Source organism: Podarcis cretensis (assembly GCF_951804945.1).
Source record: "Podarcis cretensis genome assembly, chromosome: 2".
Taxonomy (NCBI): domain Eukaryota; kingdom Metazoa; phylum Chordata; class Lepidosauria; order Squamata; family Lacertidae; genus Podarcis; species Podarcis cretensis.
This window is the reverse complement of record NC_137171.1, coordinates 64,080,285-64,151,435: the sequence shown is the minus strand read 5'-3', so window position 1 is coordinate 64,151,435 and position 71,151 is coordinate 64,080,285. Positions and strand designations below refer to the sequence as shown.

The window sequence follows — 71,151 nt, the reverse complement described above, 5'->3', positions numbered from 1 at the left end:
CCCTGCAGGAAAGGATAAGGAACCAAGATCAAACCCTCACACCAAGTCCGTGCGCTTGACAAATCATGGTTTGCTGTGGCGCCTGGACCAACCCAGGAAGAATTCCATGTCTGCAGCTGTCCAGGGAATTGTCACAGGAGAGGAAGTGGCAAAAAACAATCGGTAGCCTAAAGGCCCGATATAAGCTCAAGTGTGGAGATGCTTATAAGAAAGGTCTTTAAGAAGGCTGAAGGGCTTCCCTGCTAGTTAAGTCCTATAGGTTATCCCATGGTCAGTGGAGTGCATTTTCCTCTTCTGCTTCAGTTTCCCTGCAGGTCATCAGACAAGCGGGAACATGTGCAGAGGAGGGTCTGGAAACCAAGCCTTAAGGGGAATGGTTGAAGGAGTTGGATACGTTCAGCCTGGAAAAGAGGAGACTGAGAGGAGATATCATACGATAGCCTTCTTCAAATATCTGAAGGGCTGTCACATGGTATAGAGAACATGCTTGTTTTCTCCTGCTGTAGAGGGTAGGACTCGAACCAACAGATCCAAATTACAAGAAAGATTCTGACTAAACCTAACTCTCTGAAGGGAAAAGCTGCTCAGCAGCAGAACTGACTACCGGACATCAGAAGGTAGTGGACTCTACTTCATTGGAAGTTTTTAAACAGTGGCTGGATGGCCTCAGGGATTCTGTAGATGTAAATTTGGCATTGTAGGGGGACTAGAGATCCCTTCCAACTCTATGATTCTACACATAGGAGCTCTGTGCTCCTGTTTCCTTCATCTCTAAAGCAGGAATACCACCACTAAACATGGGCATGAAAATAAAGGCAGCTCTGAAAATCACCAGCAGAATTATACAGTGGTACCTCTGGATGCGAACGGGATCCGTTCCGGAGCCCCATTCGCATGCTGAAGCGAACGCAACCCGCGCCTGCACGTGCGTGCATTGCGATTCACCGCTTCCACACATGCGTGTGACATCATTTTTGAGCGTCTGTGCATGTGCGAGCAGCAAAACCCGGAATTAACACGCTCCGTTACTTCCGGGTCGCTGCGGAGCGTAACCTGAAAACGCTCAACCTGAAGCACATTTAACCCAAGGTATGACTGTACTGTGTGTGTGGCTCACCAGAGCAGCGATGTCACGCTGGCCACGTGACCCGGAAGTGTCTCCAGACAGCGCTGGCCCCTGGCCTCTTGAGTGAGATGGGCGCACAACCCCAGAGTCTGTCAAGACTGGCCCGTATGGGCAGGGGTACCTTTACCTTTACCTTTATGACTGTACTAGCAAGAGAGGTAAAGAGCCAAGCGACTTACCGTACATCATCGAAGTCACACACAATCAAAGTTTCCAGGCCTAGGGCCCGGAAAGAGAAGGTTTTTGTGTGTAGGCATTTGACATATACAGTACATATCTTAGCTACCAAGATTTTGATCAGATGTATTGCTTCAATACAACCCACAAACACAGACCAGCATGTTTTCGCCTGTGTTAGGAGTATTCTCTATAAATAATCACCATCTTTCCAAAAGGGAGGCCATTTCAATACTGACACTACCTCTTTCAGGGTTCTCTGCCAAGGCCACCCCCTACCCCACCCCACTTGGCTGCACTAAGAGGTAAGGTTGAGACTTAACACATGCAAATGAAACAGATTTCAACATCCTATTCCAGCAATGCAGGGTCCCTCCCAGGTCTACAATTCTATGGTCGTGCAGTTGCTGAACAGGGGAGGATGCGGCTTGGCCCAGCCCAGTTCCTGCTGATAGGCAATCAGGTGCTCAGCGGTGGTTAGCATAGCAGGAATTTCGAGTGCTTCATACCCACACCAGCAGAACTTGATCCCACTGAAAACAGCACAGTAACATTTCAGCATAGGTGGTCGTGGTAAGGCCAGCTCCTACCAGCCACAGGATTAAGGGGTTTGCTCAACTCAGCACAACATGCTTCTATTTCAAAAAGGGGATTCTGGAGCACTAGCTTGTTCCAGTTTTGTTTCTTTGGCCGTCGCAGCCTGTTAAGGGGTCTGAATTGTTGTGCAGAAGAAAGCTCCCATTTCTGCTCAGCCTACCTGTGCGACATGTCAAGTAGAAATGTTCATATGTCGTCTACCTAATGACTAGATGTTTTAGGCTCAAATTACCCCACATTAGCACATTAGAGAAAGGAAACCTCTAATTAGGGAAAACATCCCTCAGGAGCTTTTCACAAGCCCTGACCCATCTAAAGATTTGTATTATGCTGGCTGATTTATAGGGGGAAAGGCAGTGCACACCCCTCTGCCTTATCCTAAGGGATATTTCCCATTTAAACACAGGACTGGATAGCTCAGCTGGTTAGAGAGCAGTACTGATAATGCCAAGGTTGCAGGTTCAATCCCTGTATGGGACAGCTGCATAGTCCTGGGTTGCAGGGGGTTGGACTAGGCGACCCTCAGGGTCCCTTCCAACTCTATGATTCTATGACTTCAGTTTTCCATTCAGAGACTCGGACGGAGATCCTATGCCAATGAGAGAGACTCGTCCCATCTAATGAAGTCCTTTTTTCCCCAGATCACATTTTCTTGGCTCATATTTTCTTGACATGCACTTACATATCAAATTCCTTTACTTGGAAAACAAAAACAGAAAAGAAAAGAAGCCTGTAAATCTTGCATATATCCTTTATGCTAGCTCCTGCTACTGAGCTCTCATTCCCACCAGCCCCAGCCAGCACGGCCAATGGTCAGAGGTGATGGGAGCCGGGGTCTAGCAGCATCTAGAAGGCCACAAGTTCCCCATGCCTGTCCTTTTGGAAAAGATGTCTTCTTTCTGACCACAACTCTGGAGGGGAAGAAAAAGGAGGGAAGCAGGGAAAGCTGTGGCCCACACCTGGATTTGGCATTCCTGATGCCCCAATGCAATCTAGTGCCAGTGTCAGATAGGCCTCAGTCCACACTTCCACTTGTCCCATGCCTAAAAAGCACAGGTCCAAGCAGTTTTGCCTTTGTCCCGCCTCTTTTCCTGGGTAAACGTGTGGTTTAGTGCAAAATGGGAACAAACGGCAACCTGTGGAAAACCCCATTGCAGATTGTTCTGACTCCGTGTGAAACCGCGGGTTTTCTTGGGAGAAAGTAGTGGGGCAAACGGAAGTGCAGAGGAGCCCATAGTTGCAAACACGCTTCATCAAGTCATGTTTATCCTCATTAGAGCACTGAAACTGTTCCCAATGTAAAGGAATCACTTTTGCCTAGCTTGGCCCACTGGCCTTCCACATACATACCTTCAGAGGTGAAGTGAGGGCCACAGTGGTAGCAGCGGCTACGCTGACCGTCACATCTCCTGGTATCGAAACTGGATCTGGAGATATGGACAAACTCCTGATTACAGCAGGATCAGATGGAGGGCCACAGTTCTGCCATGCGAAGTTTTGGATCTGAAGGGTTTAGAGGAGAAAATACGTTAGAATAAACTTGTGGAGCTTAAAGCGGAGGAAGGTACTCAGTCTGGCCCTTGTCATCACACTCAGCAAGTAAAGCAAAGGTGAACGTAGCGGAAGATTCCAAAGCAGACTTTTGTGGGAATCTTCCAACCAGCAGGCCTTGGTTAAGGGAAGCTGGAATCCTATTTCAAACAATGCTCCGTGGACCTTGCATTCCTGTCTTCTGATAACACAAACAAGCTTCTATCTACCCAGGCGTCACAGTACTGGGAAACTTGGCAATGCTGCACCAAGCAGACTATGCCATTGCCTTACGCCAGCCCCCATATACTGCAGGAAGAGGCTTCAGTTGGCAAAAGTTCTGCACCACTTAATCAAGAACAAAAAAAACCCTCAGAAACAAAAAGGCATGAAACCTTAATTTAAAAATTGCAACAAAACCAGCAGATGTAATAAAATTATCAAAAGTAGATGAAACCAACAGATTTTAAGACAAATGCACATAATAAAATTGCATGGCTGGGCAGGCTTGCCCTTGGTGGTCTTCAATTCATTTCCCACCACTATTGGAGGGCTGCTCCCCTCCCCTTTTGTTGGCAAGCATGCCAATGATCCATGTTCATCTGCAGGTGATGACGGCACTTTTAAGGTCACCTCAGGCGACGACCATTTCCTAAGCTCTGTAATCAGCATGCAGCACACCTGGTAAGCATGCCTGCTGTCGAGACTCCAACTCATTCCCAGAAGTGCTTTTTTTGGGCTTAGGAGTTTCCCAATGTTTGATTCAGCCGTTGAACAGACTGGTTAGACAGGGGCAACTCCCCTTGGCCCCAACCCATAAAACCTCTGTCGTCTCAAGGACACCTGCCTAGATGTTCCCAAGGATCTCTTTTGATGGAGTACAGCACCAAAATCTTATTTCATCACACAGCACTCCAGGCCTCTACATGTTGGAGCCGCAGCACTCCTCAGTGTCCTGCCCACTGTCCTCAGTTTGGGGTACAGCCCAACTTCAATGATTCACCAACCTTGAGAAATGCACGTATCCTTCTAAGGCTCCCCCATCCCATTTCTCAGCTTAGGGTCCTTTATCAGAGATCAGACTCCCAACGCTTAACATTAAATAAGTGATATGGAAGGGTGTTCTCATGAGGCTCTTGGCTGAGATTTTTTCTCTCTAAAAAGCGGTGGTCTAAGAGCAAGGTTGGGAATCCTGTGGCCCTCCAGAGGTGGTTGGATACCCAAATCCCATCTGCCAGGATGGCCCATGCTCAGGGATAATGGGAGTTGGAGTCAAGGAAAAACCAGTGGGCCACAAGTGAGGCACTGCTGGCCTAAAGCAGGCTTCCTCAAACTTGGCCCTCCAGACGTTTTTGGCCTACAACTCCCATGATCCCTAGCTAGGAGGACCAGTGGTCAGGGACGATGGGAATTGTAGTCTCAAAACATCTGGAGGGCTGAGTTTGAGGAAGCGTAGTCTAAAGTGTCCCTTGACCACCCACATAGCCCAACAGGGACCAAAATACTGGGCAACCATATGCCACTGTAGCTTTGCAAATGAAAAGCCACGTTGCCAAAACATGTCTAAGGCCGGGCATTATTTCTTGTTTTATCTGACAACATTTACAAACTGTTTCACCGCAAAACAAACTCACAAGCCTCTGAGAAGTTTACAACAGTATAAAACAAAGCATGAAAATATATTGAGTAACGAAAAGGTTTGGGCATGCCAGTAAGGTCTTCAGTGCAACACTGAAAAGAGGTTTCAGTTTTCTGCAGGTGCAAATGGGGACTTCCACAAACAATTTTCATGCGCCTCAAGAGTGGTCAATGCAGAGACTCTGGGTTGCCATAGGTAGAGCATGAGACTCTTAATCGTAGGGTTGTGGGTTCGAGCCCCACATTAGGCAAAAAGATTCCGGTATTGCAGGGGGTTGGACTAGATGACCCTCGAGGTCCCTTCCAACTCTACAATTCTATGATAATTAGAACATCCAGAGCAAGGCAGCAGTTGGGTGTTGAGCAATCGGCAAGAGTACACTACTTCAAAAAGTAGTAAAGAATTTGACAGGATACTGGGACATCAGCTGATGTTCTCAAGTTCACTGTGGGTCCTGTTAAACAGGCCTAGCTTTTGCCCTAAAGCAAGTAGAACTGTCAGGAGGGAAGGCATTGGCATTCCAGAAGCAAGATAACCTTGGCTTTCTTCCATCCTGCTCAGATATATGCTCAGAATGTACAAAACCTCCTTCCACATCAGCATGTCGACACAGTTTGTTAGCCACAGTTACGCAATACACTTTGAAGTAATTGCTACGATTAGCTTTGTAACTGACTTCTGTGAATGGTGAAATGTGGACTATAACGCTGGCTACGGAAATTATGCGAAACATTTTGGCAGTGAACAACACCCCACTCACCAAGACAATTATCGTTGGTTTGCCCTTGTAATTAAAGAACAACATTCCTGCTTCAAAGATATTTTTTTTGAAATGGTCCAGTGGCCATTTCTTTTATAACCAATGGCTTTTATAACCGATAACATTTGACCAACCAGCTAACTTTTCATTTTGGACTTCACAGAGGTCACAGATGGAAAAGGCTGTTTGACCATGGAACGGACTTCCTCAGAAGGTGGTGGACTCTCCTTCACTGTAAAAGAGGATGGATGGCCACCTGTCATGGATGTTTAAGTAGAGATGCCTTGGACATCTCTTCCAAATCTATGATTCTATGCTAGCTTCCCACAGGCATAAAAGTTTTGAAACGGAAGAAAGTTCCATCGTATAATAGCATGCCTGAATTCTGAAGCAGCACAGTTCCAAAAATGCTACGTGGCATTTCTGACAATGCAGATCAGCTCCAAATGTGACCCAAGAGGGAGGGGGAAACCTTAGGCACTAGATTTTGGGAAAGGATGCAGTGGCTGGGAACAATTCCTTACCTGAAACCCTGGAGAGCCAGAAAATATATGGGATGCAATGGTCTGACTCAGTATGAGACAGCTTCCTATGTTGCCAGTACAGGAATTGAGTACACATAATTCTGTATTGCTCATTTTGTATCACTTTTAAACCTATCACCATTTATTTTGGGTACTCTTTTAAAAATTATTCTCAGCTGTTTTTATGTTTGTAAATTGCCTTCGGACCTATGTAGAAGGTGATTCATAAACTAATAAAATAAGTTAATAAAAACAAACCATTCTAGACAGGAAAGTTTTGGCCCAAGGTCCAAATGTCTTGGGAAGGTTGGTACTAATACAAAGCTGGAATTCAGAGGCAGCAAAAAAAAAAAAAAAAAAAATTGGAGAGGGAGCTGTTTACAGTTAGGTTATGGAAGAAACACTTCTGCTTGTCATGACCTCTACAAAATTTCTTTTTTCAGACATGGAACAAATGTTCTTAACAAAACAAGTTCCCCAGGTAGCACGTGGACTCAAGGCGTGGAATGGAGAAGTGCTGTATTTCACATGTTTTGATTGCAAAAGATCACAGTTTCAGTTCTCAGCATCTGCATATAAGCAGGGCCCAACCACCAGCTGAAGTGATCTAGAGGCCCGCAGGTTCCCCATTTTTGATGTTGTTGTTGTTGTTTAGTCGTTTAGTCGTGACCTACTCTTCGTGACCCCATGGACTAGAGCACGCCAGGCACTCCTGTCTTCCACTGCCTCCCGCAGTTTGGTCAGACTCATGTTTGTAGCTTCGAAAATGCTGTCCAACCATCTCGTCCTCTGTTGTCCCCTTCTTGTGCCCTCAATCTTTCCCAACATCAGGGTCTTTTCCAGGGAGTCTTCTCTTCTCATGAGGTGGCCAAAGTATTGGAGTCTTAGCTTCAGGATCTGTCCTTCCAGTGAGCACTCAGGGCTGATTTCCTTAAGAATGGATAGGTTTGATCTTCTTGCAGTCCATGGGATTCTCAAGAGTCTCCTCCAGCACCATAATTCAAAAGCATCAATTCTTCGGCGATCAGCCTTCTTTATGGTCCAGCTCTCACTTCCATACATCACTACTGGGAAAACCATGGCTTTAACTATACGGACCTTATTTTTGATGTAGAAACTCTTATATTATACACAGTACTGAACAGATAGAACAAATGACTTGCTTCAGGATCTTATTGCTATAGAGAATCATAGAATTGTAGAGTCGGACAGGACCACAAGGGTCATCCAGTCCAATCCCCGCAATGCACATTTTGTCCAATGGGAGGTTCGAACCCACAACCCTGAGATTACAAGTCTTATGCTCTACCAATTGAGCTATAATATTTGAGGATCAGTCGCAGTACGCTGCTTAGTCACATAGTGCCAAGAGAAACATCTAACTGCACTTGCAACATCGTTTTTATGGTTGAAATGAAATGGAAAGAAAGAGAGATCAGCATATTGAGCAATGGGAGGTTTGGGGCGTGTAGGCAAATTCTGATTCAAATTCACATTCAACTGCAAAGCCTTGGGCATTTTCCTATTACCAACAGTTACTATGATCCATGGGCTTGTCCACACTTGAGCATTACTCTGCTGTTAACTCTTCCCGCATCCTACCCCACCAGTTTGAATTAGACCACAGAAATCCACACCCACACATGTGAATTTGCATATGAGGAACAACTTTGTTCTTTCCCAATCATAACAGCAGGCTTTCCCTTTTGTGCTTGTGTTTGCCTTCAAATTTGTTGCTTCTATTATGTCAGTTAAATACTGACAAGGCATGTGCACAGAGCCTTTTTTTAAAAAAAGATTCCCCACTCAAGAAGTTTGCAAAAGCACACCATCAGGCAACGTGTAAATTTCCTTGTACAGTTTTCTTGCAAATCTGAGGGAACAGAGAGAGAAAGAGAGAGAGAGAGAGAGAGAGAGGCTAAGTGCCTGACTCTCCATTACTGGCATGCTGGAAAAGAAATTAAAGTGATTGTAAACACTCAACACACACTTTTCGGATTGCTGCCCAATATATCTGGTGATGTTTTTTTAAATATGATTTGCTTCTGCAGTTTTCTGGCTTTCTGCAAATCTGAGGGATCAAAAAGATCGGGAGAGCACCAGAAATAGTTATGACCACAGCTGGGGGGGAAATGAAAGCACTAAGGAAGCAGCAGGCATGGAAAGGAGAATAGCAGAAAGTGACCATTAATCCACCCACCCCAAAACACTGAAACAAATAGCCTGTGACCCTGGTGGGGCAGTTTAGAGCCCATTTTCCCCTATCTTGGGCAAACCTGAATTTACAGGGGGTAAGTATTGAGACTACAGTGGTACCACGGGTTAAGAACTTAATTCGTTCCGGAGGTCCGTTCTTAACCTGAAACTGTTCTTAACCTGAAGCACCACTTTAGCTAATGGGGCCTCCTGCTGCCGCTGCACCGCCAGAGCACGGTTTCTGTTCTCATCCTGAAGTAAGTTCTTAACCCGAGGTAATATTTCTGGGTTAGCGTAGTCTGTAACCTGAAGCTTATGTAACCTGAAGCGTATGTAAGCCGAGGTACCGCTGTACTGTTCTTTGAGGGCAATGTCCTGTGGTCTGCGAATTAAATGGGAACGCAAACAGCTGCAAACACACAGGAAAACCTGGTGCAAATAAGTCGTACACTATAACTGTAATTACTACCTTACATCTTGGCTTGTACAAGTCCACATGACCCTGGTGTAGCTTTGCAAGTAGCCATGTTCGCCTGGGTCAAGATGCTGCCTCTGAATGACACAGCAATAATGCTTGATGAGCTTACCACAGATCATTACAGTCTGAAAACCTTCCAACCCAATAACTGGTTCTGATCCATCCCACGTCAGCTGGGCAGATTGTAATGCTCCACATTCCACCTGTCACTAGTGGGCACAGTATTATCCTGGCGGAACAAGCAGGCCCAATTAGAGCTCTACTTATTATTCCTAGACTATGTTATGCAAACCTATTAATGCCACACCATCACACTGATGAACATCTAACACTTATCCAATTAACACTTATCTAATTCACTTTCCGTAAGTGGCAAGCATTAACTGAAACACTAAACCCAGCATATGCAGAGTCATTGTGACTGCCTATGGAAACAAAAGTTTAAGGACTGAATCATAGCACAGCTCCCCGAGCTTCATCTAGTCCAACCCTGTGCAATGCAACTAAAGCATCCCTGACAGAAGGCCAGCCAACATCTGCTTTAAAACCTCCAAGGAAGAAGAATCCACCACCTTCTGCAGAGAGTCCATTCCACCACTGAACAGCTCCTGATTGCAGCACATTGAAAGATCATGCCATGATAAATTTATTAATCTTTAAGGTGCCACAAGACTCTTAGCTTTGTTGCTAGAGCTTCATTAATTATACCGACTTTTGGAAGGGGCTAGTTATCAATGCAGACCTCAACAGAGAGGCTAAAGGAAGCAGGCAGCGTCAACTGTAAGAATAGCCTCCCACCACATGGAATGAGAAGAGTTTTCCACATGCAAATGTATCTCTGTGCAGAAATGCACTTATAGCCTAAAAGAGAAAGCAATTTTTTGAAGGCTTTTACAAGGCACACACTTCTGCGGAAGCAAATTTAGGAACCGAGAAATATGTTGAAGCAGAGATTGCTGACATAGTGCTCTCCAGATATTGGAGTGCACCTGCAATTGACCCCAGCCATCATGGCCAAAGGTCAGGGATAAGGGGAGTAGCAGTTCATCCAGCAACATCTGGAGGAAGCTATGCTGGCTAGCCCTGCCATAATGGGCTATCCTAGCAGAGGTGTATGTGACTCACCAGTGCCAAGATGGGTACCACCAGTGTGCAAACATTGGAGACATGCCCCCCACTCGAATATTTCCCATTTAACAACGACACCCCCCATCCCACACTCCCTTTAATATTAAGTTTTATTAGTTTTCAATTACAATCCAATAATAGCTACATTATAACAATATCAATTTATAATACAATTATTAATACCAATCGTTCAAATCCAGAATTATATAATTTAGATAAAGTAGCCCCCCCACGTGCTAGATTTGATGATTTTCTTTACAGTAGTTCTGCATTCCAAAATCTTAATTTCAATTATTATTTCATTTCTATACCACTTTATATTTTTAAGAAATATAAGTCTCAAAGTGGTTTACAGCATATTAAACATCAATAAAACAATGCAGACTCAAACATTTCTGAAGAAAGTTAGATATCAAGTACAGTCAAAGCAACACAGTTAACAGGAAACCAAAATACCACCTCAAAAGATTTCAAAAGAAAACACTACAAAGGAGGTCAACTACAGAATACATATTTAACACAAAGTTAACAAAAAACAAAATCTTAAACATTTCAAAAGAAAACACTGCGAAGTGAAGTCAAATATAAAATGCACATTTAAGACAGCATAATTAACAAGAGAAGAAAATATTATAAGCATGACACGGCTGTTAGGCAGGCACAAAAAGATGGGCCACAATAATAATCTCTCCTCCAACAACTGCACTTGTATTCGTGTTGACACGTTAAATGATTTATAAAACCGCAAGGGAGGAACTCAGAACTATATCCTTGTTCTTCCTGTGTCCGTGGTGTTTCTTCCATCCCGAGCTCCCACCCCGCAAGAGATGCCGAACAGCTGGCCCCTTACCTTGGTGAGCCTCAGGGGCCAGTGCTTGTCCAGCACGGCGAACCGCTGTTGGGGAGGGCCGCCGACCACAGCTGGCCACATCTGCAGGGCGCACAGCGCCAGCGAGAGCGCCAAAGCGGGCATTTCTGGGTCTGCTCCGGAACGCAGGAAGGCGAGGCTGAAACTGAACGCAGCGCCAAGGAGACCGAGGAAGCGAAGCGAGCAGGCGGATCACAAGCGCGGAAAGGGCGGGTGCAAAACGAGACGCTGGACTTTAGCTGCTCAGGAGTCGGAGACAGAAAGCACCTGACACCGTCCCAAGCAAGCGTAGCAGAAGACGCTTGCTCAGTTCAAGTGCCGGCTTGTCCTTTCCCCTGCAGGGACTAGACACACAGGTTCCCCTCCTTCCTCAATCGCGTTTAAATAGGGATTCTCCCCCCCCCCTCGAGATCAGGCACCGGGAAATGATCACCCAGCATGCCCTTGATGGAGGGAAGCGGCTCTGCCCTCTGCTGGGATGGAAGGCGCATTTCCCCCAGATAACGCAGGAAAGGGAGAGGAGCAGGCGCTTCTATTCACGCGCAGACCGTGTTTCATTTATAAAATAAAAGGTCGGGATCAGGCATTCGAGGGCATTGCATCTTTCTCATCCCACCTGTGGCTTGGCTACTCTAGAGCGATGAGGCCAAGGCCCTTTGCATGCGCACAAAGGCATCTTGTGTAGCCATAAATTCCAGAGCCTAAGAAATAGTTTTGTCGGGAGGGAGAGAGAGAGCCCTGTTCAAATTAAGTGGTACTTATAAACGGGAACTTCAGGTTTGACCCACTTTTGGGGTATGATTTTTATTTATTTTTTAGTTTGAGGGCCAAGGGTTGTTGGTTATAATTCATTTGTTAATAATAAGGCTACACTTCTATACACATTTACCTGGAAGTAAATCCCATTAAAATCGGTGGGACTTCCTTCTGATGCAACATGTATAGGAATGCAGTATAAACATATAATTGCAGATGAATGCAGGGGACCCAAATTACAAACAATAATTTACTTAAAGTTCATTGAAAAGATGCATACATTGCCATTCTGGGGATTGATATCCAAGGTAGTGTCTGCAAGGGGTGTTTTTGTTTTTGAGTAGAGATATTAAAAAAATAGAACAACCCTTCAAGCTAAGAAACAAAAATCATGAAGGAAGCTGAGTAATGTGCCTCATTCGCTTGAATTCACAATACCTTAATTTCTTAAAGGATAATCTGTCTGGCTGATGAAAACTAAAGCATCTGCTGTCTGTGTGCTGAGCAGATTTCGCTCCACCGCATCACAAATTCCAGTCATTCACTTTTATGGGAGGAAGTAAAGATGCATCTGCTCAGGCCTCAGGGCCACCATCCCTTTGGGGGCTAAATCTGCCTGCATCCTCTGGTAAACGCCTCTCTCTGCCTCAGTAACTGGGTCTGGTGGGAGACAGAGGCCAACAACACCTGGGGAGCCACACCTTTCCCCATCCTTGCCACAGGTGGGCTGCTGTTGCTAATGGCAACTGTTGCTGATGGCAACTGTTGACAGGGAAGGGTGGGAAGCGATTCAGCAACTTCTGGGCCAAGGGTACATGTGTACATGGTGTTTGTGTGTGTGTGTGTGCGTGTGTGTGTGTGTGTGTTGTACTGTATACTGCCCCAGAAGGGCTCAGCATAAGTAGGTCATGTGAGAGAACAGAGTAGGATTGTTTTATTTTTGAGGCAGAGACCTATGTTAAGTGGTTGGGCCAGAATAAACTCCAACCTTAATTCTTTGGCCTGAGATCTTTGCCCTGGGCAGGAGTGGCCCATCTGGTTTCAACACCTGCCCTCTCCCTCTCCAAAGCTTCACTTACCAGGGCCATAAGGCAGTGGCTTCCGGCAAGTTCTCGCAAGATCACGCGGGAGTTTCATGAGATCTTACAAGAGTTCCATATGATCTTGCCGGAAGCTGCTGCCATAGCCATCAAAGCAGGATTCCACCACCAAAAGCGTCTGCTTCAGTCTACCACATAGGCAGGCCGGCCCTGGACTTGGGCAGCTGTAAACTATAAACAGCCGAGTTATTAGAATAAATGTTCTATGTGTTGCTGTTGTCACATATTCAACAGAGGTGAGGGCTCTGTACTGATGCCTGAATTGCAGGTGCTGCTCAGCCCCCTCACCTTTTGCTTCATTTTCCTTTGCTCCTATTTTAGAAGGCTATAGGAGCAGGCATTATTTGGCTAAAACTGCAGGCGGCAGGATGTGGGTGTGCATGGATTTAATTTAGCCCCCAGACAAACACGCACACCTTTTCTCCCACAGCAGCTACCTCAGTCTGCCTCATGGGTGGCCCTGCAGGCAAGGATCTCCCAGCCCTACCTGCATGCAACTTCTGCATGCAAAGCAGATGCTGTACCACTGAACTTAATTCACTTTTCTCCTCCCCACTTTTATCTTCAGCTGGAGAACTGGAGAGCCTAGGAAACTGTAAAGGAGACTCTATTGACTTCTCCACTTTCTAGTTATGCTGAGTATTCCAATGGAAATGCACCATAGATGTGGGGAACCTTTGGTGCTCCAGATGCAGAACCTCAGTTAGTTAAGTATTTTTATTGATTGGGGGGCAGCTGCTCCTCCTGCCCCCCCCCCCGCAGCTATGTCCATGCTGATGGAAGTTGTAGTTCAGCAATATCTGGAGGGTTTCATATGTGCCATAAAGAGCAGAATGGGGGAGAACCAGGTTCAAATCCCAGATCAGTGATGCATCTCAATAGGTGACTTGGACCAAATTGTCATCTCTCACCCTATATAGCTGTTGAGAGGATAAATCGAGAGTGGGGCATCATGTACTTGACCTTGACCTCCTTGGAGGAAAGGTAGAATACAAATTCCACCTAGAAATTTAGCAAAAGCATAAGACAAAAATAATTGCAGGAAGCCAGCTGAGCTGGAGAGCTGCATGCTAGGATGCCTCCACCAAAAAATCCTAAAGAAACCCTCAAAATCTATTTACTGTGCACAAATGATGGATAGGCAGGACAGGGGTTGCGGACTGGCCCATTACTTTCTCTGCTGGGCTGGATGAAATTGCCTACATGGGTTTTTCCAATGCTGTTGTTATATTCCATATTCACCATGTCAAAGTCATGGGTCGTTACTGCCCTGTATATAAGGAAAGAATGAACAGAAGACTTAAAATTTTTTTTTTTTTTAAATTTGTGTCCTGCTTTCTCCCACCCCCAAAAGAAAAACTAAAAGTTGCTTACAGCAAATGAAATACAGTGGACACTCGGGTTGCGAATGTGATCCATGTGGGATGCACGTTCGCAACCCGCAGCATTCGTAACCCGCGTCTGCACACACATAGGTTGTGATTTTGCGCTTCTGCGCATGTGCAAAGCGTGATTTAGCGCTTTTGCGCATGTGTGACTGCCAAAACCCGGAAGTAACCCATTCTGGTACTTCCGGGTTTCAGCAGTCCGCAACCTGAAGCAGATGCAACATGAGATATGACTGTATGCAAACCATAAAAACAAATCCACAAAAAGCATTAAGCAACAACCATCAGAAAATATTATCTTTCATAAATGACAGGTGAGCTAGACCAACACATCTTCTGAGAAAATGGGAAGCCATTATGCAACTGTATGGCGCATATGAATCAGGTGTGGAACTTACACACAGCCTTTTTCCCCTCAGGGCACATACATTTAACCAAAGAATTTGTTGCATTATCTTTATAAGATGTGTTAAGGTTTTATTATGGGTGGAAGTCTCTGGGAAACCAGTGTGAGTTGTGTCTTTTGGGTGTGCAGAACACAGGACACTGAAGCAATCTTTTGATGATGTACTAAAAGGAGGGAGGGGGTGGGTATATGATATTTACATGGGAAAGGCCCTGTTTAACCCACACTCTAGGTGTAACTTATTGCTGTTACACCCATTCCACTGACTCAGCCAGCCTCTTATCCAACCTTGCCATGCCACTGCCACTCAACTCTTATCCTCATCTCACATATTCAACCTCTCGATCACATTGGAAGAAGAAGAAGAAGAAGAGTTTGGATTTGATATCCCGCCTTTCACTCCCTTTAAGGAGTCTCAAAGCGGCTAACATTCTCCCTTCCCTTCCTCCCCCACAACAAACACTCTGTGGGGTAAGTGGGGCTGAGAGACTTCAAAGAAGTGTGACTGGCCCAAGGTCACCCAGTAGCTGCATGTGGAGGAGCGGAGACACGAACCCGGTTCCCCAGATTACGAGACTACCGCTCTTAACCACTACACCATTATGGCTCTGCTTTTATTTATTTTCTTTCTGCTTCAGTTTATTTGGTCTAAAGACCATAAATTTATGGTCTAAAGACCATAAATATCAAATGCAGCATACAATTTTCAAGATACCCATAGCAGAGAGAGAGAGAAAATACTATATACATGCACACAAATTGTGCCTTTTAGAATATGTGTACAGTATTGCAAAATCCATGAGCAATCAGAAGGGAGATACATCAAGGGGATCCACATTCTGTCTCTCAGGCCCAGCACTACAAATGCAGTCAAAGGGTTGTCCAGATTCCTGGCAAAAATGGTGGAACTCTTATGAATGACAGTGACTCCCTATACCACTGCCCTCCTCACATTCCTATCCATCTTCACCTTAGGATTGCTCCCTTAAAACTTACAATGCACTACGTAGAACTTTGCAGCTAAAATTCCACTGTTAGCTTTGTAACAAAAGTGTAAATCTACAATACTACCCACTTTCCTGAGATTCAACCCTATTAAGCTTGAGACTTCTAAGAAGTTATGTATGTACAGTCATACCTTGGTTCTCAAATGCCTTGGTACTCGTACGTTTTGGCTCCCGAACGCCGAAGACCTGGAAGTAAGTGTTCCGGTTTTTTAATGCTTTCCGGAAGCCAAATATCCGACGCGGCTTCCGCTTGAGTGCAGGAAGCTCCTGCAGGCAATCAGAAGCTGCGCCTTGGTTTTCGAATGTTTCAGAAGTTGAATGGACTTCCGGAACGGATTACATTCAAGAACCAAGGTACAACTGTATGTCTGTTGCTTTAGGTTTATTTGTCACTAACATCTGGAATGGCTAAATCTGGGGTGGCTAACCTGTGGCCCTTCAGATGCTACTAAACTGCAGTTCCCATCATCCCTGTCCATTCGCCATGCACTGACTGGGGCTGATGGGAACTGGAGTCCAACAACAACTGGAGGACCCCACAGGTTTCCCACTCCAAGATGAAGGACAGTCTTGTTGACACCTAATCATACAGTGCATGAGTCGAAGAGATGTTAGCTTTCCATAGCTTGTTGTCTCTACCAGATGAGTACTAAATCCTGCAACTGTGCTCGAAAGGAGAATAGAGGGAGGGAGCATGTCTCTCCAGGACCTTGGAGGTGCAAAAGTCATCTGAAGAGCTATTGCTCTCCTTCTTTAAACCACATTTTCTGGCTGCACGAGAGGGAGCATCTGGAAGGTCAAGGAGGGCACGAGAACGCTTGGCTATTTTTAGCAGGTCTGGGTTTGCAACAGCCTTATTTAGCAATTTGGCTTAACAAGAGTCAGAGAGTCCATATATCACTGTGTGAGAGAGAAATTTTGCAAAGGACTGAGACAATGAGATGTATTCATGGAACATATTGCTTTGTTTCGCACCAGCCAGGCAATGACAACTGCTTCTTCCCTTGTCCTCTACAAAGGCTTAAAGGAAGGAAATAAATAGTATATCTCCTACCGGCCATTCCCTCCCTCCCTTCTGTGGAGGCATGATCTTTTCATTTTCTTGGTATCAGCAGAGGAGAGAATCCCTCTACCATGGGTTTATTTGCACTGCCAAGCTCTGGTCCCTGCTAGGCCTGTGAAATACCAGAGAAGCAGTGGGCCGCCAGGCCTAATCCTCAAAGTTATCATAACAGTGTACACACACCCAGCATCAGCCAATACATTTGCTGAGAAATGCCACAGCTGGCTGCCAGATGGAGCCACTGCTGGCTGCCTAGGTTGAGCTCCTGGTTACACTGACTCAATAGAAGGAAGTTGGGCAGGAAGCCATGTTGCATTAAGCAATTTGGAATTAATAGGCATGGCTAACTTGAGTGTCAGTGGGTCTGCTGCTCCAGCCTTCTGCAACCTAGTGCCTTCCTGATGTTTCTGACTAGAACTCCCATCAACCCCAACCAGCACAAGCTGATGGGAGCTGTAGTCTGAAATATTTGGAGGGCACCAAGTTGAGGACAGCTGAGCTATTCTATGTAGAGGAGGGATGGGACACCTGTGGTTCTACAGATGTGGATTTCCCAATTCCCATCAGCCCGACACTCTAACCACTGCTGGTCCATAGATCTGACGTTGCCACTCATTCCTGTATTTGCAGCGGCATCTGCTTGCAAGCTATTTGGTACAGACTCTCTGGGGGAGAGAATGATGATCTGTTTAACACAGGCATAAGGAGTAGGTGTCATGTACCTCTTTCTATGAGAGTTATACAACTAAGTGGTAAATTTGACTTACAGCCCTATCAATTGTCCTTTGAGTACTTTCTAGAGATATGTGACTTGTTTGCATGCTTATTTATACATTTCAGAGTTTTATGTCAGCATTAAAAGATAACATGTATGGTCATTAAAAGGTAACATATACCTGGAATAATAGTTATCTTCACCTGTATCTTGATTTTTTTTAATTATTTTTTAAAATGTGATCTAAAGGGCACAAACAAAACTGGTGGAAAGTATGGTTAAAGAGAAAATAACCAAGCACATAGAAGAACAAATTGCTGAAGCAGAACCATCACGACTTTAGCAATTTTATTTATTTATTTATTTATTAAAATAAATAAAATTTTTAAATTTTTATTAGGAATTTAAACAAAACATATTATCTTAAAACATATCATCCTTAATTCCCCCCATTCCCCCCTCCCCCTCCCTCCCATAAAACCTCCCAGAATCTATTCTCGAGCTGCTATCATGTACATGGCTGTAAAAAGTGTACTCTTTATCAAACATATGTCTTATTCTCCAAATATCTATCAAATTTAAATTTTGAGTCATGTCGAAAAGGGTTTTTGACAGTTTACCTTCTTTAGTCTCTTTTTTCCTGGCTGATCTGTCTTTATCTAAGGATGGAACTCCGTTTAAATCTCCCATTAAAATAATTTTTTGATTTGTGAATTCAAGTAGTTCTGTCTCTAGCTTTTTGAAAAAAATTGCTTTTTTATCATTAGGCGCATAGATACCGACCGGTATCACTTTCTCTCCCTGGATTTTGATTTGTATAATTAAAATTCAGCGTTTTTCATCCTTCTGAATCAATTTGGGTTTAAGTGCATGATTAATATAGAAAACAACTCCTCTCTTTTTTGTTTTATCTGATGAGATGAAGTACATACTTAATTTTTTATTAATTAAAATCCTTCTATGCTTTTTTGCAATATGTGTCTCTTGTAGACAAATTATGTCTAATTTCTGTTTTGCTATTACATGCTCAATCCAATGACATTTGGCTCCACAGTTTAAACCATTTACATTCCAACTCAATATTTTAAGATTGGACATTTTCGAAGTCAGTTACAATATTTGTTTTCCCTGATGCTACCTCTTCCAGTGCTAGTTGTTCCAGAGCTTTCTTTTGCTCAGCTCAGGGGTCTCTGCCTGCTCTTTCTCTCCCTTATCTCCTATGTCTCCCAATTGTACACTGGCCCATCTGGCAGCAGTCGCAGCAATAGCTTTCCTTGTTGCTCTTTCCATACCAGACATTTCTTATCTGTTGGATCCCAGCATTATATGAGCTGTTCAAGGTCACACTTGCAAATTCTGAGTCTATTCAGCTGTGAGACTATCCCCCCCTCCCAGACTTCTCTTAGTTTCTCTTTCCCTTTTGTCTGCTTTCTCCTCCGCCCCACACTGTAACATGCACTTTTATCACAAAAGCAGAGGGGAAACATAAAAAATAAAAGCAAAACTTCCAATAAGTAAAAAAACAACAACATAAAATGTACAAATGCAATGTTGAACAGTGAAAGAGAAAAGTAGTTAATTAGTATTCCAAAAGACTGAGAAGGTAGAGTAATAAGTAAGTTAGGCCAGTCCAGTTTCCAATTATTGTCTCTTAAAGAAAAGGGGGGGGGAGGGGGGAAAAAAAGAAAAAAGGGTTGTTCTTTGAGTTATACTTATCCACTTATGGGGTCTATAATAGTGATGGATTGCAATAGTTCCAGAAATTGTAGCATCTTTTAAATAAATAAATAAATAAATGATTTAAATTTATTTAATAATTAATTGATAATTTTGTATACATTCTTATACCCATAGATCTCACACAATATAAAAATCACAATATAAAAAACACAAAATACATAAGAAAAACAAACAAACACAACTCCGTTTCACAGACCTGTTACATTTCTTAGAGTGTATCAAAAAGCATGGAGATAGTGTTCAGATTGACATAATGTACTTGGACTACAGTTCCCAGAGTGTTTCAACAGTCAAGCCCTCTTCCCAGGGAACTCTGGGAAATGTAGCTCTCCGAAGGGAATAAAGGTCTCCTAACAACTGTCAACAACCTTAGAAAACTACGGCTCCCGGGATTCTTTGGCAGAAGGCATGACTGCATAAAGTGGAATGATACTGCTTTAAACGTTGAGCACAGATGGGGGCTGAATTCAAGGGTACTTCAGCCTTCAAAGGCAAGGAGATAAAGGTGAGAACATGTCAGTGGTGGACCTCGGCACCTCAAATTTCAGTGGTGCCCTGTGCGGTGCCAAAATTGGGCACCCTCCCCCACCTCTCGCCTTCTGTTGGATGTAATAGTTGTGGCACCCCAGAAACTCTGTGCTGGGTGCGACCAGTCGCACTCCCCTAGATCTGACTTTGAACAAGTAGCTGTCTAGAATGCAATTATATATAGCCCTAAAAGAAAAAATGAATACTGGACTGTGTCAAGGACAGGGAAAGTCAACTAGAGGAAGAAGTAACTAGAAGCTTTTCATATCAGTGATAAGGTTCTCGTGGCAACTGACCAGTTGCCTAAAGATAATACCGTGAGAACTGCCCTTTAGTGGAGCCTACTGACATTGGAAAAGGACAAAACGCTTTTTGGAATTATCCCTCACAGTAGTCCAATTCTTCTCAGGTTAAATGGTCGAAAAGCAAAGTTCCGTTTTTTACATTTTCCAGTGAACACTAGTGTGTGGACGACATATATATAATACTGTTGTGGATTTGAGGGGTCAGTCTAGATGATGCCCCTAGTCCCGGTGCTTTTTTCTGGGGGTACACAGGGGTATGCATACCCCTAAACATTTTGTGAGTCTAAGTTTGACCTCATTGAGGGGCAGTATTTCAATATGAGTAGGAAAATGAGAGTACCCCTAAACATTTTATTTTTATTTTTTAGAAAAAAGCACTGCTTAGTCCCTTCCAATTCTTGGTGTCCTGTGTACCCAGTGAGCGTTAGACTCTAATAGAGGACTCATTCCATTGTAAAGTAAAACTACCTCGGCAATGCCAAGTGTTAATGCAGGTGTCTCCCTTTTTAAAAGAAGATTGCAACTGCTCACTCCCTGCTTCTACCGCATTCAGTCTCCAGCAAGATGGCTTATTGTTTTCCCTCTTGGGGAAATAACATTTGTTATTGCAGTCCACGTTCAGTTTTACTTGCTGCTGACTCTAACGAAACATCCCAGCCTTGATGCTTATTGCATAGGAAGCATGCTTAGGACTGCAGTTTTCTTTCTTTCTTTTTAAATACTTTTATTCACAATTTTAACATACAAACTATCAAAACATATCATATTATTATTTTCCCCCTTCTTCTCCTTCAAACCCTCCCTTCCCCATCCCAGAGACTTCCCTCGGCTCCTCTCTCTGATTTCTCAGCACATATTATTCTCTGCATGTTATAAAATTATACATATCCTTGCGTTATCTATCTATCATGTTATCAACCAGTAAATTTGTATATGTTTATTCAAACCCTGCCAAGGAGTCCAGTTCATTTTGTTGTCTTTTTAGAGAATTTGTAAAATGCTCCCATTCTTCCTTAAAGTCACAGTTGTCCTTGTCCCGCAGTTTGTATGCCAATTTAGCCAGTTCTGCATAACTCATCCATTTTTATTGCCACTGTTTTTTCGTTGGGATTTCCTCATTCTTCCATCTTTGTGCTATCAAGGATTGCAGTTTTCAATGAGCAGTGATGTCCCCATTTGGTGTGGCTTCAAGTGGCTTCCATGTCTCCTGACCGCTCTGCCCATGACCCTGGCTCTTTCCTTTGAATCATTTCCAGGTGGAAACACATCATACCACCTGTGTCAGCACGGCCCGCTTGTCCTGTCAAATGCGTCAGTGATGCTTCGTTCGTTCGCGGATGTCAGGGACTCAGCGGGAGCGCAGGGAGGAGAGGAGATGGAGAGCGAGGGGGAGCAATCCGAGGGCAGCGTAGGAGAATATGACAGCAGCCCGATAGATTCCATGAGCCTCTCCAGCGAATCGGAAGATTCACAGAAGGGGGCGCCGATGGGCAGGACAAGGGGCGAGCCAAGGGGGACACCCCAGAAGCAAGGGGCCAGCGGGGACTCCCAGAGCAGCAGTTGGAAATCAGGACCAGCTTCCCCACCAGAGCGCAGTGGGGGGGAGGAGTTCCAGGTGTCAGAGCCCACATATGCACCACCAGCGAGAGAAGATGAGTCAGGGTTGATCACGCCTCCATCGGAGAGCGAGTTAACGGTCAAGAGGAAAGTTGCAGGCTGGGCGCGCGCGCCAAGTTCAAAGGTACAGGCGAGCGGCACAGAAGGTAGCCCGGATAGGGAACCAGGTCCTAAAGCCCGCCGGAAGGAGGGGCAAGAATCGTCAGGGTCAGCGTCAGAGGAGTCCAGGAAGGATGAGACCCTAGCGGGCAGGAGGGCCCAGAGGAGAAAGGAACTTAGGAAGAGGTGGAGCAAGGCGAGAGTCTTAAACTGGTGTGGAAGGGGAGGAGACTCAGACGGGACTTCGCCGGTCTAAGGTCGAGACGTAGAGCTGCACGCTGCGGCTTTAAAATGGAAACTGAATCTCAATAAAGACTTTTGTATATAACTACAGCCTAGCGTTGGTCCTCTGTGAGCTGGGACCTGGAGGCAGCTCTGACAGCGGGGAACAGCATGACATTGCAATTGCATCCTAAGTCAGGAAAAAAACCTGCTGCAAGTCACCACTTCTGGAAAAAACACACACCGCACAACAGGTACAGGAATGCAGCAGCTTGACAATGACAGCTGGGTGAAACGAATGATTCCAATTCTAGAGAAAACAGCTTGGAAGGAACTTTTCCCAGCCCATATAGAAATGCACTTCCATTTTCTATCCAGCAGGTGGGGCCCCAAACTCCAGAGTGCTCAGGCAGCTGGTTTAGCAGCTTCAGGCTGCTCATGCTGTACACATTGCAGAGTACAGTAGTTTGATTGACGGATAAGAATCAGGTCCCATGAAGGTTTGCAGTGTCACTATCTGCTCCACCAATGCCTGGCAGCCACATCTGGGTGACTGCAGCACAACTTAATTGCTTGGGGCTGCCAGAGGACTCCTATTTTGAAGGGCATCTGTGCTACTGAATATAAAAGTAAAAAGGTAAATGACCCATGGACGGTTAAGTCCAGTCAAAGGCAACTATGGGGTTGCAGCGCTCATCTCGCTTCAGGCCGAGGGAGCCGAGGGCTGTATGCAGACAGCTTTCTGGGTCATGTGGCCAGCATGACTAAACCACTTCTGGTGCAACAGAACACCATGACAGAAACCAGAACGCACAGGAATACTGTTTACCTTCCTGCCACAGTGGTACCTATTTATCTACTTGCACTGGTGTGCTTTCGAACTGATCGGTTGGCAGGAGCTGGGACAGAGCAATGGGAGCTCACTCTGTCACGGCGATTTGAACCTACTTAGGGGAGTCCATCTCCACAAACCGAAGGATAGATTCAACTGAGCATTGAAGTGACAAGTGACACTGGCAACAAAAGGTTGCCTTGTTTCCACACTGTGATGGCCTGGGAATCCGATTCAGAGGCTGAACCGGAGGAATCCCAGCCTGCACAGGAGTCCCCGCCTCCAGGGCCGGCTGAGTGGGGGCAGGGCCTTGATTCTGAAGCACCTACACCTGTGCCGGATCCTCAGGAGCAGGCACCAGGTGAATCCACTCTGGCTCCGGAGGTGGTTGAGGACTCAGTGCCTACAGGTGAGTCTCCCCCTGGGTCCAGTAAACCTTCAGCCTCTCCTGAACTGCAGAGGCTCAGGGCAGAGAGGCGAAGGGAACTGGTTTCTCCCAGGAGGAGTGCTCGCCTTAAGGCCAGGAGAGGCGGGTCTCCTGGGGCCCGGGACCACCCCTGGCCTCAGAGAAGATAAAGGCCAGTCAGCCCGGTCCCAGGTTGCGGGAGCAACGTCGTTGAAGAGCTGTTTCGGCCAGCATCCAGTCTTGTTCCCCCAGAGTTCCTGTCCTTGCCCGGCTTCTCACTGTGGGCCCCGCTTCACCCATGGACCAGCACACACACGTTGCTCCTAACTGAAGTGCTCTTGAAATGTCTGTCTCCATCTTGCCATACTTGTGAACTTTGTGAGACAAAGTGGAACTCTGGTAGTTATTATACACTTACATTCTTAATTGGGGCTGCCACCCTGCTTGCTCTGCTTGACAATCCCCCTACCTGCCAAGCCCCCTTCCTCTGCACCCGGCTAACTCCTTCTCCCGTTATACTTCACCCACCTACTCCCCATCCCCTCTCAGCTTGTCCCAAACCACTACCACCCCTCCCTCATAACTTGACCCAACTCCTTTTACAGGAGGTTAAGAGGCACTTCAGAGAGCCCAGGTGCCTCCTGAAGTGCCTCCCCTCCCTTTAAGCAGCTCTCCTGGGCCACCTGCCTCCCACACTGCTTGCTTGCTCACCTGCCTGCCTCCCTGCCAGTCTGTCATCATGTTGGAGTTGCCTGTTGGCAGCCATGAAAAAGATGCAGCATGACGACAGACTTACAATTTTATTATATTTTTTTTAAATACATATTTATTAAAGTTTTTTGGATACAAATGCATAAATAATAAACAACATTACTTATATCATAACATAATTTCGTCACTTCTTTGGACTCCCTCACATCTCCCGCTTGCACTTACATCGTTACAAAAAAATTTTCCAAGCAAATTACCCACTTGTTTGCAATCTTATCTCCGCTCATTTAAATAAAATCTAGCAGTTCTCCAAAAAGTTTGTATTTTCCTTAATCTCACTTATCGTCAAATTCAGATCTAATTCAGTGGTGGGCAATTATTTATGATCTAGCATCCTTCTTAACATTCAACCAAATTACAATATTTTTGTAAATAAATCTTGAATTTCCTCCAGTCTTCCTCAACCCTCTCCTCTCCCAGGTCTCGGATTCTACCAGTCATCTCGGCCAGTTGCATATAGTCCATCAGCTGCATCTGCCACTCTTCCAGTGTGGGTAGATCTTGAGTTCTTACAATTTTATTATAGAGTAAGACATCGCATTCCTATAGTTAATAGCACACACAAATCCATTATTTCAGCACTTTATTTAACTAACCAAAATTGTATATCACTTAATTATAATGAAACCTCTAAAAGGGGTTTACTAGAAATATTAAAGTTATTAAGGAAAGCAGTTGTAAAATTAAAAACCCTTAAAGATCATTAAAATGAGCAGTAAAGGTGTCTGGGCAGTCTTGCCTAAACATTACCCATTCATCTAACTGATACTTCGTATTACTTCAGACACAAGAGCCCCCCCCCATTATTTTTGCAATTCTGATCTGACATCCTTTGTATGTTTAGGTCTGGGGTTCCCAAGGTGGTGCCAATGGGCACCACAACACCCTCAGATTACAATCTTTATTTTTATTTATTTTATTTATTTTTAAAATGAGTATTTGTGTCTTTGGGGATTGTTTGCTTGGGAGCAGGTTGCCTATTTTTTGTGGGGAGGGTCTTGCTTTTTAGTTTATGTCTCATTCATTTTTGGTCTGACCATCACTAGTTTTTCCTCTGCGTGTGACATGGCGTTTTTGTGCTGCCCATGAGAGTTCCTTAGATTCTCAAATGTGCCCCAAATGGTTGGACACCCCTGCTTTAAGCAGTAGCACTCGAAGGCCCAGAGCTGGTTGTGCAGTTTACATAGCAAGTGTCATGCTAGAGGCTGCAGCGGCTTTCCCGGGATATTTGCTTTGTGTTTGCTTCCTGCTATTCAGGTTTGGCACACCAAGACCAGACTGAAATTGTGGGGCACTGCTAACAAGACATGCCCTGAGTTTAAATATCTGCTTGTTAAGCTGGGGGAGTTCAAGAGGCATGGCAATGCCCCTCAGATGCAGGATCCAAGATGGGGTGGAGAGGAAAGGAGGAGGCAGCAGCAGCAGCAACAGGAAGTAGCTGTTTCCTCTGTCAGCCACTTACCTTGAGTCTGAAAGAGGCGTCCTCCTTCCGCCTTCCCACAAATCATACATATAAATAATGAAGTCAGGTGCTGTATTATGGTCAAAGTGGTGGGACTGATCATTGGCCATTGTTGCTGACAATTATATACCATTTTTGTCTTCCAAGGCTCTCAAGGTGGTGGACATGGTCCTCCTCCTCCCCGTTTCAACCTCACAACAACCCTGTGAGGTAGGTCAGGTTAAGAGACGTTGACTGGCCCAAGGTCGTCCAGTGAGCTTCCTGGCTGAGTGAGGATTAGAACTCCACTCTCCCAGGTCCTAGTCCAACACTCTAACCACTGCACCACACAAAAAGAATCACATTGTGCAATAAGAGTGTCAGGGAAGGTGAATGGAATGGGATATCCTCAAAGAGCAATGCTAACCGGAGCGCTGAAACATTTTGTTGGAAGAGCCTGCTCTCAAGCCAGGTGAACCTCGCAGGCAAAGGCATGTATGAAGAGGCAGAATAAAGTGGAGGTCTGTTGCTCTCCCTGGCCCAGATGGCATTGTACCAGAAGTCTTGGAGAACCTAAGAACTTAAGAAAAGCCTGCAGGATCAGGCCCATCTAGTCCAGCATCTTCTTCTGACAGTGGCCAGCCAGCTGCCTCTTGTGGGAGGAGAAGGAACAGGCTCAGAATATCCCTGAAAAGCAGTGCACTTGCCTCCAGAGCCATATTATGGATGGACACCAAAGGTTCCCAGTTTCCATGTCTTTGGATACAGCCAGCCATCTGAATGAACTAGATCTCTGCAGCAAAGACCCTTTGCTGCACACTAGGATATACTGTATCCCAGGCACCATGCAAATATGGATGCCCCTGTAATTATTTACAGCCAGCTAGTTTAACAGATATATTTTTTCTTTCCAAGGAGGAGGCAACAAACGTGTCCATTTATCTGGATTCCTCCCAGCCAGGCATTTGCCATTCTTCTTACTGAGGGAAGGGTCTTAAGGGATGTAACCGAATCTCGCCCAGGGCCCCCGATTTAAATGGCAACATTTTAAAAACAAACATGTGCTGTAACTGAAGTCTGTAACCACAACACTCCCTGCCATGCTGCTGCCCAGAAAGCAGGAAGCCCGCCCTATCAACATATCCGAAAAGGTTATCGTATTACAGCTAATACTGGGCTGCTCTGAGGGAAAGAAGACGGCAGGGCTGAGGAACAGCCAAAACCACAACATGCCACAAAACCCGCTGCAGCGCTGCCCTTAAATCCAGACGGGAAACACCACACAAGTGGGAAATAGGAATGTATGTACCTGTGCAATGTTGCCAGGTTTGAGCAAGGCTGTCAGCCACTATTTGTGTGTGTTTGGGCTGCAGATGCTTGGGATTCTGTAGCTGTAATCCTAGAGCTCTTTACCTGGGATTAAAGGTAAAGCTACCCCTGACTGTTAGGTCCAGTCGCGGCCGACTCTGGGGTTGCAGTGCTCATCTCGCTTTACTGGCCAAGGGAGCCGGCGTACAGCTTCCGGGTCATGTGGCCAGCATGACTAAGCTGCTTCTGGCGAACCAGAGCAGCGCACGGAAACACCGTTTACCTTCCCCCCGGAGTGGTACCTATTTATCTACTTGCACTTGGACGTGCTTTCAAACTGCTAGGTTGGCAGGAGCAGGGACTGAGCATCAGGAGCTCACCCCGTCACGGGGATTCGAACCGCTGACCTTCTGATCGGCAAGCCCTAGGCTCTGTGTTTAGACCACAGCGCCACCTGTGTCCCTTACCAGGGATTAAGCTCCATTAAATTCAACAGGACTTCCTTTAGAGCAGACACATGCATAGTATAGCACTGTAACCGTACATGTTTTGCAGCTGAGGGCCCAGTTTAAAAAAAGATGCCAGGCATATGCAACTCCAAATGCATATATTCCACCAACCCACTCATATCCTGTTTAAAATGGGGCCGAAAGCAGAAAGTGCAACATCACTGTCTTGGGCTTTTAAGGAAAGGCAGGGTACAAATCTAAGAAGAAGCAACTCCAAGCCAAGGTTGCAGGTTTGATCCCCATATGGGCTACCTGCATATTCCTGCATTGCCAGGGAGTTGGACTCGATGACTCTTCGATTGGCCGTTCCAACTCTATGAAATCACAGCCAGTGTGGTGTAATGGTTCAAATGTCACAGTAGGTGTGGGGAGACCTGCGTCCAAACCCCTACCTAGCCATGAAACACATCGGCCTAGTTTACATGCATACATATGGCTTATATTATTTGTGGCTTTTCTTTTCTTTTCTTTTTTGCATGGGTGGGATGTTTTAATTTAGTTTAACAACAACAAAAAATAGAATTGTCTTTCTAAATTGTTTTTCTAATGCTGGTTTTAAGGTATCCATGTTTGTGTTTGTATTTTCCTTAAAATATTATAAGTCTCTTTGAGTTGCCATGGCAAAAAAAGAGAAACTAATAAAAAATAATTAATTCATTACAACTACTTGCCTTTTAGAAGTGGGCAGGGGCGTAGGAAAGGGGTGCGGGGGGTGCGGCAGCCCTGGGTGTTATCTCTAAGGGGGTGACAAAATGGCTCACCACGGGGGGGGGCACTTAATGCGGGGCCTGTCCTGTCCTGTCCTGGGAGTGAAGCAGTGGCTCAGGACCCTGCACTGCCCCAAATGGCAGCGTGGGGCTTGTGTCCGCCAGGCAGACTCCATGGGCAGCTCGCCGCACTGCCCCCCTGGGCGGATCGCCTCTGCCCCGCTGCTCTGGGTGCCGGAGCAGCTAGCTATGCCCCGGTAAGTGGGTGGGATTTTTAAAAGCTACTTCTTTTTCCTCTCAGTTTTAATATATCTATGCTGGGGTTGTTGTCTGCCTGTCTGTCTGTTTGGCTGTAAGTTGCTTCGGGTTGCCCCAGGCAAGATAAAGTGACTGACAAATGTAATTGATATGATATGATATGATTTTAGAGCATGGTTGCAGTTTCTATCCCCGTATGGGACAGCTATATTTGGGACACTGCATTGCAGTGGGTTGGACTATAACAGGCAGAGGCAAACTCGACCCTCCAGATGTTTTGGGACTACAATTCCCATCATCCCTGACCACTGGTCTTGTTAGCTAGGGATGATGGGAGCTGTAGTCCCAAAAACATCTGGAGGGCCAAGTTTGCCTATGCCTGGATTAGAATGATCCTCAGGATCCCTTCTAACGCTACAGTTTTATGATTCGATGATTCAATGATAATTCTTCTTCTTTGGCGATGGCAGTTCCTGGGAGGTCACGTAGCCCCCTGCATCTCGGACTCCCTCTTGCGGCCGCGTATAATCAACAACCGCGATGCTTCTCTTAACTCTTCCGCAGCTGGAGTTTTATCTAGTTCCTCTTTCTTTCTCTTTTTTGCAAGGGAACCATTCGAAGGGGCATCTCTTCGGAGACTTACGGCGCGCGACGGTCTCCGCATGAAGTTCATGCAGGCTGTTGTCAGGTTCACTTTCGGGGTCTTGTCGTCGGAGGAGGCAGCGCGCGGGATGAGGGAGACCTCCCCGTCCCGCGGCGGCGGCGGCGGCGGCGGCGGCGGCTCTTAACCCCTGGGATTCCTCGGAGAGCTTTCCCCGCGCCGCGCTGCGAGAGGGATGGGCTGCAAGGGGAGCAAAATGGGCTGCTGCGAATCGGGAAGAAAGGTAACGGCGGCGGGGGGCGCGGAGTTTTTTAAGGGGAGTTGAAGTTTTGTTGGACGGGTTTCCTTTGACAGGCACCCGGAGGGGAACGGAAGGGCAGCGGGTCTGGCGCGCTAGACACCCCGCATCTAATCGGTGAGCGGGTCCGAGCGGGGAGAGAGACTTTTAGCCTGCAAGAAAGAGAGAGAGAGGAAGGAAGGAAGGAAAGAAGGAGCAGTTAGCAACCGAGCCACCGTGCTCGACTGCCCCGGAGACAAGGCTCCTTGCGTGGGAGGAAAAGTTAGAGACACGAGCCCGCCCCGCACCCCCCGCGCGCAAAAAAAGAAGCAAGTCGAGGAGCCAAGCTGGAGCCCAGCGGTCACTAAAGTCCTTCCTTTGGGAAGGGGGGCGGCTGGGGAGGCGCGTTGCCCTCCAGCCGCTTCCAAACAAAGAGATTTCTTCCGAAGTCTAATCTGAAAGGGAGGGGAGCGCCGGGCAACTTTGGGAACGCGCGATTGGCTGGAAGGAGTGTGGGGGATTTTCGTACCTGGGGAGGCGAGGGGGGCTGTGAAGTGTCTGTAGACCCGGGTTGCCGCTGTTCGACTGACGTGTACACGTGGGGCATGCTCAAACTCGCGTCACGTGTGAACGATCTCGTTCTCTGGCCTTTCCCTGGGGGGTGGATGGGTGGAGGTTGGGTGTGCAAAGCTGCCACAGAGGAGAAAGGATTTCCTCGGGTGGGAGTTTGTTTTGGTTCTTGTTTTTATTACGAATTTTGTGTTTTTTATCTTGTATTTCTAAGTTGTGAGCCCTCTGAGATCTACAGATGAAGCGCGGTAACCAAATAATAATAAGATTATAATTACAAATAAATAAATAGGTGATGACGCAGGGAAAGTAGTCCGCACGTATTTATGCAGGAATGAATGGTCCTGCAGGTTGGCTGACACTAGACCCTGGGTGGGGTAGAGTGGGGGTAGTAATTCTGGATCAAGTGATCCGGGGTTAAAACGTGGGTCGTGTATCCTAAATCGCTTCTGGTTGCCGAGGTCATAGGCTGAGTTTCTGAAAACTCAGCATAAAGTTATGTGTGGTCTTCCCAACGCATCTGCCTGTAATTCTCCAGGGTCGCTCCTGGCAAGTGCTGGATCCCACGTCTTTAAAAGGGAGTGCATTCCATGAAAGGCAGCGGTAACCTCCACTCATATTCTCTGTTGCTACTTTGTTTTTAAGAAAATAAAAACACTTTCCCAATTATTGTCCTAGAAAGAAGAAAGATGTTTTGGCAACCTTCAGCTTAAGTCAAAGCAAATGTGAGACTTATTTGGGAGATAGGATGGGAGTTTGCAGATTCAGGGTTCTGTCTCTGGGTTAGCGGTGAGGTTCTATCCAGCATTGTATAAAGACAGGTTTTGGGTACTTTTTTGCGTTCCAGTTGTGTGCTGTTAAACTCAGGTGAGAGATCAGGCTAAGCTACCCTGAAGCTCTGGTCTACATTTCAAGCTTCTCAAAATCCGAAATCAGGACAATGTCTTCATTCTTGTAAATAGCCTCTTGTTCTCATGCTTGTGTGTGTGTGTGTGTGTGTGTGTGTGTGTGTGTGTTTGATGGCGAAATGTATGATAAAATGTTGATATTGGCAATTTCCTGTTAAAAAAACCAGCGCCACAAAACAACCCACAGCTTTGCTGGAATATTTATGCTGGTTGTTCAGGAGCTGGCATATTCTGATTAATGTTTACATCCTAGTCCTCTGAATTTTAATATATTCTCTGATGTTGGGGAACTTTTCTTTCTTTCAAGAGCTGCCTTGAGGATAAATTTGGGGGCACATGCTGGCAGTAGGTGGGCACCAAGCTCAAAGTAGACAGTGCCACCTGTCTTTCTATCTGCCACTCCTTACCCTGTGGGCATAGCCAGGATTTATGTTGGAGAGGGGGCAGGCTTCATGTTAGTGGGGGCAGAACCTCAGTTAGTTAAGTATTTTTATTGATTTACTTGGTGCGGGGGTGGACAGCTGCCCCTCTGCCCTCCCTTGGCTTTGCTCATGCCTTACCCCCATCCCCCCCCCCGCCCCTGGCTATCCACATGAAATTAGGCTGAGGGCTACATACAATCCTTGCACTACAGGTTCCCAACCCTGGAATAGACCATTAAAGCTGCATAATATACAACAGCATACAGAACACACTTACCTGGGAGTAAGTCCCATTGAACATGTGTGGGATTGCACAGTTTGTCTATAAAGGTTATAGAGTAGCTTGAATGAAAAAAGCTGTGCTGCCTTTTCTTTCAGTGGTCAGTTATCTACAACAAAATACAACATTTCAGGACATTTTGCATGACCATGTAAGACGAATTCTCTTTTGAATCATGTTGTTTGAATGAGTCTGTCTCTGATTGCCATGGTCAGGTGTGACTGTTTCTGCTTCCTGATTCAGACAGATTGCTATAACAACAGATTTCACAATGTGCCGTTGTTAATTTCTAAGAGAAATGTACATTCTCAAGCCACTGATCACAAAACTCTGCCTTCTGTTCGCAGAAGGGATGGGCCATTGTTACAGACTGGCAAAGAAAACACACTTTGCCTATGCTTAGAAGTGCCCTTGCTTTCAATATGGCATGATGAGCACATTTTTCTAGGGCTGAAGCCTGGTGAGCTTGGCTCAAATGAAGCCTTGCCAAAATGATGGGGCAAACCCCACCATATAACTTAATATTTCTGCAAGTAAATATCTATAAGCTTTCACTGTCCATAAACATTCCTTTCTTGACACACATTTTTGCTCATTTCTCAGGGAAAAGAGATATCAGAAGACAAACATGTTATTCTATATGTTTGAATTCTGTGGGAAGGTTTACTAAAGAACATCTGCGACTGTTGCTCTTTTCTTCCTTTCCTTTTTTCTTTTTTGTTGCAGCGTGCACCTGTCTCTGCTCAATAAATATGCTTAACTGTATTGCAAAGTACGTTAATCCCCTTATAAGCAAAGTCAAACAATTTCCTATCAGACCAGTCAGAGCTGTGACAGCAACTTTTCTCCAGTTTGCACTACATTTTAAAATTGCAGTGAGCAGGAGGGACAGTGTTTGGGAGATTACTTTCAGAGATATGGAAAGAACTAGAATGGGAACATACCATGCACTCGAATTACTACTATCCATACTTAGGAGAACTTACACCAAACAAATCTGAGTGACAGCTTCTCCCAAATTTCACACCATGAATATCATCTTAAAGTATTCCGTCTCTACACTAAGCTAGACAAATCTCTGTTTCCCAATTTTTCAATTTTAAAATCAGCTTTCCACATTGGTTTGTGAATGTTCTTTTTTAAAAGTCAGCGTGAAAATCAACACATATTTGTATGTGCATTTTTCCTAATCTACACATTTTTGCTAGGAATTTCCCCCAATTTTGTATATTATTTTCATGAATATATGCACACTCCCCCCCCCATATATGTTGTTTGGTTGGAGAACTGCATGCCAAAATTTGGAGAAGTCTGAATTTTGAAAAACAGCTGCATTTGGGTTTGTGTATTGGTTTGGGAAATATGAATCCACTTAAACAGATCCTTTAAAAAGAAGCAAGCAACATTTGATACCTATCTGAGGTTTCTTCAGGATAGTATTTTATTTATTTATATTAAAAATTATAAACTGCACCGAGTCCAATAATAGATTTTACGGTGGCATGGAAATAAATTTAAAAGTATAAAAACATTATAATACAAACCAAAAATATGATAAAATTAAGAGAGGTGAAACATGAAACCAGCTAAAACTATCACAATCTAAATTGCCCAGTGCACATAAAAAGGTTTTAACAGTGTAGCACAAAGAATACAGTGTCCACGCTAAATGTCTCGGGTTCAACAATCCCCAGCATCTCCAGGTAGGATTTAGAAAGACGCCTGTCTATATACAATACTGAGCTCTGTTGACCAATGGCTTGGCTCTGTAGAAGGCAGCTTCCCCGCACATCACAGAGAGGGCTATTCAAAAGCTTTGTCTCTGACCACGCAGTAACCTAAATCCCGTGCTTCTTGCACATGTGCAAGAATTGAGGTTGGAAACTTACACCACCACCCCTTGGCACTTACTCAAAAGAAGAGACAAATACCCTCCGAGTGGAGGTTTTGACTGTGGGATCCTAGCCAGTGTTAATCTGCTCAGGTGGAGCTGTTCAGCTGCTGCTTTGCCATTTCAGGCCTGTGGGCTCTGGTAGGCCTCAGCCTTTCCTGTCATTTATTTTTGTTTCTCCCAAGAGTGAGAAGATAAGGAAGCGATTGTCTTGGTGCAGCACACCAGAATCCTGTGGGGATGTGTTCAGTAAGAATGCTGCTGTGCGCTGCCAGGACATTGCAGAGACACATTATATCGGGGTGTGGAATTCCTCCTCCTGGCACAGGACGACACGCGCTCTGTTCTTGCAGTCTGATCTCTGATGGAGAGGAAGGCTGGGAGATACCTTGCCATCTTGGAAGATCGGGGCTGAGCCCTGGCTTCCCCACCCCAGACCCGGATTGAACATATTGCACTGTTCGGAGGACAACACTACAACCATTGGGTGGCCACATATTCGACTTGAAAGAGGCCATTTCCTCTGCTTGAATAAGTCCTCTCTTTTAAGGGTTGTATGGTCCAAGTTCAGTTGTCAAGATGAAGAGTCATAGAGTGTAGACCCCTGAAACTGATGGGCATGACTTAACTTGGGTCATAAGTCATGTCCATCAGTTTCATGGGTCTACTCTGCGACTCTTCATCTTGACAACCAGACCAGGTCATCTTAACCTGAGGGGATACAACCCAAAGGCAGGAGAGCAGGTTACTAGAATGTGGCCGGCAACAGTTGGTGTGGGGACAAGGGACTAAGGAGGCACACAAGCACCATGCTGAGATATACTGTACTTCTATTTACATTATAGTAATGGCTCCTTAGGTTGAATCCTCTTGGATTTTGTGGTGGTGCATTAAGTGGCCACCCTATGCGACAAGTTATATAAAATGTAAGGTAGCAGAACCTGATCAGCAGGCTAGAACAATGTACAAGGAAGAGGAAACACTGGGCATAATTGTGTGGGAATAAGAGGGCGTTCGGTGGGGGCTTTTCATGCATTCTTGGGTTGCAGTTAACCATCTCTTTGTGCTGTGACCTGTGTGGGTTGGCCATACTTTAAAGTGATAGTAGCCTTGATCATCAACTTTGCATAGGAAGTCAGAACATTGGTCTATCTTTCTAGCTCAGCATTGGTGACAGAGCAGTGGCTTTCCAGGGTTTCAGGCAGGAGTCCCCTCTGGCCTGACCTGGAGATCCTGGGGATTGAACCTGTGACCTTTTGCAAGCAAATCAGGTGCTTAACCACTGAGCTACAGCCCATTCCCAACAATTCCCCCCCTGGAATGATAATCAGTGATCTTCCCAGGCATATATTAAGCAGCTGAAGAAGACAGGCCACAAATTGTCAACAGAAGGTGTTTTTTTTCAACAACTGCTGCATGGACAGCACTTCCAACCAGTTTTCAGAGTGTGAAGATGGCTATCGACTTCTTCTTTCTTCTTTCCATGTTTTGATTGCTGTGCTCTCTCACCTTCTGTATTAGTATGGTGGTCTGCCTGAGAGAGAAGTGACTATCCTATGAGGCAGGAGTGGGGCCTGTGGCGTTTCAGATCTTGCTGAACTACAACTCCCATCATCCCTGATCATTGGCTATGCTGCCTGAGGCTGATGGGAACTGGAGTTCCATCTGGAGGACGACTGATCAGATGGAAAAGAAGAACCCACAGTCTTTTCCTTAATAGGAAATGCCTTGAATGAGCTGCTTCTGGGGTTGGAGAAGAAGTGTTTGAGAAGCAGCTCAGTTTAGAAGAGACTGCTTGAATAGTGTGTCCTAGTAAACTGTCCAAGTCCTTCAGCTCTCTATATTGGACAAACAGGCCAAACCTTATGCCAAAGAATAAACGGACATAAATCTGACATCAGGAACCACAAGACAGAGAAACCAGTAGGAGAACACTTCAATCTCCCAGGACATTCTATACAAGATCTCAAAGTAGCTCTTCTATTACAAAGGAATTTCAGAAATAGACTGGAAAGAGAAGCTGCTGAATTGCAACTTATTACCAAACTTAAAACAATGGAGAGACCTGGACTGAACAAAGACATTGGATTCTTATCTCATTATACATGACAAAGCCATTTTTCACCTTCTCACCCCTTGCTTTTTCCTGTAAGACCTATTGCAGTCGTTAAGAGTCGTCAACAGACTCATCACAGCTATCTGCCAATCACCCAATCCCACCACCCTTCTGAGTAATACCCCTCCCCACCTTCTCACTATATAGAAGGGTCTGGTGACTTCTGTTTCAGTGTATCTGAAGAAGTGTGCATGCACACGAAAGCTCATACCAAGAACTAACTTAGTTGGTCTTTAAGGTGCTACTGGAAGGAATTTTTTTGTTTTGACTATGGCAGACCAACACGGCTACCTATCTGTCCAAGTCCAAGTAATACTTGTGTCACACCTGCAGTTAATTTGTACATAAAACCTGTTATATATTGCAAAATTTTATATGCCAATGGTCATAACAAAACAGTCCAGTGAGCTTTATATATTTGAGAAAGGTCTGAAGGAAAACTACCCTTTAACCCACTTATATGAGCTGATGCTGATGTAACATTCATCCTCCAAGTATCCATTGAAGAATATGCATTAAGAAGGTTGCATCATAGTAGAAGTAGTAGTAGTAATTTATTTATACTCCACCCATCTGGCTGGGTTACCCAAGCAACTCCAAAACATATAAAAACATAATAAAACATCAAACATTAATAGCAACGATCTGATCCAATATAAAAAGCCACAATAACAACGAATCTAATGCTCACCTTTTTTGGCCAAATTACGTTGCAAAAATTAAGGTGCACATTAGATTCCATGGCACATTTGCATTCGCCAGCAAATACTGTACTTTTTTTGGTTTCAAGGTTCTGAAAATTGAGGTGCACATTAGATGTGATGGTGAATACATGAATTTTCCAGGGATCCTCTAGGGATACATATCTTGGAGGGAAAGTATATGAAGCCTACTTTGCAAGCAGCCAGAAATTCAGACAAAGGAATACTTCTTCTACTGTTGTCCCTCCCTTTGGGTCATCTTTCCATCTGCAACTGCGGTTAGGAACACACCCTGTGTCAAAACCAGACACCTGTCCTAAAAGAGGAAACAGTCACTAACAATGCACTATTATGCATCTCTGTTCAGAAGTAAGTCCCATTTAGTTCCATGGGACATGCTCCCAGGGAAGTGTTTACTGGACTGCAGCCCCAGAGGCATGAACAGAGGCCAGGAAATGGAGACTGATTGTTAGCATATGTGGAGGGTCCGGCTGCTCTTCTGCATCTCCATTACCTTCTTGTGTTCTGCAAGAATATTGTAACATTCTCTCAATACAGCTGCATTGCAAAAGCAGTGACTCGTTTAAAAAAAGCAGCAAACAGGCACAGAGACTCAAGCTGCAAGAGTTGTGCTAGAAGCCTTGACTGGACCATTATGGGATGTGCATGATTGCACAGCAGCTGATCCCAAGGGAACTCAACAAAATCAATTCCTCTAGAGGTGTGTGTGTGTGTGTGTGTGTGTAGGTCACATGCATTGCTCAGGAATTATAAGAAACTCCCCAATCAGTACAGTTTTGAAAAGTTAAGTTACACCATCATGTTTCAAAATGGTTGGGGTGCCACATGTCCAGATTTCCCCAGACATTACCGGGATTTCAAAAGTGGAACTGGTGGAATTTCTTAAAGGTGGTGTTTTGACAATTGAAAAAATCATGGGTTTTTTTGGCGTTTTGTAAAGAAAAGCTTAACTCCTCTCAGGGTGTCCTTTTTTTTACTTTTTGAAATATGGCAACCCTAAAAATGGTGTCCAGTTGTATCCAAACATAGACAAAAAAACTGCTCATTGATCCCAGGCACCATCATGCAAAATTTAGTTGCGATGTCTTATGCAGTGTCCAAATGCATAAAGAACAGACAAAACAACAACTTTCCAAAATATATATGCTATAGACATGCGTGCGCGCACAGAACCCCATAGCGGCAAGCATGCGTTTTACACAAAATTCTCATTCTCAGAAGCAGCACATGAGGACAACTATAATAATGGGTAGTATGGAGTTAAACATTGTCTGTAATTATTATGAGTTCGTGCTCCACCCTTTAGTTTGTTATGCTGTTACTTTCATTTTCCCGTCCAATTGCGTTAATCTGTTGATCCAGAGGTTTTCAATTTTTTGAGTCCATGGCTCCCTTGACCAACTACTTTCTTTCTGCGGCACCCCTGTGGGGCTCAGGAGCCCAGTTAGGTCATCCCTTGCTTGCAGAGCCTGCAGCCCCGCACCCTTTTTCAAACACCATCCCTTGTGGAGTGTTCCCTCATCCTCCTCTCCTCTCCCTTCTCCTTGGGAGTCCTCCAGACAGCTACCACCACCGCTCCTGGTCTCTGAGCTCCCGCCTGCCCCAAAGAGAGGTGCCTCCTCATGTTGCCCCACAGGGGCCTAGGAAAAGGATGCCCCCATTTGCCTGGGGAATTTGTAGCCAGGGCTGCTGCAACAAACAGCCACACAAGCCTTTGGGAGGCAGAGGCACAAGAGGGCATCAGAGGAGGGAGGGAAGAAAATTGAGATAGAGGCCAGTGTTGCCCGTGGCACCCCTGACCATCATTCATGGCACCCCAGGGTGCCACAACACACTGGTTGAAAACCACTGTGTTAATCAATAAACAGTCCTTCTTTCTGGGTCTGCAAAGTGAATAACCCTTTTTTATATGAAATAAGAACTTAACAGCATTAAGCCTGTTTCTTGATGACCCTTCCTGATAGTAGGTTGAGGTTCACATGCTACCTAGATACTTCTGCCCAATACATGAAAATGCCCTACATGTTTTTGTTTTGTTTTTTTAAGAAATAGGGAACCCAGAACGTCGGGGGAAAGGTTCTAGTCTTCTATGTGTGTGAGAACCCATGGGAAAACATTCCTTCATAGGAGCCCTCTCCAAGACTCAAGAGATTGGTATGCCACGATTTTGTTTAGCAGTGCACACAGCAGCTCTCAGTTAGGTCACAAAATCAGAAAAGTCTATTAGCACAGTTATGAACTCGCACAAGACACCCACAATAAACAATAAACCATGTTATGTAAAATAAATAAAATGGGTTGTATGCAGCGTGGCACAAAGTAGACAGTTTCGTCAGCACAAAGATTTCTGCTTGCACAATTCCCCCCACTCCACTTGCAGGTTTCCAGAGCAGATGTGGGGAGGGCACTGGGTGCCTACAGTGGGAGGCAGAGGAAGCAGTAATCCTCGTGCTGCCAGGACGATTTGCCGGGAAACCACCCAATGGAGTCACATACCCTCCAACACTTATCCAATGAAAATAGGGATGCCCCATTCCATAATGATAATTTGACTATTTATACCCCCCACATCTTCCTGGGTTGCCCCAGCCACTCTGGGCAGCTTCCAGCATATATAAAAACTTAAATCATTCAACATTTTAAAAGCTTCCCTATACAGAATTGCCTTCAGATGACCCGGGGGCTGGATGATGCCATACCCTCCAATGAAAATAGGGACATCCTAAGGAAAAGTGGGACATTCCGGGATGAAATCAGAAAACGGGCATCTTCTTTAAATCAGGAACGTTCCTGGAAAACAGGGACACTTGGAGGTCTGGAGTCACAGCAAATCTGACAGGGTCATTTAAATCTGATCCTGCTCTAATAAGAGAGAAGATCCGGGATTAAATGAGGTGGGTAAAGTATGGTGCAGGGCAGGACCCCATTCAGCAGAATGGGCAGGTGGAGCCTCAGACGCAGCAACAGGGCTGGGTCACAGCGTCTGTAACCCAAGGTACCACTGTACTCTGCTGACTTCAAAAATGCTGTGACCCAGCCCTGTTGCTGCGTCACAGCATTTTTGAAGTCAGCAGAGTACAGAGTGGTACCTTGGGTTACAGACGCTTCAGGTTACAGACGCCGCTAACCCAGAAATAGTACCTCTGGTTAAGAACTTTGCTTCAGGATGAGAACAGAAATTGTGCGGTGGTGGTGTGATGGGCCCCATTAGCTAAAGTGGTACCTCAGGGGAATCTTTTTCCTTCTGGTAAAACCATTCACTCCACAGTCTAAAATTACCTAATTGTACCACTGCTCAAATTTTTGGGGTGTTCTTTGTGGATGAGCTGAACCCTAGTCCTAGTCAAGCACACTTCTAGTGCTGTAGCTGGGATAGAGGAGAAAAGGGAAAACGAGAAGCGTAAAGGAACACACAGGTTCCTGCAGACAGGAAGTACATTTTGCAACTCTGTTGGCTCTAAAAATTGGTGCTATATTTTGTTTGAGACAGAGAACCGGGCCTGTGTTTTTACAGGTATACACTGTATAATATAGAAACTGGGACTAGCCATAACTTCCTGCTCCATATTGGGGTGAACATTTACAACACCTCATCCTTAAGGAAATGTCAGATAACAGAAATCTAGAGCTTGATTGGGCCAGGACAAGTTAATATGTTAAGTGCTAAGCCATGACGATAGTAGGATAAAAGGTGTCGTAACTAAATTTTGCCTACCAGACAAGCTGAAAAGATGAAACTTGGCAGTGGTTTGGGGTTCATGAGGTTGTTAAATGTTCTATCCGCAAAGGTTTGGGGCATATGTTTTTACTTAATTTTAATTAAAAGTCTTTCCATATTGCCAAATAAAATGAAAAAAAAATTGTTTTAATAGTTGCTGCACAGTTCTAAATGTTTCACAAGCTCACACATTTCATAAAGCTGGTCACTAAATTACAGCATAGGGCCTGACTGATCCACAAAGTGCTCAGCATCAGCACATGTTTACACAGCAAAGTAAGTAGTCCTTAGAAACTGTAGTTAGGATTGCAGCCTAAGTCTAACCCCTACATCATGTCCATTACATGTACAGTAATTGTTTGGTTTTGTGTACATTTACACAAAAACAACAATGTACTTTCTTCTGCCTCTAAATCTAATCAATAGGGCATTCCAGTTGGCTATTGATTAGATAATTTCCAAGTTTTGGAGTCTGCCGTTCTTGGCTAATTGGAACCATTGGCCTAGAAAGAGTAAGGCCAGCAAGTTGGAGGGAAAGGACTTTCCATGTGGTGTCTCATGCCTTCTGCCAAGTTTGTGATTAAGTAAAACTTCCATACCACTTCCCAAACCACTGCTGTAAAGCAAAGGAAGTGACTGGGAGCATTCCAGCTTTAACAGCACATTGACAGGGAGACAGGCAACTCAAGGAACGAGGCTCTCCCCTTCTCTCTTTCACTTGCCATATGCATTTTATTTTTTTAATTATGGCGATTGCGCCACAGAAGAAAACATGTATGGATGCATGTACTGTAGAAAATAATGGCTTTATAATGCTCCACAAAAGCCATATTCACTCTTATATGTCTTAATCTTCAACCCCACTGTAATGGTTCTAGGGGGTTGCTCGTGCGTAAGTTGCCGCCACTCTTGGCTTGGTTGCCTGGTTGAACCCTTTCTGTCTGGACAGCCCTTCACTTCGTGACTGTCTCAGTCGCTGGCAGAATCCGTCAGTGGGCGTTTCTTAAACTTCTTCCAGCAAAAAAGTTCTTTGACGCCAAGTCTCCTCCTACTCTCCCTGCGCGGAAGTCTTCTGCGCAGGGAGGGTGTGGGCAGCGGAGGACCCATGCTCTCCCCACTAGTCTCCGGTGAAGAGTCCTGGAGCCTTTTCTCCGATTCCCCCATCTGCCCCCCTTCTCTCCTGGTGTTACGTTGATTTCCTTCCCCAGCAGATGGGCTGCCTCTCTCCCTGTTGGGACCCTCTCCAGCATCGCTCTGGAGCCTTCCCTCCGCCTCTGGCTCTGATGGCAGTTCCCTGACACCCACACATAGTGGCTGGAGCTGGCAGAGATACCCATTTAAACCAAGATAATTTGCTTCAGTTACAAATAACATTGCAGAGATCACAGATACAGAAGACGATTCCAGGGATTGTGAATGAAACGACCCAAATTTGCACTGTATGTGTGTGTGTGTGTTTAATTTTCATTTTCATTCACTGTATTTCTCCGCATTATTCATTTATTCCTGAATGTGATTGAAATTCTAGCTTGATTAATTAAAAATATTTATAAACAACAACAACCTGCATCGTTCCAGGATCCAGAGCACTTGTCTGAAGTGCTGTTTGATGCTTTAAAAACCATCTGTTGACAGGACCCTTTGATTCATGGCAGAGCAGCTGAGGAAGGCATTTTGCTATCAGAAATTAATCTCTCTTTTTTTGTTAGTCACTGTAATACACACAACAGATACATGTGCCCTTCTTTCTTACCCGGCTATCTATCTTTACACACACTGCATTTTAAAAACAACCCACCCAGACTCATAGGGTTACTGCAGCACTCCCTAACATGCAACACTCCTATCCTCCAAAACAGTGCCCAACCTCACTCTACTGCTCTCTGAATTTGGATGCTACCTTTGATTATAAGCAGACGCTATGCAGCTATTTTATATCTTGAAACATCTTTCCTCCTCCACCGCATACATAGCATTCTATAAAGAGAAAACCTGGCAGAGATTGGCTCTAGTAGTTAGTGCAGCAAATGTAGGACAGTGTGATCATGTACAGAACAAGCAGTGCCCAAAACTCTCTGCTTTGTCTCACTGGGCACTGATGCCCACATCATTATGTTTTTTAAAAGTCCTTTTGCAGCCCATAGCTTCCCAAAAACATTTTGCATGAACTTCTTCCTTTAGAGACATAGCAGCGGACAGCAAATCCTTCAAAGTCTGTTTTGCGAAATAATTGCAGAAAATCCAAGTGCCAGGATGAGTTTTAAAGGAGCTGTACTAATTCTCCCTCCCAATTTACCCGTGGCTCTTTCTTGCATTCTATATAGTGGCTGGTGTTGTGAGCAGGGATGAGCTATAACCCTCCAGATGTTCCTGAACTGCAACTCCCATCATCCCTGTGCTGGCTGGGGCTGATGTGAGCTGGAGTCCAACAACACCAAAGTTGCAGGTTCGATTCCTGTATGGGGCAGTTGCATATTCCTGCACTAGGGTCCCTTCCAAACCTACAGTGGATAAAGCAACAGATTCACCATTCCTGCTGTATGAGATCAGAAGAAATGGTGGCCTAGAACGGCAACAGACACCAATGCCTTTGGTAGTCCATGAAGGAAGCAAAAGACCTATTCACTGACTGTTCTTTCCTCCCCACCTTTACTCTTGGGGGTATTTATTTATTACATATCCCACCTTTCTTCCAAGGAGTTGAAGGTGGCTCTCCCTCACAAACTCTGAGGTAGTTTAGGCTAAGAGGCAGTGACTGGCCCGAGGTCTCCAAATGTACCTCATGGCTGAGTGGGGATTTGAACCCAGGTCTCCCAGGTCCTGGTCCAACACTCTAACCACTACGCCACACAAGGGGGGCCAAGGTGACAGGCCTTTCCTGCTCCCTTAAATTTCACAGGCACCAGAGACTTGCATTTAATTTGTACCAAAATAGGTTGCATGCCAACCTTGTCAGCATTTTTTTTTTTTAAGAGTACTATTGTAACAATATTTGGGACTATTAATATGAACAGGTCTGCCTGTGCTCACCCACTTCACCTCCTCAGTCTGCTAGGAAGCGGGTGGTGCTGTGGTCTAAACCACTGAGTCTCTTGGGCTTGCCGATCGGAAGGTTGATGGCACAATGGGGTGAGCTCCCATTGCTCTGTCCCAGCTTCTGTCAACCTAGCCCTTCAAAAGCACACCAGTGCAAGTTGATAAATAGACACCGCTGTGGCGGGAAGGTAAACGGTGTTTCTGTGAGCTCTGGCTTCTGTCACGGTGTTCCGTTGCACCAGATGCTGGCCACATGACCCAAAAAGCTGTCTGTGGACAAACACCGGCTCCCTTGGCCTGAAAGCAAGATGAGCGCCGCAACCCCATAGTCGCCTTTGACTGGACTTAACCATCCAGGGGTCCTTTGCCTTTACCTTACCTTTGCTGTTTGGACTAGCATGAATTGAAATTGAGACCAGCACAATACTTATATGGATAACACCTGGAAAAATCCTGCCTGTTCTCACCAACTCTGTCTTTGAGTGTGAGATACAGGATTATATAAACAAATAGTGGGATGCTTGCCCACTATGCAGAGGTGAGCTGAGTGCAGAGATCTCTAAGGATGCACGGTGACCTCTGAATGACCAAAATAAAAATACAAAAACCCAGGAATGTCAACTGGTTTTTCCACAGATTGACATTTGCTCCAATTCAGCGGTAAAGAGACTGTTTTCCTGGGGAAACAGTGGGGCAAACAGAAGACCATTTGGACCTGAGCTGAAAGCAGACAGCAAGCATAACACTAGCTAGACCCATGCTTTCTAGGTGTGAGGCAAACAAAGTGTGAAGGAGCCCTGTAGGACTCCGCAGGGAGGAAGATGGGGACAAAGCAAGAATCAACTTCCACCTACTGTTGGTCTCTTGGCTTTCCACCCCACCAGCACTGCTGAGCACTAGCTACCATTGCTGTCAAGCTGCTAAAAGACAGGCCTGGAGTCACAGAAACACAACAGTGATCAAGGAGGGAGCCCCTTGTGGAATGTGTGAAGAGCCCCCTTGCCTGCTGGGGTTAGTGGGGAAGGGAGAAAAACCCATCCTTCTTGGGCCATTTAGAAATAACTAAATATAATTGTTTTCCTTCTTCCATTGTTGTTAATGCAAATAAACTTGACCCGCCTGGGGCTATGAGGAGGACTGCCAAGTCCATATTACCAAGCAAGGTCCTAAATCCCATTTTTATATAAACCCCTATTTAAAACCGAGGCTGGGATGGAAACTCTGACAGGACCAGAGCTCAAGTGGGGATGGTAGCAGCAGTTGACTCTCTAACAAAGCATTCCTTGGGTGATGATGTAACCGCTTGAACGGCAGCCTAAGCGAGTTTTGCTTGTGCCAGATATTTGGAGGAGTTATTAGGACTGGGCTTTATCCTTGTAATTGCCTGTGATTTATTGCCCCTTTTTAAAAAATATGCGCACACAAACCCTTCTCATTCCTGCGCTCACTCTGCGCCCTGGAACAGGCTATTTCTAGGCTCCAGAGCTGGCTATAAAAAGCATCCTCAGAGCTGTGGATCTGCAGGAGCAGCAAACTAAGCTTCCCCCAGTTGCCTGACGTCGCGATTGACCATCCAGTTGCTCTTGCAGAAGGGGGCATCTGCGGTGTGAAGTTCGGGTGAAGGGGAGGTGCATGGCAAGGCCATTGGAAAGTGTGTTCTGCACACCCCAGCGCTGTGCAGTTTGATGCCAGACACACTCCTTGTTTGTCAGTTCTTTAAGCCTCCTTCATGTTTTCCAGCTGTTCCTTCCCCTCGAGGGAGCGAGGGGCCCAATGTGCTCCTCGCTCTGCAAAGGTGGAGGCTTGGAGTCGGGAACGCCAGCTGCAAGGATGCAAAGCAGAAAGCTAGGTAGAAGGAGGAGGAAGGTTCATAAATCTCAAGGGAGTGGGGTGGGTGTTATGATCTATGTGCATTCCGAGACATGAGGGGATCTTTCTTTTAACTCTCTCTGCTTCATCGTGTGAGTTGGTAGCAGGAAAGAGGAGTGTCCGAGGCCACAGCAAGATCTTCCCTGTTCACACCATCAGACAGCTGGTTCATTGGGGTGAATTGAGGCACTGCCCCACCAACCCTCTGCCACAGTGGCATGTTCTCATGCTAAGAGAAATTAAGCCTGGCAGTGGATTGTGAAACATCCTTCAATGCAGTAGCTGTTCCTGGCACACTAGGGCAGTCCTCTGGGAGGGGAGGGGGGTCACATGTCTGCCTGAGGAGCTGAGATTTTAATTGTGCCGCAGCTCCCGTGTCAAAGAATTGCTGAATTATTTTAGTGTCTCAGGAAACCAGGAGGAAATGTCCCAATACCGGCCAGCATAAAGGTTTCTCAGAAATGTATAGTTCTTTCCCTGTTTTGGTTCAGCATTCACGAATGGGGGAAAAAGAGAGTTGTGATCCTGTTTGTGTCTTTTCTACAGAAAAAGATCAAAATTCAGCATGAAAGAGGACAGGCATCCTGTGAACTAAAGGCACTGAAGACAGAAAATGGTAAGATACAAACAGATATAAAGCATCTTGAAGTTTCTCCATTTTAAAATCAGTAATGTCTATTTTGTTTTTTAAAGGTATATAATATACAGGGCTTTTTTTCAGGGGGAACTCACAAGAACTCAGTTGAGGCACCCCTCAGATGAGCACCATTGCCAGTATAAGGGATCAAGGGTGAGTTCATGGTGAGTTCCAGCCAGTGCTATTTTTCTAGAAAAAGAGGTGCCAGAACTCACTATGAACACCTCCCTCGTTCTTTTAGAATGGCAAAAGTGCCCACCTGAGAGGTGCCAGAACTGAGTTCTTGTGAGTTCCCCCTGAAAAAAAGCCCTGGTTGCAGCACCTCTTTTTCTAAGAAAATAGCACTGGTAATATGTAAAGAGTCCCAACCATTCCTGGCCATGCATTCAAAAGGGCAAGCATTGAACACGTTAAAAGGTAACGATAGGTACATCTAGCTGCCGAAACAAAGGCTTCAGAAATGGTAACTTATGAGTTCAGCCTTCAGTGGGTAAGTGCTTCCACCTGCTATGACAAGCAGCAAACTGAGGTGCTTATTCATGAGTAGATCTTTTCCTGGTAGAACTTCCAGCTTGCCTTGATATGTAGTCTGGGGTCTGCTGACAGATGTGTACAGGCTGGACTGTTAACTGGCAAGTAGACTTGTTTTGGGTGGATGTGCCAGCTTGTTGCTTTAAACAGCTGGGATGGCCAGTGATTAAATCCTAGGGAAATAGTGTGGACATGACTTGGTTTTACCAAGTGTTTTACAATTCTGCAATCTGATTATTTAATATTCTGGCTTTACAAATGGCAATGGAAAATCAGTTAGGCCAGCCAACATTTCTTTTCTTGTAATATTTGAAATATTTTTTAAAAAAACAAAACAAAATATCACCCTAAATTTCAACATGGAATAGGGATTTTAATCCAGGATTTCTGGATCTGAGGCAAATCCAGCCCATCAAATCCAGCTCTAGCTTCATTTTAAAATGATATTTACAAGTGACTAACTGTCCCAGAGTATGAATTGGGGATTCACTTTCAAATGTGCATCTCATTAAAAGCAACGCAGTGTAGACAGGTGGTACCCAGACTCAGGAAACGATGCATGTTTGGGAGGTTTCTTATATATCCAGATCTGCTTAGTTAGACTGCAACAACTGTGCAACACTGGATAACATAGATTCCCCTGTGCATATTAAACTGAAGCTTCAGGCAATATAGGTGCAAGGAACTGAGCAGGACAGGCATGTTTCTCCCTAAACAACAGAGCATTAGTAATGCTAGCAGCATCTGCATAAGCTACTCCCAGGTGGAACATAAATAGAATTACTTTCTAAAATTTCTATGAGAAACTAATTTCATCCATGCAGCGTATAAGTCTACATTCTGTGTGATGCCCATGATACGAGCCTGTCCTGATATTACTTGTCGTAGGCAGGTAGAATTTATTGAGATGAATTATGTATTTGTTGAGTGAGGTGAAAAACTGACCGTGGTCTAAAGTTTTGGCAGCTGCGCTGTCTCACTTAGCCAAGGAATTTCCCCTAAATAAGCAACACCTCCATTTAACGAACAGTGAAGTCCAGTCCAGTCAGGAGGGGGAAGCAGCAATATCTTTAAGGAGAGGGTGGTTCCAGCAGAGGATGTAAAAAGAATCAACATTTATCCATATAACTGCCTTTATAGCTGTTAAATGTGCAGCTATGCTCCTGATATGTTTTAGGGAGAGCATAGCACTACTGGAGTGGCAAGGTTTACTCCAATTACTTGAGCAAAAGAGTAATCTGTGTATTTCTCCACTAACTGTGCCAGCTTGACATTCTGCTCTCAAAGGCATTGCTTACAAACCAGCACACACTGGCCTGTGTCACAGTGCAGATCTTACAAGCAATACAGTCCAAAAACAAACCATGAATTTGGGCACACCATTCCTGCCCTGTAGCTGTTGAGCAGCAAGGCAGAATCTCTCTTGGGGCCCATTTCAACTCATTGATTTTTGATTCAGATGGGTGAATGGTTTTTATTTGTAGAGCTGTATGTGGAAATGGCCTTTCAAAGTTCTCTTCTTTGTGGGCTGACAAATTGGACTTAAGGTAAAGGTAAAGGTACCCCTTCCCCTACGGGCCAGTCGTGTCCGACTCTGGGGTTGCGTGCTCATCTTGCTTAAGAGGCCGGGAGCCAGCGCTTCTTGGTCACGTGGCCAGCGTGACGAAGCTGCTTTGGCGAGCCAGCACAGCGCACGGAAACGCCGTTACCTTCCCGCTATAAAGCGGTACCTATTTATCTACTTGCACTTGGGGGTGCTTTCAAACTGCTAGGTGGGCAGGAGGTGGGACCGAACGACGGGAGCTCACCCCGCCGCGGGGATTCGAACCACCGACCATGCGATTGGCAAGTCCTAGGCACTGAGGTTTTACCCACAGCGCCACCCGCGTCCCCTGAATTGGACTTAACATGTCACCAAATTTCTCCAGGGGGAGGAGAAGTTTTACAACAGTTTCTCAGAGAAGGGGCTCAGCACTAGCCGTGGCAATACCTTCTTCCCCTTCCTATGTATCTATATCATCTATCTTTCTATCTATCATCTATCTATCTATCTATCTATCTATCTATCTATCATCTATCTATCTATCTATCATCTATCTATCTATCTATCTATCTATATCTATCTATCATATCTATCTATCTATCTATCTATCTATCTATCATCTATCATCTATCTATCATCTATCTATCTATCATCTATCTATCTATCTATCTATCTATCTATCTATCTATCTATCTACTATTTGCCACCACCACCACAAGTGGCAGGAAGAAGTATTGGCAGCCTGGCCACCATATTGTATTTTCCGCAATGTCCCAGGTGTTGCTCCAGGGCAGTGCATGTGGAGGGAAAGGGGGAAGAGAAGGAATGGTGGCCTTCACAAAAAATGGCAGAGAATATTTGGCCAGAATTCTGCAAAGCGAGCACCCTTTTGGGGGGACGATGGAAGTAAACCCTCTGGAATTTTCTCAGGAAAATGTCTTTTGAGACACTTTGGCTCAGCTCTAGTTTTCTGTTAAATACCTGGGTCTGTGAGTAATCTTGACAGGTACCTACCGTATCTTCCCCTTTTTAAGGAGATTAGCTGATGGCTCTCAATAGCTGGAATTTGGATAGCAAAGTTGGCAAAGGTCAAGAGGGCATGTCTGTCTTCTCATACCTTTCCACCCTTGTTTTGGTTGAGGATGATGCCAGCAAGCTGTGTGAATTGGCAGCTTTTAAGAAAGAGAAGAGACATGATCTGGGACTTTGGACTGTCCTAGGATGCAGGCAGCCTTGATGTGAGAACGGCAGACTTTGGAGCCTCAATCTATGCTCAGCCTGTATATTTGTTAGTACACGCAGATGTTACAAAACACTATAACCCTCTAGGGCTCTTATTCAAAAGGAGACAAGCGAGCCGTTTGCCCCTGAAACATCTTGCTGCTCCTAGAATCGGAAAGAGCATAACTGTTTGATCAGTCATCCATGTTATTATTTGATGCAAGTGCTTAATATACACAAGTTTCGTTTAAAGCGTTCAAAGCACTACATGCATATTACTTACATGGTATTGTGTTCATCCTTTGTGCTAAATATGAATCCCGTAAACCAGTTTTAGTTGCCCAGTAAGGAAGCTGTACCAAATAGCTTAACAAATATTAGCTGAAAGGACTCCAAAGGCAGCCACGATCCTTCTGCAGTTGTGATCATCTCCCACATGTGGCGTTTCCAGGCAATGCCCAAAAGTCTTCTGAGCATTCATTGCCTTTTTAGGGTCTGGTGGTGTGGGTCATGGTCTACTTAAACGGCCAGCAAGCTCTGGTGGCCCACTGCAGATCCACAAACACTGCTTTATTAATCCTTAGGACAAACTGTAAACAAACCAGTTCACACCTCCTGCTCTTAACCCCAATTCTCTTCTAGAGGGAGTCCAAAAATAGTGCATGCCTGCATCCTGGATAGGCCATATCTAGCACACTCCGGCACATATATCTCAAGAGGCCTCTTTGGAATGCAAGTACGTCAGTTGCATTTGTAAAACTGCCCCTTCCTTCCAAAGTGTGAAGTGAAATTTAGATTAACACACTGAATGGCAAGTCATCCAGGTATTGGAACTAATGCACTACACAGTCAGCATTTGGTGGTGGGGGGGAGTAAACCAATACTACAGAAAGCCACTCATGTCCACGTGCTTTCTCCTTCTTTCCTCCACATTGAAGAAGCCTGTTTACATGAGGAAGCAGAGAAAGGGAAGGCAGAGCTGCTGGAGAAGCAGAGAAATGAGATCACAAGGCTCCAACAACAACACCAGGAGGAGAAAGTGTGTCTGGAGGAAGCTCACCGCGCTGAGACTGAGAAACTTAGCCAAAACATTAAAATCCAGGTTGGAGCTGTCTTATTCTTGCCCTTTTGAAGTGATGATGCCTGGCTTGTTGTCAGACCAGACATTTCTCTTTTGCTGAGCAGTATTCTAATGGGTCACAGTTTCAGAGCCTAAAATGTTGTTTGGAGAAACCATACACTAGCAAGACACTAGCAAGCAGTCATGCAGGTCCTGTGGGTTGAACATGCAAGTAATTCTTCACCAGGTACACACTGTTGTGTATGCTAAACTAGTGCACAACCACAATGGGAATGAGTGGTAAAGAATCTCTAGCGTATCTTACAGCCTTGGTGTAATTCATTGCCCACTAAATCATAGCTTTACTAAACGTCAGCATTAACTGAAACCAGATCTTGAAGTCTTATTAGCAGGTACAGAATTTTGATAAATTTCTGCACATATGTGTGGACGAGTAATTATTTAGCAACATAATTAAAAATATTATTTTGTTTATGGCTATCCCTGTATTTCCATGTTGCAGAAAATCAGATAATTGACTGGTTAATAACTGTAAAGTTCCCTGGGAAAGGAATGGATATTACAATTTTAAAAGAGCTTCATGTTTCAAAAGGTTTATGTTGAATCTGTTCTGTTGGTATCCCTGAAAATCCAACTTATCTAACTGAAAATGCAGTGACTTGCCTGTGTGCTGGTTTTGAGCAGATATTTATTATAAAGCCCTGAATGTAAATTACAAGATCCATGTGCCAGCTCATTCATTGAAATGGTTAGGTCACCCTGCAATAACCCAAGAAGCAAAAATTAGGAAAGGGTCGAGCTCCCAATTCCAAATATATTGTGGGGAGACCTGGATATCTAAATATGCATGTGTCATTCACAATGTACAGTGCTACAACACATTTTTTGCCATTTAATCTGGAGTGTATTTTGTATTGAATTCAAAATGTAAATTGTGAATTAATGCGTATAGCTCAGTCTGATAAATCTTTGCTCTCACTGTGTTCAGTTAGGCTTATTTTCCCCAAATATGATTGTAGCTTTAGTAGCTGATTGATTGATCCTTAGGCATCTAAGATTCAACAGGGAGGGATGCAGATGCTTGAGGAATTCCCTTAGTTTATTTTCCTATTGAATTGGCTTGATCCATACCTCCTGGGCTACTGTACAAATCAGAGCATGCTTATCCCTCAGATTTTTGGATTTTTGCAAACCGTGGTGGGGAGCTAACTTACACTATTGCTAGAAGGTCTGCCTTTTAAAAATGTTTCCCAGTTTCCTTTGCAGGCAGCAGCTGAACGAAGCAGCCAAAAAGTCCAGTTACTGCTGTGATGGCATTCAAACTGAAACCACAAATGCCTCTGAGACTGCCAGGATGTGATGATGTGCCAGCCATCCTGGGGACTTTGTATGGGGGGGGGAGATGGCTGCCCCCATGGACCCATGAGGGCGAACATCCTCCCCACTGCCTACAATATCCCTGGAAGGAGCAGCACGGTCATCACATTCTCTTGAATTTCATTTGCAGCCCCATTAAAACATTTGCATGCTAATTACAGGGGCAGCTGAGTTTTCTTGAAGAGTCTATTACAGTCAAAGCTCGTATCCCGAATGCCTCCATTTTGGAACGTTTTGGCTCCTGAATGCCAAAACCCCGGAAGTAAATGCTCTGGTTTTCGAACATTTTTCAGAAGCCGAACGTCTAACATAGCTTCCGCTTAAGTACAGAAGGCTCCTGGAACCAATCGGAAGCCACACCTCAGTTGTCAAATATTTTGGAAGCCAAATGGATTGCGTTCAACAACCGAAGTTTGACTGTACCTGTAAAACAAGAAGGGAAATGGTTTTTTGAAAGGCAGCCCTTGGACCACCCTGTAATAGTGGAAGTACATATTTTAATAAGAATTTCATTAATGCAGAAAATGGGGGGAACAGACTTAATAATGAACACATGTGAAAGCAACATGAACCAGAATTAGACTGATTTGTCCATTTCTAGCAAGAGGACTTTTATCATATGCACATGTTCTTGGGAGTCTGCCACAATGAACACAGTGGGACTTTCCGTTGAGTGAATGTTGCTAGGATCAGGTGTTAAGTGTAGTTTTACACCTGCACTAACAAACAACAGGCACTCACATAGCCAAGTGTGTCACGAATAGGTCAGCAAGTCCTCAGAAGGTGCTAGATTCTTCCTGGAGATTTGACTTGATCCTGGTTACTTGCTTGAAGAATGAACAGCAATGTATTCAGCTGGCAGCCAATGTGTATGGAAGATTGGACTGCACAGATTTTTACCCTGACAGATTTCTGGCAGCAAGTCAGCAGCATGGATGTGGTGATCTCCATACAAGAATTCAGAACCCGTTTAAAGAAACAAGGCAATAGTTTTAGAATCTGCATAGTTCAGTGCCTATAGAATGGAATGTACCACTTAGAAAAGGGGGAGGAAACAGGTGCTAGAACCTCCTCCCAAATCACCTACAGGCCAGTGGAATTCAAACAGTGCTTCAGAGAACACTGAGGTGATGCATTGGAAGACCATCGCGGCCTTGTCAAGAAGAAAACTGGCAAGGTAGACAAGCTTCCCTGAAACACAGTTTGCCACCATTTCCAATGTTCAACAGCGGTATGCAGATGTAGGAGAGCATCTATTCCTTTCACTGAATGCTCATTCTTATGGTCCTTGCCATAATATATGTGCATATTATGACAATTTAAAGTGACGTACAGTGAATATTCTCTCACTCCACACTTAACTTGGGAATAAATCCCCTAAAACTCATTGGTGCTTACTTCTGAGCAGACATGTGTAGGATTGTACCACAGGGCTGCCATCCTCTGCACACTTAACTTGGGAATAAATATCACTGGAATAAGTAAACATATATAAGATAGGGCTGCATATGTACACTCAACTCTAGCCATATGATCACATCCTTGACATCCAGGTCCTTTCTTTTTCTGCCGTATTCCTATATTCCAGTTCTCCAGTTTGATATGGAGCCTGAGGAAAGGGGGGAAATGGGGGGGGGAATGAAGGTGACACCATCATCACCATCATCGTGATCAAATTATTAGTTTTAACTCCATCTTTTTCTGAGGCATTCAAAATTGCAACCACGAGTGCCCCCACCTCCATCTTGATATTCACACTCTACAACCATCCCATACACTGAGAGATAGTGATTGGCCCAAGGTCACTGGCTGAACAGAGATTTGACTTCTCAATCCAAGACTGATGGTCCACTCACTACACCACTCTGTTTCTTCCCATGAGGTGTAGACATGCCCTGCAATAGTCTCACGTCAAATGGGGTTTTGCCACTATTGTCATGCTTCAGAGACCTGCCCACCCTCTCTGACTAGAAGCAATAAGGCAATGACTTCACTATACAGACACCACAGTCAGTAAACAATGCTTCTTGCTAGCGTTTCTCAATCAGGCCCCTTGAACACTGCTGCCTGTCTCCAGCCTTAAAATGATGTAAACTCCTCTGTGTGAGATGTGAAATATCATGCAGAATGCTGGCAGTAAAGTATTATTTGTTAACAATATTGCAGTATTGCCTATGCCTTCCCCCCACCCACAGATAGAAAAGGAGAAGGATTTACAATGCAAGCAACAACTCTCTGAGCAGCATGACTTGCTGAAAAAAGAACAGGAAGAGAGAATCCGAGGTGAGAGCCAAAAAACCTGCTTGCAAAACATGTAAGCTTTGTTCCATTTGCATCAAAGCACTTGGGAAACCTGTGGTCCTCCAGATGTCATTGGACAGTCAGGAACAATGGGAGTTCCTACAGTACCTAACATCATATGGAGAACTGCGGTTTCCCCACCCCTGTGCTATGGTATGCAAATCTCACTACAGTGTTGAGTAGGCCGCTCCTGACCCTCAACCCTGGTGATGGAGGCCTAATCTACGTGCTGTTTGGAAACTCATTTCTACAGCAAATATTGGTGAAGTTACTTTTGCTCCTTCCCTTGGTGAGCTTTATGTTGGCATTGTAGCACTACTGGGCCAGGTATGAAAGAACTTGTTCACAGGCATTCCCAGAACTGTTGTTGCCTCCTCATGGCTCCCTTGCTGTGCCCCACTCGCCACAATCTGCTTCCCCTTTTCAAAAGTGGCAAAAGTGTAGCGTGGGGGGCAGGGGACCATTTTTGAGGGGGGTGCAACCAGGCACCCCCATGACTGGCATGGCGCTCTGGCAGCTGAGGTGTGGCAGCAGGCAGGTTGGTCTAGTGGGCAGGCGGATGGAGGCAGCGGGCGAGGAGCCTGTTGGATGCGGGCTCCGTTCACCCTCTCACTTGCCCTGCCTGCCCTGGGCACCAGCAACCCATGCTACGCCACTGTAGTAGCAGAAACATGGATGGGGAAAGAAAGTGTCCTCCCTACAGTATGATGGGAAGCATCTTCAAATCGGGAAGTAGATTGTCAAAAGGAATAAAGACAGCACGTGTCTAGAGGAAAGCGAATGACCAGAGGAGGGATTACAGAAATAATGGCACGCCAAGTGCTTGGCTCCCAGCTACTAAATGTTAGTGTCATTAATGAATTTGTGGCCTCTGGAAATACTTTGGTCATAGATGCATTGCAAGAAAAGGCAACGCCACTGCTAAAATACTGTGTGTCCATGAGACTCTACTTTTTCCATCCTGCTATTCAGCAATGCCATGTTGTAACATGTTCCTAAATCAATTTTCCATTGTTCAGCTTCAATTCTCTGCTGGATACTCCATATTCATTTTAGGCTCTCTATGTCGCTTATTTAATTTTTCACTTCCTCTCTGTCTAAATGCTGAGCATCTCTGTCAGAAGGAGGGAGAGGGAGAGGGAGAATGCGAGAATCCTTCCTAGTCCTTTTGCTGCTGTGCTGCTCTAAGGCATGGCCTGGCTTAGTGTCCCATCATCTGGTTTAGCTCTTTCCAGGCAGACCACATGTTGAAATTGTGGTTTTGCCACTTGTAGTTTGTCTGGGAGAGATCGTGCAGGATTTGCTCATTTGGTTTGGCTTAGAATTACCGGTACGTGCAAATGAGGGAAGAGAGACATGACCACAAAGATTTCAAGACTGAGTTCCATTCACGTTCTGTCCTTCTTGTTCTCTGAATATACTCGAGACAAACAGTGTGATGTGTTAGTACTCAGCTGTGTATTGAAGAGAACCCCTGGCTAGATTGGAGCAGGGCTTGTGTCTCTCACTAGTTTCTTCTGACCACAGTCTGTTGTTTCTCTTGCAGAACTCCAGAAAGCACATGACAAAGAGAAAGTGCTCCTGACCGAATCTTACCAGAAGTCCCAGTCATCTTTGCAGGTGCTGCCACTCTGTATATGCTCCAAGTCAGAGGCAGCCAACATGGTTCCCTCCAGATTTTGTGGACTTATAATTCCGGGTCATCCTGGCTGGGACCTGCTGGATTTAATAGCTACCTGGCCATTAGGAGTTATATCTGCTACTGGCTATAAACCCACTAAAATGTGTTGGAATACAATTAATGTTATTAATGCATACAGAATAGTGCACACATGCTCAGGGTGGTCGGGTCAGTATGCTTGCTGGAGCACTGATTTATTCTGCCTCATGTTTCTTCTCCAGGAGACTGTAGACAGATTGAGTTCCCAGATGAAGTCCTTCCAAGAGAAAATGAAACGGGTGGAAGAGTCAATCCTGAGCAGAGATTATAAGAAACACATCCAGGTGCCAAAAAACAAAACCAGCCACGATCAGTTAGATGGGATTTCTCCACCTGTTTATTAATCAAGACATAGATGTTACCTCCTTCTCTCACTGCTGGGAAAACAAAGACAATGATGGGTGGCATAGTTTACATGTAATGCTAAGCCAAACCATGGTTTAACATAAAACCATGTGTGAGGAGATCGTGGCTGCTTTGCTCCTCCTTGATCATTCTTGAGCTCAGCCATGGCTTGGCTTAGTGTGTCCTCTGAACTGGGACTTATTTAGCTCTCTCTAGACTAACCCTAAGTTGGAACCAAAGCCTGTACTATGGTTTTTGGCTCGTGGTTTGTCAAGGGGAGCTAAACCATGATCCTGGTTTCAGGAAACCTGCTAAGCCAAGCCATAGCTTAGCTCAGCATAGTAGCAAAACAAACCAGGAAGGAGCAGAGCAACCATGATAATCCCTGCTTGTGCATCCCAGCTAAGTTGTGGCTCAACTTAGGGCTTGTCCACACTTATGCTTGTCCCATGCTTGGAAAGCAGAGGTCCAAGTGGTTCTCTGCTTTTCCCATGCTTTCTAGGAACTGGTCCAAGCAGTTTTGCCTTTGCTCCACGATCCCATGGAAAACGCACTCATTAGCTCTAAATATGATAGATGTTTGCTCTGATTTGGCAGTAAACAGTGGATTTTCCAAGAGGAAGCAGCAGGGCAAATGGAACTCTGGATGAGTCCTTAGTGTGATGTGCAAACCAGGCCAATGTATGGGTCCAAAGAACAATGCTTATTGAACAGAAAAATGGGAAAGAGGAGAGTGCTTACCCCTACTTCTGTTCTAAGCATCCATTTGGCATTGTCGTACCATAAGCACAAATAAAGTCCACTTGACACCTCTACAAGTGAAAGCAATACTTGATCTCTCACCCAATGAATGCAACATAGATTGATGACTTGAATGTGTGAAAGCAGTTGTAATGGAACAAAACACCACAAGGAGAACATTGTTCAATGCAGTGCTTCCCAGTGAAGGGGGTGCACTCACTAATCTCTAAGTCATTGAATAATGTACTTGCATGACCAAATTAGCCCTTGTAGTGCAATTCTAATCATGTATAGAGAGACAACCCAGTGAGATCCATTGAGTTTATTCCCAACCATAGGATTTAGAATTGTAGGCCTAGTCTCTCACATGACTGAGGAGACAGTGAGTCCCTGGATGTAGTCTCGGTAGTAGCGCCCACCCTGTGGAATGCCCTCCCACCAGATGTCAAAGAAATAAATAACTATCTGACTTTTAAAAGACATCTGAAGGCAGCCCTGTTTAGGGAAGCTTTTAATATTTGAAGAATTATTATATTTTGCTGGAAGCCGCCCAGTTGTTGTTGTTGTTGTTGTTGTTGTTGTTGTTGTTGTTGTTGCTAATGTGGTTCTCTGCTTTGCCAGCTTTCTAGTTGAGGGTGCATTTTGACATTTCCCCTGTTGTTTTCTAGGATTATGGGAGTCCCAGCCAGTTCTGGGAACAGGAACTAGAGAGTCTACATTTTGTCATTGAGATGAAGAATGAACGCATTCACAACTTGGACAAAAAGCTGCTCAACCTGGAAACGGTGGTGGGTTCGATGTACTCATTTTCATAGCTATTCCTAAGACTTGGTGGGGGTCTTGCAGAGAGGACCTTGTGGTCTGCCGTTCAAAACTAGCTAATTTCTGAGTACCACAAACACTTTCTCTTGAGCAGGGATGGAGAACCTGTGACCCTCCAGTTGTTTGGGTATGACATCTCTCATCATCCCTGACCATTGGCTATGCTAGCTGGGGCTGATGGGAGTTGGAGTCCCAGTAACATCTGGAGGGCCACAAACTCTTCAGAACCTTGATCGCCAGACTTCTGTGGCTTCCTGCAGAAGACAACACATTCCAAGTCCTGCATCCTGGCCTTTAAACTGCCCCCCCCCAGCAAGACCAACATCCAAGACCAGGGCCAAATTACACACAGTGCTAAGTGTCTTGATTGAAATTCACGATTGTGAGTTCAAATGTGGATAGCAGCTGTGGGGAATGTTCTTTTAATTGGGATTAGGAGCATAATGCACGAGAAGACTTGGGGTTCATTTCATATGCTTCCCCATTCTGTTACTCTCTCAACAATATTGGCCACTTTCTTGGAAGCTGTTATCCTGGGAGGGAAACTCCCATCAACACCAGTGTGGAAACATCCCTTCCAGTGCAACTAGCCACTTCAGGTGGGGAATTTTTGTTGGGACCACAGCAGAAAGGGAAGGATTAAACTCTCCTGGTAGTATCATGAGCACAAATCATCATGGATTAAGGATGTCTGGAGTGGACCAAAGAGTATTCTAAAGACAAAACTTGATTATAGGTGTATTAATCCTTTAAGGTCCTTGGGAAGAAACATCTAGGTGAATGGATCATGGCTGTGTTTGACGGAAGCAATTCCATGTTCAGAAAATGCTTACTGGCCCAAAATCGCCACCACTGCAGCTCAGTTGCTTGTGAAGTGAGCTGGGCAACTACAACTCTCTTGAAAAACAAACCAGGGTTCTGCTGTACTACTGAAGTTCTTCTTGGTAGATGGATCATATGGGTAGATAGCTCTGAACTAAAAGAGATACATGAGCCTGAATTGGCAGAGACTACATACAAGCCTACATTGCCATAGCAATCAGAGACAGGGCAGACACTAGGTTTGGTGCCTCTTGCAGACTTTCCAGAGTGACATAACCTCCAACTTATTTAATAAGAAGGGGGTTCCATGCGGACATGTTCCTACAAAGTTTTAAAATACCTAATTGGGAGATTTCTTGATGTTATTGTATGTGTGGAATACCTGCAGCTGGGGTGAACTGTGTTGCAATTGCATTTGGTGTTTGATCATGCCCTTGGCCTGCTTACAGATGGAGAGAAATTTGTTGCTCGAGGAGAAAGTTAAAACCCTTCAACAGGAGAATGAAGATCTCCAAGTTCGGATGCAGAACCACATGGCAGTGGCAAGGTGAGACCTTCAGCTGCAGTAAGCATCTATTTCCCACTTCACCTTGGTGAAGGGCCCTTGGGACGGTGCACCTAAAGAGGGCCCAGTGAAAGCCTATGGGTCAGGACCTAGATTCAGTGTGCTTGTCCTGCATAATCAGATGCAGCCAACCAGAGACTGTACATTGTTCTAAGTGACGCTAATAATGGTGTTTTTATATTGTTGTAACCCACCATTGGGCCTTCTAGAGAAGGGTGGGTAAGAAACCCTATAAATCAAAATAATAATTACAACAATGGTGATAGGATCAGCACAGACAGCATAGTTGTGGCAGTGCCAAACCAGCTACCATAGTAGCAAATCTGTGTGCTAGAGAGGACCTCTTCTCTGATGTGCTTCCTGCTCAACTTCCTGTGTCAGTGTGCTATTGTGATTGGAAAAGTTGCTATAGAAAGAAAGGAAGGAAGGAAGGAAGGAAGGAAGGAAGGAAGGAAGGAAGGAAGGGCTCTATTAAGGGAGTCTTTGGTGGTTTATGAAAGCATTTTTCTGAACATTTATAGTGTGTGCATTTCATGTTCCCCATACCCAATTTCAATACCATTACATTTCCCCACAGTATTACATCTTCCCACTTCGTTTGACAGAGGTGAGAAAGTGCTCATGATGAAAACTGAGGGCCACTCACTTAAGATGCGTAGCTGCCTGCTATGTGTTCATTTTGACTTACAGGGGCAAGGGAGCCTGATTCCCATTGTGAAGACAGCCTATGGGAAGCAGGGGCTCTATGGAAGGGGAGGCATATCTCTTCACCTCCCCCCGGGGCCTGAATGGAGCTTGGTCCCTCCACAAAGCTTGGCACCAATATGGACTTTTCCCTCCCCATAGGCCCCACTTGGGGGTGTTGTGATTGTCATTTTGATCTCAGTAGAGGGAGTCTTCCCTCCTGTCTTCATAGCGGCAAACAGTTGGGGATGAAGACGAGGGGAAACGCAGTTGCCTGCTACAAGTCCAAGTTGGCCCCACCAGCCTCTCCATCAGTTCTAGGATTCCAAAGTCATCTGACTCTGTGCTTCTGCCCTGCAGGCAACTGTCCGACGAGCTCCTCACTCTCCGCAAGTCCCTGGAGAAGGAGTCGCAGCTGCGAGCGCAAACTCACCGGGAGAAGGAAGAGCTGCTGTACCGAGTGCTGAATGGCGACTCTCCCCACCCGTTCCCTATCTCCACGGAGGCAACACTCATCGCTACGTAGCATTCGGATAGGCCAGAAAGACTGGGGTGGGGCAGGGAGGGGCAAGGTGGCTCCTTCCTTTTCTTCTAGGCCTCTCTATTGTTGACTAGACCTAGAACTCTCATGCTGAGTGGCACTCGGGTGCAAGGAAGGTTCTGGAGGTTCTGTGTGCTTTGATTTTCTCCCATAGGTGGCCTCGTTGTTTTGTGACACTTGAAGAGATTGAACTGGCCTGCCTTAAGGAATAAGGGGGGGGGTACTCCTCACCCCCCCACACACAAAAGAGGTCAGCTTTAATGCTAGCCAAGACGTTTCTGTGTATGCCACTAAGCACTGACTAATGGTCTTGCCCCACCCCACTCCCTCAGGGAGGTAGCAAGACTTGCTACCTCATATATATTCGGCCATGATGGAAATGGCAGAGATACGGTGGGAATCCGAGTGACCCATAATTTAAGATTTCAGTAGAAAAAGCTGTAGCTGAGAAGAAGCCATAGGATAGAAGAGAGGCAATGGAAGTTTGAAGGCCCAGGCCCAGATCCGAACGTCCTTTCATCTGCCAGGTTTTGGAGGAACCAGAGTTTGCATGCCCACAACTGTTTTGGTCTGAGCTGGAAGAGGCAGACCAGACCACAAACATGCATTTTGATTCCTAAATGCAAAACTTTGGAGAACTCGGGCAAAAATATGGATACAAACTTCTGTGGTTGAGGTGCATTCTAGATGTTCACCCAGTCAGAGAGGAGCTACTTATGAGCTCCTGCGTTGCTGGGAGAACTTTCTCTCTCTCCAGAAAATGACTCTGCTGTGTCATTTTCTCTGCTCGATGACCATAATCTTTTCTACATACCCTCCTCCATGATGTGTTGAATCCCTGCCCACATGGCTGCCACCATTTCCGTGTTGAAACTGCTGCATCAGATAAGCAGCTGCTGACACGGCTTGGGAGAGAATTGGGAGAGAATTGAACAGGCACCTCCTTGGGCTCGGTTCCTTTCAAAAAAAATATTTTTTCAATAGAAGGTATTTTTGCCTGCTTTTATGAGTTGTCAGTTTAGAAAGCAACAGATTGGAAACGGCCTTAAAATTGCAAGCCTTTGGAAACCAAGGGATTTTTTTTCTTTTTTAAAAAAGCAATATAGCTTCTTGAGAAGCTGAAAAGGAAGATGGTGCCCTCCACTGGTTGTGATGAAGCAGTGCTAGTAGTTGCAGAGAAACGGAAGTTGCTCCAGGCTGGAGAAACTAGAGGCTAAATAGATAGCAGGTGCACGTAATGGTTGTTTTATGGGTTTTTGTTTTTTAAAAAAAGAAAAGATGATTTGAATTGAGACAAAGGGCATGTAAAATGTCTTGATTCTAATCAAGAAGCATTTTATACTTCCCTGCATGGAAACGGTGGTTTGTACTGTGTATGTAAATGTAGCATGTAGTGCAAAAACAGTGGCTCATCGCAGTAGCGATGCTCAGGAAAAACCAGTTCCTTGAGAGAACATCACACAGATCTCCACAACGTGTGGGCCACCCAGCCGAACGCAGCCCCACCGGCTGTGTCTGGTGGTCAGCCAGGTGTTTCCCACAGACACATGCGCACACCCATTTTTGAAGTACCCAATAGATGACAAAACTAGGAGACTGTTCACATCCGGTGGGCTGCGTCACAGCCAGTGGGTTGCAAGCTGCGGAGGCATAGCTCAAAGGCGTGGGTTCCGCTTCTGCAGCATGGCTTGGCGACAGTGACGTTTGTTTGCTAACGTGTTCAGTTCCTGAAATCATCATTCAGGCAACCAACAATTGGATCCCACCCAACCCTCAGTCTTGGCAAACCTTTATTTGTTGTTCCTCACGTATAATGCAGCTCTGTCTGCAGCGGTGAAATGGTTTTATCTTGGAGAAACACAGCAAGCTTGTAATAACGCTGTATCTAATTGAGGCTTTCCACAAAAATTTCGGTATGGTATCAGTTGGAAAATCTGTCACTAGTGTAAGACAGAGTGATGATAAGTGGGAGTGAGAAACTGTTAACTAGTGATCACAGTAAATATCTCATATGTGTGTGCTGGTGAAAACCTCTCACCCGCTTTATTATTATTTTTTAAGTGATTTTCTCTCTCTTTTGCATTTATTATGTAAGTTATGAAGCAAATTCTTTGTGGATTTTAGGGAATTGGCAGAGGGGGTGGAAATAATCGAAGTGACCGAGTTTCTGGTACTGTAGTTAAGCCAGCACTTTTCTGATCTGGCCTTAGTGCTGCTAAAGGGATTCTGAGACATGGGGGTAGGGCTATTGTGTCAGTCGAAAAGCACATGCATGCAGAAGGTCCCAGATTCAATTCCAGTTTCCAGGTAAAGGTAGTCAGAATGGAAAAGATCCTTACCTGAGAGCTGCTGCCAGTCAGAATAGGCAATATGGACTAGATGACCAGTAATCCGACTTGGCATAAAGAACTTGGAAAGCTGTGTTATAATAAGTCTGACCATTGGTCCATCTAGCTCAATATTGTCTACACTGACCGGCAGCAGCCCTCGAAGTAGAACCATTCCCAGACCTACCTGGAGATGTTAAGGATTGAACCTGGGATCTACTGCATGTAAAGTAGATGTTTTCAACCACTGAGCTATGCTCTTCCTCAGACGAAACTTCATATAGCTCTGCGAATACAAGGAGGTTGCTCACCCTCTCCCTGAACAACTCACTTCTTCAGAGAGTAAGCACTGCTGAGCAAGTTATGTGTCGCTTGTAGTGGCAGCAGGGGTTGGGAAAAAGTAAATATTCTTCTTGTTTTGCTGTTGTAGGCTATTGGGACCACAAAGCCTCACCAATGTACCCTTTCCCAAAGATGTCCAAAATTTGAGATATATCCACACCATACATTTAAAGCACTCTTAGACGACAGCCATGGTTTTCGCCAAAGGATCCTGGGAACTGTAGTTTGTTAAGGGTGCTGGCCACACAGACCTATGGTAACCAGCAGCACCCTTAACAAACTACAGTTCCCAGGATTCTTCACAAAAACTTGTGTAAGAACAGGTTGAACATAGGATGTAGGTGTGACTATCAGAGCCGCCTTTCCCATAGAGCTTAGTGGTGCGTCACGCCAGGGCGCCAGCCTCTCTAGGGCGCCCTAGCAAGTGGGAGAGCTGTGCAGCTTTGCCGGCAGCCTTCCCTTTCCCTGCACACCCGCCAGCTGCTCCCCACCAACCGTAAGGCTAGCAGGCGTGCAGCTTCCCTCCCAAGCTTCTGCGGGGATCGCTCTCCCACAGCGGCATGAGGGAGAGTTGCACCGGCCCCCCATGGCTGGCAGTGTGCAGCTACGGCCACCCCAACACCATCCGTGGTAATTTGGAAGCACTGGGTGGATATTTGCACCCCGGCGCCGCATCTGCTAAAGACGGCCCTGGTGACCATAGTGCTGGGTCTGTACTGTATGTCTCAGAGGCCTTGTGAGGGGGAAAAGGGCAATAACAACACTTTTTGGAGGGTTGCCTCTAGCCAGCTGAAAGAATGTAGAGCCAATGACCCATCTAGTCCTCCATCCTGTCCTCATGTGGTCAGCCAGATGCCTGTGAGAAGTCTCAAGTTGGACATGAACACAACCCCACTCTGCCCACCTGTGATTTCCAACAACTGGTATTCAGAGGCATAATAGTAACTGGTATTCAGAGGCATAACAACTGGTATTCAGAGCACTTGAAGGCCTGAGACGGCCTGCAGAGGCGCCTCTGCCAACTCTTCCTGGAAGTGAAGCAGCACATAGCACAGAAGAGGAAGGCTTCTGAGCCAACTATTCTCAGGAGAGAAACTCCCCAATGGCTCTGCAGTCCCAGTGAAGGGAGCCAGAGTTGACACCAGATCCAAACCCTGCCAGGCACCTTTAGGAGGTGATACAAATAGCATAGAGTAGCATTAACCAGGTGGCTCTTTCAATCTATTGAGCTGGTTTTCTTGACTCACCCGTTGTAGTGGCCGCCATCAGGCAAGGTGTTTCTTACCGTAAGCCTTCAACCGCCCAGTCCAGAATCAGAGCTGGAAGCAGGCCAAGAAAGGATGAAAGGAATAAAACCTCTCACTTATTTTTCAGAAGAATACAGGGCCCACTCCATTACTTATGCCAGCTTTCAATACTTTGCAAGGCAGCCAGTGGGTAAGCCTAAAAGTGTATACTCAGAAGTAAGCCCCCTTGAGTTCACTGATTCTTACACCCAGGTAAGTGTGTAGAGGATTGCGGCCTCCATCATAGAAGCGCACCTTGAAATCACTGGCTAATGAATACGTGAAGTACGCCTTAGCGAAGGAGACAAAGGGCAGGAGCTCTGTTTACAGTTATTAAGAAAGGAGGGTGCTTATTTTGATGAGAGTTTGGGGATCTGATCCAGGCGTTGGCGCTCTCATTTCTATGTTAGCAAACAGGGAAGGGTGTTTTGTGTTTTTGTTCACTTAATGATAACAGGTTTTATTATTATATTATTCAGCCTGCTGCAATAGCATGAGAAAGTTGTAAAATGGCGGCTGGTGGAAATTTTCCAGTGTTGCAAAATGAATGTAATTTCTTGCAGCGTACAAATGAATGAAATGTACTTTCCCTCCCATTTCTGAAGTATAGTTGTTCTTTATAAGGGGGGGGGGGAATGTTTGGCCTCCTTCACTGCCATCCTCATAACCTCTTGATTTATTTCTTGGTCCCCTGGTACATATCCTTCTTTCCTGATTATGGGACTGTAGGGTGATGCTGATTGTTGGCAACAATGTTGTGTGTGTGTGTGTGTGCTCTTGCAGAAAGTGGGGTGGGGAGGTCATGAGAATTGGGAGGGGGAGACTGAAAGCTGTTCTCTCAGTCGCCTCCCAACATGTAACTGCAAGCTTCCTATGGCTGTGATCCTACACATATGCAATAGAAGGTGGGGCCTTCTGAATTAAGCAGGACATCTGAGTTAGTGGTGTAGCGTGGGGGTGCAGGGGGGGCTGGCCGCACCGGACGCAACATCTGGGGGGGGCGCTCGCACTCGAGTGCTAAAATCCACGGGTTAGGGGGTGCAAATTACTTGCCTTGCCCCGGGTGCTGACAACCCACGCTACGCCACTGATCTGAGTACATGCTTGGGACCTGCACAACTGTGTACACACAGCCCTGACTTCTCCATCTGGCTATTTAGTCTGGGGAGATGGTTTATAGGAGCCCACTGCTACACACATGGAACACTTGGATCCAAGCCAAAGAATTTAAACACCCTTCCCTGATGGGTGATGCTTCTGAAGACTCTGCAGCCTCTAGTAAAAAACTTTATAGTGAAGAGCATTTCAGTTCAGTGGAAAATCACTGGGCCTGCACCTAAAATTGGCTACTTAGACCTAGAGAGGAAAAACAGGCACCCTGGAACTTGTTACTTAGAACCAGTTAAGAAGTACAGATGAAAATGGACATCATAAATAACTGCGTAAAGTCATAAAAATAAAATAAAATAAACTGATGTTGCCAAAATGCCTTCAGTGCCTTCCTGGAAAATCTCTGGTTGTTCTACCTCTAATTTTCTCTCTTAAGTTTTCTTTGTGAAGGCCTTTTTTCCTTTCCTTTTTTTTTTAAGAAGCATTCAGTGATGCAAATTGCTACCTGATAAAGGTTTTACCATCTCCACAAGGGCCAGAGCAGATGAGACGGCAAGAACTCCCAGCTCTACATTTTGTCCAATAGGACCTACGGGGTAGATATGGATGTGGGTAATACAGATTTGGACTGTAGTGCTGGGGAATTTTAAAAAATAAATAAATCGCCTACTTACTGAAATTCTGCTCATGCGTATCTGCCTTCGAAACTACTGTTGCATGTACACGCATATATGCCGTAACAGGGCATATAGCTGCTGGCAGGGATCTTAATTGGGAAAATTGCAGGGTTAACCGTCCGTAACCAGACAAATGGTCCCAATCCCGTCTGGAGTCTCTCCAGGCTGATATATATAACATTTAAAGAGAGGTGAGATCTGATCATAGATCTCAATAATCTTGTTTGACCCTGTGAATGAAGATGTTCACACAGAGCCAGAATTCCCAAGATAGCATTTTTTTCTGGCAATAGTCATGAATATCTTTGAGCGTTTTCCTGTCTTTCACAATATCCCTGCGAGCAAAAAGGTACTCTGCCTCTGCTTCAAAAAGATTCATGCTACTTTAATGAGTCAAACATGAAAGGGTAAAGGACAAAATAAAAGAAGGCAACTGTTTATTCCTTGGTTTTTGATGGCAGCCTCTAGTCTTTGGATTTCCAGTAGGACCTGGACGTTCAGCAATGCAGGATCAAAGGCGGTTACCCAGACTTTGCCTTCTTTGGGGCTGGTGAGGCTGGAACCAAGCGAATGCGGGTGGACACTGCAGTGCCTCCTTGCAGATTTTCAGCAGTGCAGGTGTACAAACCATCATCCACAGCACGTGCTTCATCAACGTAAAGGATGCTCTCAGATTCCTGCTGCACCTGCCCACCACGCCGCACCAAATCTGTGCGTTCGCGAACATAGGGTGGTCTGCCAATCTGAAAGTGAGGAAGGGCATTATTTGAGAAACATGGCAGAGCACATGGCAGTCAGTGCACAAGAGAGTTTAGCAGTGGCTTTTCCCAGTGTGTGGAATTCTAGCGGCACCCACTCCTGTAACTTGGAAATTATTCAGGTGCAAGCAAAGCGCATGACAAGGTTGCCTGGTGTTTATCTGCAGAGGAACAATTTATGTTTTCATTCTGGCCTACTCATTTGGGGAGGTCAGGCCAATCATTATTCAGCTTGGCTTTGTACGCTCTCATTGGCTAGGTTTGTGGATTGGGCTAGCCTTTGTTCAATTTCTAAGGGGGAAATTCCACAGATCAGCAGGAAAGGAGACGGGCTTAAAAGACCCATACTGTTACAGTACAAGCCACTTTTCTTATTCCACACCCACTCCCCCCATCAGCAACCTGTTACCTACTTGCTGTCCTGGATATTCCCACGTGAAATCAACAGCAATTTCTGGTTCCCCAAAGACCGTGCAGGTGACATTGAAATTGTCTCCAGCATGGAAGGAGGCCACTGAAGCTCTGATAGCTGGCTTGGGAACTGAAGAAGGATCTGCAGAGTTGGAAATAAAACACACACACCAAAAGAAACCAGCATATAGGCATCAGTTCTTGCCACTGCCCCACTGCTCCTTGTGGAGTTGTTAGATAGGCATGGCATGGCGAAATTCTACAGTTCTCCCACTTGGAGCACAGGCTGAATGGAAATGGGGCAGTGGATCCTGAGTCTGAGGCCTCTCCCACACTCTCTCTGGCCTTAGTGATGCTCTGCGACAAGGCCATGCCTGTGAAGCCTTCTAAATCCGACTGGTAGCCTTTGTGCAAGTCCAGCAATGGGCAAAGATTTGCATCAAGGTGTCACTGATAGAATAATGACCCTAAACTTTGATAGGTGCCGCCAACTCCCTGCCGAATCAGAATTACTTCTTGCCTGGAGAAAAAGGCCTCATTCAGTGGACATTATGGAAAGTGACAATACTTCCCACAGGCTTTCCCAGATTCTGCCTGGGTCCTGATTGCCTGGGAGTTGTATATAAATCATTTTAAATTAGGTTAGAAACAGTTTTGAGCATTCCTTTGCAACCTGTGGTCAGCAAACCAAGACTCCTTTTCCTTGATCGGCATGACTGAATCTCCCTGATCATAAGCACATCCCTTTGAAAGAATGAACACACCTGCATTCTCATAGTCACATTCCCTTTTGCAAAAGAATGGAACTGTTTGATGATGAGATGAACTTCTTTTATCTCTAAAGCAGCCACATACCCTTTTGGGACAGTTTGGGCTGAATTAATCTGAATTTGACAAGCTGAGTTTTAAAAAACATTAAAATGAAAAAGGCAAGCAGATTGGTGGACTTTTCTTTCTCCCTCTCTCTCTTATACACATACACACACTTGGGAGATAGAGAGATAGATGATGAATTGTTAAGGCAACTTACAGTTCACATAAATCAGCATGTATTTTGTGGAGATCTGCCTCACCCCATCCACATTGGCCATGCAGAAGAGGGAGCCAGCATGGGAAGGTTGTGGGCGGTGGATGATGAAGCCCCTCTTCACATCATACGAGATGTCTAGTCCATCCACAAGCACTTTCTCGGGGGGGAACTCTCGGTGCAGCGTCACTTTGGCTGCTGGATTTGTCACCTGGCACGGCAGGAGGGTGGGGTGGTTTGTACGCAACTGAATCACTTCATAGTAATCTTCTGTGGGCACAAATAGCTCCTGAGGGTCTGAAGGGGAAACAGAAAGGGGCGCTTGGATGTGCAGAGATAGCATCTTCTCCTGGGCAGGGCAATACATTATTGTCATCTATAGCCTCTCTATAAAAGCTATGTGCAATCATTTGTCAAAAAAGATGCTGCCTCTCAATGAAAAGGGTTCCCAGCTTTTGAAATGGCACCTTTGGACTAATCTCCAGGCCATACCCACCCCCTTCCACAGCCATTTCATTTACCAGCCCTCCTCTCACCCTCCTGATGGAATATGCACGGACCGAGGATGGCTGGTGGTGCTGTAAGTGTGTTTAAAAGTAGCCAACTGCACAGACACAATATTCACATTTGCAGCTCCACCCAGTTTTCTTCTGGCCCTGCCCAGTATTGTCAAGTGACCCTCATAAGTGTGTGGGGAGTATATTAGAAAATAATGACTAGGAAAGGGGAGGCCAGAAGCAGGGAGGAAGAGGTCCAGCCCCCACCGCCTTAAACCAAGAAAAAAGCCTGGCCTGTGAAGAAGATGAATGTTTTGCCCATCTTGTCCTCTCCATCACGACACTCGCTGTCACGGCACTGGAAGGACCAGCAGCTGTACTCGCCCGTGTCTGCCGCGGTGGAATTGGCAACGGTCAGCTGACTGTGCCTCTCAAAGTGTTTGATTCTGAAAGAGAGAAGGGCAAAGATGAGGCAAGGAAGAGCTTTCCCCTCCAGACCTGGGACGTTCCATCCATAAGCACATTCACCACTGAACGCAAAACCACGTCACATCTATCCAACACAAACAGTTGCCATCAATATGCTCACCGCAGTCGCCTCTCCACGTCGTCATCCTCCAAGTAGGGAGGGTATCTCCATTTGACCGTCTTTCCTTTGCAGCGCAAGTCGAGGGCTTCGCCTGCTCTTAGCACCAGCGTGTTGGACACCTTCTGGAACTGCCCCTTTGCCACTGCCCTGGTCAGAATGGTCGGCTTGCCTTCCCTGGGAACAGTTGTGGCTTTAACTTGGCTTTTCTTTAGAAACTTTGAAGTCCCCTGTTTAAGTTTTTTGCTTGGCACTTTGGGAAATTTGGAGCCACTGGCTTTCGGCTCCTTTGTGGCTGCCTTCTCCGAAGCTTTGGAAGGCTTTTCTTTTTGGCATTCAGCTACAAAGATAAACATTTATATGAAACATCGCAGTAGTGGCCTTGATCTTCACTTCATATATACATGATATAGGACTGGTGTCACCAGTCTCTTGCACCAATCCTATTTTTTTAAACTTTCTATTTATGAACGTCATCTTGCCACACCTATCAGGACTATTGCCAATTGAATACAAAGAGTTACCTTGGAAGTCGAATGCCTTGCGAGTCAAACGTTTAGGTTCCCAAACGCCGCAAACCCGGAAGTGAGTGTTCTGGCTTGCGAACGTTCTTTGGAACCTGAATGTCCAACGTGACTTCCATGGCTTCCTGCAGTCAATCGGAAGCCGTGCCTTGGTTTTCGAATGTTTTGGAAGTCAAATGGATTTCCAGAACGGATTCCGTTCGACTTGCGAGGTACCACTGTACACAATACACTAACAGATATTAAGCTTCTCCCAAGTGTGTGCTCTCCAACTGCTTTGGACTACAACTCCCATCAACCCATGTCAGTGCTCCTGTGCTGTCCAGGACTGATGGGAGTTGTAGTCCAAAACTGCTGGAGAGCACCTGGTTGGTGGTGGCATGGTGCACATGCATGGGCAAGAGCCCCCAATTGGCTCCACTGGTACATTTGCACCCCACAGACCTTGCTGCCACCTTACCCCTTCTGGCAAGCAGCAGCCAGCGACTCACCTGACAGGAGGTCAGGTAAGTACCTTGGTCCCACCACACCATCTGCTATTGCTTCTCTGGACTTGAGCTCAAATGAGACCCACAAGCACTGGAACCAGTTGGCAGCCTAGGGGTTCACAGAACATCTTGCCTTAAAGGAGGCTTCCTATCTTTGCCTGCAGAATGAATTTCTCCCGCTCTAAAAAACCTGTTAAAATTTTGGACTCTTTGCAAAATGCATGTATCTGCAAGCATAGTCCACCCAAACCATGACATTCTCAAACGGTCCTGATATATCATGTTCAACAAATCTTCCGGCGAATGTTGATTCTGCAAGTTTGCGGAGTAGCTTTGTTCTCTTGTCTGCCCCTTCACCAGAGGTGTACCTAGAGGTTGGTTCGGGGCAAGGGCAGATACCCAAAAATGACCTATCAGACTATGGAGTGTATGGCACATTTGTGTGTGACAACAAAGTGATGCTGCAATGATAAGATCAAATGCAGAAGAAGCTTCCTATCCTTCTTGCACCCTGACACAAAGGCATTTGGGGTTGTTTTGCCCTTCCTCCTCGCATTGCCCTCATTCTGGATGCTTCGAGTATTTGGGTCATGTAAAATGTAGTAATTTCTAATGTGATTATTGCGGTAAAGTGGGTATTTTCTGTAGGAGGGTGTCAATACAGCTCCTTGCCAAGGGTTCAAAGGAGCCTAGCTATGCCTCTACCCTTCCCATATTTATAGCAGTGTTCCCAATTGTTTGGACATGTAGGAAATCTGCACTTGCAATCTAGTCCAAGGCCAGGTCAAAGCTCAGGAGCTGATCTCTACCCCAGATTGGCTCCTGGTGCACAGCAGCAATGAGAGGCTGAGGGTGTTCATGCTCCCCACAAGAAATTCCTTGTGTGGGAAATGGAGGAATGCCCTGAGCATTTTAACTTTTATTTTTCTGCTAGAGAAGGGAGAGGAATCGTAGGAACACAGAGGGACAAAAGACAAAGGAAAACATGACTTACCCCAAACAAAGAGGAGGGTGAAGCAGCTCAAAACAGCCAGCACTTTGAAATTCATCCTGGGACGAACCAGAGACAAGAAAATATGTCTCTGCACAGCCAATTTACAAATGGCGAAGTTGCTACGTGCTGCTGCAACTTTCACAGCTTAGAAAAAATATCACGCCAAAGTGTTCTCCTTGGTGGGCGGGGAAGGCGAGGGGGTGGGTAGTACGGGGTAGGAAGGAGATTTCAAAGCAAAGCAAACTCATGGCTTGCCCCTTTCAACAAAACCCCTTTCACACATGAATGCCACAAGGGGTCAGGATCCTACAGGGGAGGTGAATAGGCCTATTCAGTGCAGCACTCTGTCAGACGCGCTCCAGGCTTAAAACCAACAATTTCCAATTACAAAATATTATGGCTGATCCCTTTTCAGATGCATTCCACAGAAAGCAGCAGGGGGCGGGCAGAGAAAGTAGCTGATGTTTCTTAGGTTTAATGAAAGTAGCTCAGGCGAGGACCAGTGCCTCTCTCCATTAGAGATGGAAGAGTCTCTTCATTTCTGTTTTCTCAGTTCTTCATTTCTCTAATATTCACTTATCC

At 45.3% G+C, this 71,151-nt stretch overlaps 3 protein-coding genes across 4 annotated transcripts in view; 1 reads left to right on the top strand and 2 right to left on the bottom strand.

Annotated features, from left to right (window-relative positions):
- GM2A (ganglioside GM2 activator) overlaps window positions 1-11,407 on the bottom strand; it is an 18,749-nt gene extending 7,342 nt beyond the window's left edge. The window contains exons 1-2 of the mRNA XM_079968338.1: window positions 11,006-11,407; window positions 3,251-3,403 (exon numbers count right to left, since the gene is read on the bottom strand). Coding sequence (XP_079824464.1) covers window positions 3,251-3,403; window positions 11,006-11,128 — 276 coding nt within the window. The 5' untranslated portion in view covers window positions 11,129-11,407. The remainder of the gene's footprint in view (window positions 1-3,250; window positions 3,404-11,005) is intronic.
- A 17,273-nt stretch (window positions 11,408-28,680) lies between these two features.
- Window positions 28,681-64,093, top strand: CCDC69 (coiled-coil domain containing 69). 2 transcript variants are annotated; one of them, XM_079968315.1, is made up of 10 exons: window positions 28,681-29,085; window positions 45,158-45,227; window positions 49,485-49,645; window positions 53,197-53,284; window positions 54,849-54,922; window positions 55,205-55,306; window positions 56,777-56,896; window positions 58,202-58,299; window positions 59,362-63,159; window positions 63,192-64,093. In XM_079968315.1, exons 1-9 carry the CDS (start codon window positions 29,038-29,040, stop codon window positions 59,525-59,527), a joined length of 927 nt encoding a protein of 308 aa, XP_079824441.1. In that variant the 5' UTR covers window positions 28,681-29,037; the 3' UTR covers window positions 59,528-63,159; window positions 63,192-64,093. The 2 variants fall into 2 exon arrangements, with proteins under 2 accessions (XP_079824441.1, XP_079824440.1); XM_079968314.1 differs by having other exon boundaries at window positions 28,689-29,085; window positions 49,482-49,645.
- A 1,463-nt stretch (window positions 64,094-65,556) lies between these two features.
- Window positions 65,557-70,726, bottom strand: LOC307211572 (platelet-derived growth factor receptor-like protein). Its single transcript, XM_079968298.1, has 6 exons — window positions 70,570-70,726; window positions 68,567-68,903; window positions 68,272-68,423; window positions 67,484-67,777; window positions 66,456-66,595; window positions 65,557-66,027 (listed from the first exon to the last, which is right to left on the bottom strand). The coding sequence occupies exons 1-6, from the start codon at window positions 70,622-70,624 to the stop codon at window positions 65,806-65,808; spliced, it is 1,200 nt and encodes a 399-aa protein (XP_079824424.1). The 5' UTR covers window positions 70,625-70,726; the 3' UTR covers window positions 65,557-65,805.
- Between the last annotated feature and the right edge of the window lie 425 nt (window positions 70,727-71,151).

What these genes read in the sequence shown, in the direction of transcription:
- CCDC69 (XM_079968314.1), top strand. Translation starts at nt 29,038, where the DNA reads ATGGGCTGCAAGGGGAGCAAAATGGGCTGCTGCGAATCGGGAAGAAAG. An exon ending in GCTGCGAATCGGGAAGAAAG is followed by an intron (nt 29,086 to 45,157) that starts GTAACGGCGGCG and finishes TCTTTTCTACAG; the next exon opens with AAAAAGATCAAAATTCAGCA. An exon ending in GCCAAAACATTAAAATCCAG is followed by an intron (nt 49,646 to 53,196) that starts GTTGGAGCTGTC and finishes CCCCACCCACAG; the next exon opens with ATAGAAAAGGAGAAGGATTT.
- LOC307211572 (XM_079968298.1), bottom strand. Translation starts at nt 70,624, where the DNA reads ATGAATTTCAAAGTGCTGGCTGTTTTGAGCTGCTTCACCCTCCTCTTT. An exon ending in GACGTGGAGAGGCGACTGCG is followed by an intron (nt 68,424 to 68,566) that starts GTGAGCATATTG and finishes TCTCTCTTTCAG; the next exon opens with AATCAAACACTTTGAGAGGC. An exon ending in CATGCTGATTTATGTGAACT is followed by an intron (nt 66,596 to 67,483) that starts GTAAGTTGCCTT and finishes CCAACTCTGCAG; the next exon opens with ATCCTTCTTCAGTTCCCAAG.